Source organism: Ursus arctos, unplaced genomic scaffold (genome assembly GCF_023065955.2).
Source record: "Ursus arctos isolate Adak ecotype North America unplaced genomic scaffold, UrsArc2.0 scaffold_37, whole genome shotgun sequence".
NCBI lineage: Eukaryota > Metazoa > Chordata > Mammalia > Carnivora > Ursidae > Ursus > Ursus arctos.
The window spans coordinates 1,250,640-1,322,341 of record NW_026623053.1 but is presented as its reverse complement, the minus strand read 5'-3'; the positions used below and the strand labels follow the sequence as shown (position 1 = coordinate 1,322,341).

At 47.4% G+C, this 71,702-nt stretch overlaps 1 gene segment (V, D, J or C); it reads left to right on the top strand.

The window, feature by feature from the left end:
* The first annotated feature begins 24,478 nt into the window (after positions 1–24,478).
* Positions 24,479–58,804, top strand: LOC125282321 (T-cell receptor alpha chain constant-like). The segment is given in 5 exon segments: positions 24,479–24,665; positions 54,408–54,662; positions 56,162–56,206; positions 57,005–57,112; positions 57,794–58,804. Coding segments are annotated over 4 exon segments (579 nt in total).
* Positions 58,805–71,702: the final 12,898 nt, after the last annotated feature.

Here is a 71,702-nt window from a genome sequence, read left to right as displayed (position 1 = left end):
CAGAGAGTGTCCCAGAGTTACAAAGCGAGACCTGAGCAGTGGGATCTGGAGACCCAGTGATGGTCAGTCAACTCCCAGCCACAGACACCATACTAGCCAGAGGCGTTCAGGGAATCGTCCAGGGTCAAAACATAACACACCGGGGGAAATGTTACCCTCCCCTGCACCATTGAGAGCAACACAGTGTAACAATGCTTTACCCAGCAGGGGACAGTCAGAGTGGCTCTAAACCAACTCAGAGCCCCAGATAGTTGAAAACTGGGTGTGGAAGCCAGCTCTAATGAGTTTGCTTCCAAGCGGTGCTTCCAGAAATTGTTAGCGGTTGGTAGTTGCTATGGGTTTTGAAATTAGAGGACATCACAGCAGAGTAGAATGATTTGTAACAGGGGAGTATGATTAGGATTAATGAGATGAAAGAAAATTCTGGCTAGAGGGCGAGAAAGGCCCTGGAAGAAAAGATACACTAACCCTTTGGAGGGCTCCTTCAAGCGAAAAGTTGCAACATTTATCTAGGCCAAGAAGCAGAGAGCAAACACAAGCCAAATTCCATACACAATCGACCTTTCCACATTTAAAAGTTTCTGCAATTATTCCAACGTCCTTGGCTTCTTGGCCAGATTCCAGCCGTTCCTAAAAGCAAAGTGGAACAGTCCTCTGTTTCCAGGGCCAAGCCCCAGGCCCCCACCCCACCCCACGTGCACCCACGCCCACGTGGTTTTTGTAGGGGAGCCTCAGGCTGTGGAAAACAGGCTCATCTTTGGCTCGGGAACCATTTTGAGAGTCCAGCCCTGTGAGTATAAAACGCATTCTGGCCCACCCTAATCCCAACCCGAGTTTCATCCCGCATTGAGTCAACTTTCTGGTTTAGAAATATTCGATTTTAAAGAAAGACAAAGTGAGATTTCAGGTGCACTGTAAGCACCTCCCGAGTGTGATTCGTTTAAGAATTGCTGAGCCTTGCCTCTGACAGAGTCAATCACACCAGTTAGCTGGTGTGACCCACAACTTTAAAATAGAATCTTTTTAAAAAGTTTTTTTTTTTTTTTTTTTAATGTCAGCATCTCTATGGACCACACTGTCGGCTGTTGTGTGTCTAGACTCCAAAATGGAAACCTTAGTGTGTAGTCTCTAGCTTAGTGACTTCTCCCAAGCCTGTGACTGAGGGTGGTGTGAGAGCTCGGAGGGCATTTCTGGGTCGTGTCGGGGGAAGGCCGGGCAGATGGGCTGGCGAGGCGACACTCCTGACAGGTGTCTGCCCAGTTTCTATAAAGCTGCTGACAACAGTGACAAGACTGGCAGCAGGGACAAGCTGACTTTTGGGACCGGGACTCAATTAACAGTCAGGCCCAGTAAGTCTGAGGGGATGTGAGGTATTTATGTCTTTTCCTATTACGTGTTCTAGCCTGATCTTTGAGTTGTCCTGTTTTTGATTCCAGATAGACAAACTATGTCGTCTTTTCAGGCCCCTTTAAATATCTGTGAGGAAGGCTCTCCATCGCGGCCATCCTCTCCTACGTGACAGGGGAGAGTTTTGTGGCCACGACCATTCCCTTGATACAGTTGGTAGCTGCGTGATGGCTCTCCCGGTCCTCCTGCCCGGGCCCCTTCCCTTGGTCGTGTGTCTTTTGAGCTTCTATGACAGCAACGAGGGAGGGGAAGAAATGACCAACAGCACCAGCTGGGCCTCCAAGCTCTCCACGGTGTCCGTGGGCTTCAGAGCAGCTGTGGAGGTTCTGAGGGCGTCAGGGCATGGTCTCCGGCAGAGAGATTTATGTAAAGGGTTGACTCAGGGTGCTAACGCAGGAGGAGGTCTTAACAGACTCACCTTTGGGAAAGGGACCCAACTCATCCTCCAGCCCTGTTAAGTGCCTCTGCCCGGGACATGGAGATCTAAATAGAGTCCCCATGGGGACATTTCCAAAGCCTGCTGATGAGCCTCTGGTATCACTGCCGTCAGGGCCACCATCCAGCACGCACGGGGGGGGGGGGGTTGAGCCGTGTAGATGAGGAGGGTGATACAGTCTGTGCTTTGGAGGACCCCTGGGTGCTTTTGTGACCGTATTTGATGACGAGGCCATTGGAAATTCTGGGCTCCAGCAGACAGAGGGTAGCACTCAGGACTGGGGCAGAACATCTGGGGGCCGCTTTCTTAGTGGCACCTTTGCAATGAGAATGACCTTCACAGGAATTGTGGAAACGGTGTGCATGTCGAGGTTCGATTGTTTCTCTTTTTCTGCCTTCGTGCCCTCTTCTCTGCCTGACTCCGCGACCTCATATTAGAACAGTGATTCATCATTCATCTTTCTGAGCCCCATCACTCCTCAAGTCTGACAAGAGGGATCCATTAACATAAAACCCAGAGAGGAAAAGGACAGAGTTTAATTCCCAGGGTTTGCAGAGTTTAACTTGACAACTCTTTGGCCTTCATCAACCAGCCAGCACCCCATGATCAGTTGAGGCAGATAGGGGTAGCCAAGCAGGTGTCTGACCAGAGCCCTGTGGCCCTCATAGAGGCTACAACCGCAGTGTCTGGAAAATGGGAACGGGTCCCTGAGGGCCCACCCGGCTTCGCATCTGGGAGGAGGTCATGGAGAGCGCTCTAAGCCAGTGGAGGGCGGAGACCAGATGGAAACTCTAGCGGCAGGTCTTTGCTACAGAGCATCTCGCAGTGTGACCACCGGCAGTGCCAGGAAATTCATCTTTGGAACTGGAACGCGGCTTTGGGTCACCCTGGGTAGGTGATGGGAGCCATGAGGTAACCTAACTGGGTGTTGCTTTAAACCAAGGGGGGCTACAGAGGGGCTGTCCTGGCTGGACGTAGTCCTTCCTCCCTTCCAGTGGAACTGATCTCTCTGCGGATACCTGTATTCAACCAGAATGTGTGTTCGTTTTATTTCCATTACTGAATCTTTCCTTGCACCTGTGAAAACAGACTTCTCCCTGCTCCAAGCTTCGTCAGTCTCACACTCTGTGTGTTTCCTTTGAAACAGTGGGCTTGGGAATTAATTCATCATCAGGACTTTAGGCAGCAGAATGAGAAGGGCTGTCACACGGAGAATAGAGAGTCCTGCTTGCTCTGATGATGTCTCAGGGGTGATATGTTGTAAATGAGAGGAAGTGGGTTAGATAACCTTCTAATGACTGTTTTCGAGAGACTCGAAGGAAACTTGCTGAACGTCCTGCACACTCCACTTTTGAGAGGAGTCATTTGGGCGGGCCCTCGGTGCAGTAAAAGAAAAACCTTGACCCTCCGAACACGTAGTCAAATGCCAACCCTCTCCCCCCAAGCTCTGCTATGTTTCATTATTTGCCAATTACGAGATGACTACATGATAATTAACATGAAATTACATAGATGACTAGTTTGAGTATTTTGAACCCATAATTAAGATGCAAATTATAGACGTTCTGGAGCGTGCCACCAGGTAGAGCCTCGTACATAGCGGTCCCTGAAGACAAACAGTGTGTTTGGGCATGATTTGTTTGTGGCATGGGTTTATACACAGCTCAGGAACTTGTTTGAAAGCTGATTAGATGTCTCGGAGTGCCAATTTGGGGTCGAGATTAGCTGTCCTCAGTGAGCTGAGACGTGCCCACTTTTACAGCCTGGAAGCATGACGAAGTGGCCAGGGTCCCCTCGGAAAAGAAAAATGGGACTGTCGTGTTGTATGGTGTTGGTCAGTGCCTCTCCCCATTGACACTGGGAGCCTGGCTGCAAGGCTGCCCCAGGAGGTTTTTGTTAAAGGGTGTATCGCTGTGGCAATAATAACAATGACCTTCGCTTCGGAGCGGGGACCAGGCTGACAGTAAAGCCAAGTGAGTGAGGGGAGCGGGTCAGTCTCAAAAGCTAGGATGAGGGGTGGTGTTGTTCCGTGCAGTTTTAGTGGGATTAAGACACGGCCACCCCCCACCCCCCAGATCGAGGCACCTTGTTCCTTTGGGCCTGAGCTGATGGGAAGTCTGCCAGTTAATGAATTCAGGCAATCCTAAGGACAGGTCATAAAGAAATAGATGTTTTCATGGGTTTGTTCATTGGCTCTGGATATAAAGAAATGCTAAGGATAATAGGCAACACCCATATTCTGTGATAAGACAAAGAAAAAGAACTAACAACTCAGCGGGTTTTCCTCGTTAAGAACCCCTTCAATCCAAAAGGAGTGCAAGCAGCTCTCTTAATGTATCTTTTGGGTTTTGTTGGTTTTGTTGTTGTTTTCATTAATATTCTTTATAAGAACTGTGGCTCTGAGAGTGGCATGGTGCTCCTGGTCTCTAAAATAATCACTCTCTGCCCCCAGTGTTGGCCACCTATGCTAGGTGGCATGTCTCTGCCTGACCTTGCAATTGTCCCATGTGTCTCATGCATGAGCAGGATACCAAAACCCAGTGTTCTAAGATCCAGCTCACATCTCTCTGCACAGGCCAGCTATTACTTTTAGAGAACTGTCCTAACCCTGCCAAGGAGCTGGGAGCTGAGGCTGCGGGGTGGTGAGGCTCCCACAAGAGGGAAAGTGGCCCCCCTTACCCAGAGTCCCCTCAGTCCTTCCCTCCCACTGGTTATTGTAAGGCCCCGTATGACTGTGAATTATGGAGGCAGCCAAGAAAGGCTCATCTTTGGAAAAGGCACTCAACTCTCTGTTAAACCAAGTAAGTGTTGGGGGATCTCAGAAACGAAATCAGTGAGTGCAACTCGAGAACAACCCAGAGTGAAGGAGGCAAAATTCACCAACCCCTTTCTCTGTGGTGTCTTTCCACCCTTCACCCATGAGCCCTCAGAGCAGCTGCTGGTCCATGCCCCCCACTCTCCTCAGTCGAGATGGGCACTTCCCTCTGCTGGAAAACTCTGGGCTTCGTGATATGAAACAAGGTTGTTGGCCCCAGGAAGGCAGTTCTCAGGAGTGATTGCCCTCCTCACTGTGTTCAGTGGGTGACCTTCTCATGGACGAGCCACGGTCTGTGTGACTGCTGTGTGTTGGTTTTCAGACGTTAGAGTCAATGGAGAGCCACGTGAGGGGGACATCAGAGTGGTTACTACAAGGGTCTTTTTGTTTAGGGAAAACGCACTGTGGATCTCGGCAGTGGGTATAACCTCTACTTTGGCAAAGGCACCTCACTGCTGGTCACACCCAGTGAGTTCTTGTGGTTAACTAATTATCCTTTCTGGAAAGAAATCCAGTGGGACCTGTTGAAACACAGCTGAATTTAATTGCTTTGTTTAGCGTGCAGTTGTTAACTATGTCGGATGTGTGAGCCAGATATGAAGACACGTTTCCCCAGAGGCTGGATTTGGTTATCAGGTCTATGGGCAGTTTGATAAATTGTATTAATACCGCAGGCGGTGTTTCTCGAAGGTCCACATAGCACGTTGAGGCTTTGGGAAAGAGGCAGAGATAAGAGGAAGAAAAGCTTTGCGATAGAGGCAGAAACAAACCAATGGAAAGGGAGGCGACCCAAGCGGGAGTGTGGAGCCAAGGAAGCGTGTCCTTAACAGATAAGTGCTGGCGACCCAGTTGAGCTGAAGCCCGTGTCCCCCGGTAGAACTGAAAAATCCGGCAAGTGGACTGAGGACTCGGGTGAGGGCTGGGCAGCAGGATTACAAGCTTCTCGTGGCTTTCCTCTTCTGGGAGAATAGCAGAAGAAAACCTTCTCTGGAGACAGGACGGCCCCTGTTTGCCCCGAGGACAAACCTCACCCTTTACCAAGGCTGGCTGAGTTGACCGCGTAGGAGGAGCAGAGAATCTGGGGACCTTAGAGAGCTCCCCACCTCCGAGGGGGTCTCTGTGATAAAGCACGTTGTGAAGCTGTCAGGGAGGGCATAATAAAGATGGATTCCAGAAAGCAGTATCGAAGAGGTACGGGCTGTCCCCACACGGGCTGAGCTCAGGGTTGCGTGGTTTTTGTTGTTATTTTTCTCTTTCCTGTGAGAATTATTTGCAGCAGCGCCTGCCACTTTACATTTCATAGTATTTCTCGTCAACAGCCCTCTGTGCCTGAACCAGGGGTGACACTGAGGCGAGGGGGCTGACTCGTTGACAAAGGCAGGGGATACAATTAAAAGAGTGGCCCAGGCAAGGCCCTCAGCTGAAGGAGGCTCCCTTCCGTTGTTTGAATCTGCCCTTAAAGGTCAAGGCACATCCTTTTTCCTTTTTTTTTTGAGGCACATTCTTTTTGTAGCATCCATGATGGCTTTATCTTTTGAAGGTGGGTTTCATTTCTGTGAATAATCAAAAGCCTCTCAGAGCTATGATTTATACAGAAAGGAGGGACTCAAACTCATTACTGGTACTATTTTGGTTCAAAAATGAGGTAAGAATATAAAATCATGCCATTGCTGGCTATTTGTGGCTCTTAAACTGATTCTTTTTTTTAAATCATTTTTTATTATATTATGTTAATCACCATACAATACATCCCTGGTTTCCGATGTAAAGTTCGATGACTCATTAGTTGCGTACAACACCCAGTGCGCCATGCAATATGTGCCCTCCTTCCTACCCATCACTGGTCCATCATGATTCTTATTGAGAGGCCTAAAGGGACTACTTCAAAAGGGTCAACAATCATGTAGATGTTTAAACCCTGACATGTTTATTAAAACAGCCTCTTAATAAATACACTTAAGATAAACATAACGTGAAATTGAAGACGTTTCACCAACTCAGACCTCATCAAAGCAGTGAAGATTTTCTGTATAAACGGAGATATTGCCCCACGTAAATCCTTTTAGACAAACATGAGAACAGTACCTTCCAACGGAGAAGTGCATACGATGTCCTACTAATTGACAGCAAAGCTGGTCCAAGAAATGGTAACCTTCTGTTGGTTTGCGTAGAGCCACATAACACTGTGACTACCTTAGGAGGCTACCAATACATCTTTGGAGAAGGCACGAGGTGAAGGTTTTACCAAGTGAGTATTACAGACAAGACTTTATTTTTAAAGGTGTTTGTGTTAAAGGGTCCAGAAAAGGTAAAATAAGGGAAATAGTCATTATAAACTATAGAAGCAAGCATTACTGCGACCCGAAGTGGAAATTCTGGGTCTCTCTACCCCGGACAGGAGAGGTAAAGGAGAGTTCTGAGACTCGCCATGATGGACTTACCACCATTTTCATTAGAATTGTATTAATCATTAGAAAAATATTTATTAACTAAAGAGCCTGAGAGACTCCTCTAAACATAGTAGGACTTCTTTGTTCCTTTATTCTCTTCTTTTAAAACTATATTCTCATTCCCCCCTTTCAACTTACTTTTCCTACCCTTCTTTTGGCCTTTCCCCTTGTAAGCATTCATATTTTGAGAAACCATTATATCCACTTCTTAGCCTGTCACTTAAGACTCTAAAACCTGGGCCATTTCCATTCTCTAAATTTATTCCTAGCCTTTCCCTTCCACAAATGCCCTGCTCTTGGTAAATGGGACACCTACTTCCTCTGAATGTTTACAGAAGCCCACACCTATACTTCGTGTCCATAAATCAGTCATCATGGACCCACCACTATAAACAGACTTGCACACATGAAACAAATTGAGTTTCACAATGTCTTAGCCGGGACACCACATAGGTGACACCACACTTAATTTCATAGGGAGAGTTTGAGAAATTATATCCCTTTTTAAAAATGAAAGAGGCTTGGGAAAGTGATCCAGCAGGCAAATAGCAAAGTAGGAGGAAAAGAGATCCTTTTGTAATGGACGTGGGAGGGACGGATCGGTCCACGGGAAGATACTCTCTGGAGGAGGAACAAGACTGACTAAATCCAAGTAGGAAATTTATGGACTGCCATATGACCTGCGTGTTTCTTGCTTTCCCTTTGGAATGGCCCATTCCTGATCCTTTCTTGTTAAGCCCCTGGTCCTCCCAGCAGCCCGAGGGCAGCAAAGGGAAGGACACCGTGCTATACCCTCAGCTGTGGTGCGCATGAAGCTTCCTTCTCAGATTTTCCTTCAAGTTACCCTCAAAATTAAGAGAGATACCAAAGGATCATCTAGACAGATTAGGAGAAGCTGCCGGTAAGAGAAAGATTTCCTGTTAACCCTTGAGATGTGTTACCTGGGGAAAGGGACAGAAAGAATAGAAAAATCTACCCCAAGACAAAGAGGGAAAATGTCCTTTTGCTCATGACCATCTAAGCAGGGAGTGAAAAGGTCTGGAGTTGGAGTCAGTGAATTCAGGGCTGGCCAGTGCCTGCGGATGTCTCTGGTTCTTTGGAACGAGAAGAGGTGGGAATCTCCTTTGACGTTCCACAAGCTGGACCTCGGTCAGAGGTGTCAGGCTCCAACACCCTGAGGGGTGGACCAACACGCTGACCCCTCGTGCCAGGTGGGCTCTGGCAGCTGCCCTCAGTCTCTCCCCCAGTGATGACAATATCTCTGACTGCTTGGGCTTGGAGACACAGGCATGAACCGTTCCTACTTTGTCCAAATAAGGAATATGATCTTCAGAACCCCTGGAGAATTATTATCTAAAACACCAGAGGATCGGCTAGGTTTCTGGCAGTCAGCATTCTGGGCTTGGGCAGGAAAACTCCCTCTTCAGACTATTTAGAAACAATATCCTTCATTTATCCAATGTGGAAACAGTCCTGAAATCCAAGCTGGTGCTAGGATTCTGTGCCAGGTTATTACTGTGACAATTACTTAATATTCTCAGTGCTCACAGTATCGTTCCTTCCAGAAGATCTTTAGGGAAAACTTAGTACAGTTTCTAGGAGGTTTGTGATGAGCTGAAGATCATTGTGTGAAAAATAATGCAGGCAACAAGCTCACATTTGGAGGGGGAACAAGGTTAATGGTCAACCCCCGTGAGTATCTCTGCTGAATCCATAATGAACGCTCTAATTTCTAAAGGAAGCTGTGGCACTGAGCTTCATGTCGGGGGCTGTTCTCTCCACCCAATTTTATTTTTTAGGTTAATTCCGAGTACGAATCCTGCTGATGATCCAGTGTGTACACATGCCGTATGCACGTGTGAATGTGGCCACGTGTGTGGTCGCCTGGCAGAGGAACAAATAGGCTGGAGAAGAGCAGATTCCTTGCCTTTCTGTCTTAAGCGTTGGGTCAGAAAGTTCTGACTGTGTTGAATGCAGGGTGAGCAGGATGGGGAGTGGGAGAATCCTTCTCCAGCGGCCTCGCCAGGATTGCACCAGTCCTTGCTGGTCAGGGGGCAGCTCGGTCTGAAGGTGGAGGGATGAACTATTTAATCTGAGAAGAGCCTTTCCATGCCGACCATGCTGTGAATTGACCACAATAATAAACAGTCTCCACGGCCGCCTCTTTGGCCAGGGTCCCAGCTGGAGGAGCACGCTGGCTGGATTTGGGGATTGAAAGGGATTTCCTGATACGCATTGGCCTGGTCGGTTTCTGTAAAGCTTCCTAGGACTGTGTAATATTGGCAACAACCATAAACTGATTTGGGGATTGGGAACAAGTCTGGCAGTAAATCCAAGTGAGTCTTCAAATTAACTCTCTCAAACCTGTCTATGCAGTTTGAAATATCTCAGACGCCGTCTCCCTGTTTAGCCCTAATGTTTAAAATGTGCACTCGTGGGTAGTGTTTTTCTCCTGTCCACCCAAGCCGAGCCCTTGCTCACCCTTCAATCGAAATAACTAGATAGAGGCATCCAGAAATGCATGGTAGGAAGGCAGTTGGAGTATTTGATTGTTTTCTTATAGAGCAAACAGGAGGGCCCATTCCAAAAAAAGGCCATTAGGGAGCATTGGAAGTTGAAGAAGATGGGACTACGCATTGTATGTTCCAGCCTCCTCTGTCCACACGGTGCCAACCTCACATGCGCCATTGTAAATACTGTTTCTCCCCAGCCAAAGAATAAGTCAAGCGCTGCTGGGAACTCCCAGGACTCAGGGCCATCCTTGTGGCCACCCTGGAAAGTGCTTCCCCACCATGGGCAATCCAGAATGACTCAGACTTGCCATAGAATTACTGCATCTCTCAGTCCTCTTTGGCTTATAGGCTTATAGTGGATTTGCTCGAAGTAACAGGAGAAGAGTTGGTTTCATCCTCATTCTGGCCTCCCCCGAGAAGTTCTTCTCTCCGAGAATCTTCAGGAGGATCTTAAAGACCACCTAACCTGGTTGGAATTGTGCTTCACGCCACTAGGCTATGTTCCCAGCAGTGTTTGCTGTGGCTTTGGCTGGGGCCAGCTCCCAGGGCGGTTCTAGGCTTGGCAAAGCTCAGGCAGAAGAAGAGGAGCTCACAGTGGAGCCTTCGGGGAAAGGCATCTTGGATATAGGTGTTAATGAACTTCTAAATGAGCTTGTGTGTTGACCTGATAAGACTCTCCAGGGAGAAGGTCACCGTACCTTTGCAGCTCTAAATGTAAGACCTGCGTTGCAGGAAAAAAAATGGGAAATGTCAATTGCGGTGCCAAAATGAAGAGACCGGGTGTAAATACTGAGTCAGTTTTAATGTTCAGTTTATGAAATGTAAGCCTTTCAGGGGGACCGGCTGGGGGTACATCTATTAGGGTCAGTGAGCCAACTGTTTCGTCAATGTTACTGGCATACACGCTTCAAAGGAGAACCCCAAATAGAAAAAATGGCTAACAGCATAGAGCTTAAGAACATGAATTTTAGGGGCGCCTGGGTGGCACAGCGGTTAAGCGTCTGCCTTCGGCTCAGGGCGTGATCCCGGCGTTATGGGATCGAGCCCCATATCAGGCTCCTCCACCATGAGCCTGCATCTTCCTCTCCTACTCCCCCTGCTTGTGTTCCCTCTCTAGCTGGCTGTCTCTCTCTCTGTCGAATAAATAAATTCTTAAAAAAAAAACAAACATGAATTTTAGAATCGAACTGCCCGGGCAAACTGAACTCTGCCGTTTACTGGATGTGTGACCTGGGGCAGGTTACCTAATCTCTTTATGCCTTGTTTTTCTCATCTGTAAAATGGGGATAATGATACTACTTAACTCACTGAATTGTTATGAGATTAAAAGAGTTAACACTTATAAAGGGCTTAGCCTAGTGGCTGGCACAGTGTAAATCTTCAAGGAACATCAGTTATCATTACTAGATCAGGTTGCTGGGGAGAAGGAAGAGGGAAAAATCACATCCTTTGAAAGTTGGCCACTGCGTTCATGTTTTGGCAAATCTTCTCCGCCTTCTCAGCTTCTAACCGAGGGCTTTAACTGTTTGGTTCTATTTTCCCTTTGTACTACTTATTAGGATGTGTGTAAAACCTGGTCAATAGGGTCTTCCCTAACCCATTCGGTTTCAGCTAGAGGCAGAAAGGGGGGCAAGACTGGAGGTGAGCTGGGTCTGGAAATTCTAGGCTAAGACTGAGAGAATAGAAGTCTGGCTGACCTTGAAGAAATAAAAACTTTCAATGTGAGAGGTTCACAAAAACTAAAAGTGATTTTCCTAATATTTTACTCGGGAATAAACCACCCCTGTGGCCACTAGAATTCTCTAAGAACTGTCGTTCAGGGAGAAAACTGTCTTTCAAGCATGGAAATGGCAAGCTCTTATTTGGAAAAAGAAAAAAGAAAAGAAAAAAATGGGGGAGGACAGAAGAGAAACTGTTGGTGACTTGGATTTTTTTCTTTCTTTTTGTTTTTTGGTCAAGAAACATGGAAGACTGCATTTTCCATTAGGATGGTTTTTAAAAGGCTGTCACCAAGTAGGAGTCGAAATGTGTATAGTATACCCCGGTGAGCTTTATAGAGGAAGAAGAGGAAGGAAATTTAGCAGAGTGCAGGCTTTTTGTACTGGGCAGAAACACTGTGCCAATTTCTGGGACAAACAACCTCGTCTTTGGGACTGGAACAAGACTCACCGTTATTCCCCGTAAGTCCTTTACCACCTGAGAGAAAGCCCTTAATCTAGAATGACCAGCTCTCACATCCCAGACACCTAATGAATTTCTAAATGAGCTTCTGTGTGTTACCTGATAAGACTCTCCAGGGAGAAGGTCACCATTATTTTCCAGGCTCTAACTGTAAGGCCTGTTTTGTAATAAAAAAATGGAAAATGTCAATTGTGGTGCCAAAACGAAAACGGTGAGGTATAAATGCTGGACCAGTTTTAATGTTCAGCTTATAAAATGTAACCCTTTCAGAGGAACCATTTCAAGGCACATTTATTAGTTTGCGTCTACACAGCACAATTGTCCAGTTAATTTGATGAATGTCAGTAGCCGATCCAGATATTCAGGCACTTCCTTGAGAAACCTTCTTTGTGCTCAAAATTGCCCGAATTGACTGTCACATTACCGAAATAATTGCCAGATCTGTTTTACTTTGTGCTGTATAGACTCAGCCTAATAAAAACAAATGCTGTTGTGTTTTTTCCCCAGTCTGTCTCCTCTGCACACAGAAAGTTTCCTTCTAGTCGCCCAAAGAAGAGATACCCAGCTAGCCATCTGACTTATTGCTGCTGCTATGTTGCATTTAGATGACTCCTTTCCTTGGAAGAGATTAAGACACTTCATACGACTTATTAGCTAAACAGATTGACAGCCTAATTAGAAAGAGAGAAGCAGATTCTGAGTATCTTTTTGTGGCTGCTATTCCTGCCCCCTCGTGTAGAACATTTGGTCAGATGGCTCTGTGATACAGGAATAAGAAAGGGGAAGATCTTCGCGTGCAGTGCGGGCCTTCTCAGCTGTACGGGAGAGCTTGTTGCAGGAGGTAAGAACAGTACTAACTAGGTCAGGGCAACCGACAGAGCCAGGAGCATTTCTTTCCCCCAGAACTCGCATGTTCCCACACAACAGAGTGTGACAGATTTTGACATCAGCTGTTGGTGTGTGTTGACTCCCTCTTACTTGTCTCTTCAGACCCCTCCACTCCAGGTCTGTTCCTTCCACCTCTAATTCCTTCCTCTCTCCTTTGATTCCTGGCCGCCATGCCCACCCCAGCGCCATCCCCAGCACACGCTGCCGCCCGCCTCTTGAGCCTGTCGGCTGTATTCCTGAGGAGGTTCGCAGCTCCTTGAGCCATCCTCGAACGGCTCGGGCACCTGAGGGAATGCTCCCCGAGGGCGGGCCCCAGCAGAGGCCCCAGCAGAGGCTGCGGCGGCCGCCATGGGCTACAGGAAGGCTGGAGCTGGGGGCCCCGGATGAGGAAGTGCCTCTGGTGAAGTGCCTCTGGAGGAAGGTCTACACGGAGTAAGGAACACCATGGTTTTCATGACACAGGAGTCTGAATCCTCCCCGGTCTGGAAGCTGTAGCTTCCACCTCAGGATCCGAGACCGGATCTCTGAAGAGGTGGCAGGTTTCTGTAGTAGAGTCAGCCGCGGTGGACAGACAGGCTCGGGGAATGTGCTGCATTTTGGGTCCGGCATTCAAGTGATTGTCACACCACGTAAGTGTCTGTTTTCATCTCTGTGCGCTAGTGTGTCCGGGAAGCCTATCGAGGAGTTCTGTTTCGTTCCCCCATTTCTCAGGGGGTTACTGAACATGTGGTTTCTGGATCTAGCTACACTCCATTGACCATGAAGACGGTCAAATGTAGTTTTAAAAATAACTTTGATTTCATTGAATGCTGCCTTTGACCGCAAAGGGAAATTAGCGTGTCCTGGGAAGCTAATCGATGCTCATTCACTGCCGCGGGGGAGGGACTGGCGTTTCTTTCTTATCCCTCCACCCCCACCCCGGGCACTGAGGCCTCAGAATTCAGTGGACCTTTTCCATGCCTCTCCCTTCTGGCAGATTAAGTGGTCGTGTTTGCTGACTTTCTTGTGGAAAAACACATGAGACAGATAGATATATTCTCCTTCGGTTTTCACTAAGAAAGCTTTTTGTTAGTGATCTTGACAATAAACTTCAGCTAACATAGTCCCTCCTGTTCGTGTTAGTAATATCTTGGCTCGAATAAGCTCATTTCCCCCAGATTATTCAAACTGCTTTTCTCTGGTGTAACCCATTGCACTCCCACCTGCCCTCCTATCTTCCCGACACTCTCTAATAAGATAAACAAGGTCACACATCATCAGACATATTTCACAGACACAAAAGCCGAAGCACAGACAAGTTCAATAATTTAAGCCAAACCAAAAAAATCAGAACTGAGATTAGAGTTTGAGATTCCCTGTTTTCTTGGGGTGAATTATTTTGAGCTGTCATCTTTGTGAATTGCAAACAATAAGCAGAGGCCATAGGAATGTGCAGGCATGAAATTTAACCAAAAGGAAAATGGGCGGTTTCACTGCATTGGTGTCTTAAATGTACCTCCAAATGTTTAATGTACCTCCAAATGTTTGCGGTGGGTAGTTCCTTGACTCCGGTTATTTGGTCCTTACTGGGCCCCAGGGGGGTTTTTGTAGACCTCGTTATCACAGTGTCCACCAACAACGACAGACTCTTCTTTGGGGCTGGAACCAGATTACAAGTGTTTCCAAGTAAGTGCTGGAAACCAAGCAGCGATTTTGAAAAAGATCTTTTCTGTGCATAGCCAGCTCGCTTTGATACGTCCTCACGGTACTGCTGGCCACTGGACAGGGCACTTGGTAGGGCCATCCACGCCTCTGCCTCCTGGGCCCCAGGTCTGGGGACTCCTGTCTCAAGGTAGAGCTCTCTGTAAACCAAATCAGCTTAATCTATATGTGAATACCACTGTTCTGACTAGAATCTTATCAGCTGTGAAAATAAGACACGAGAGAATCAGATGCATTATGACTCCAAGCAAATGATCTGTTTCTCTCTTTAGCATTTTTATTTAAAATATCAGGGAAGGGGAAGCAAGTTCAACTTTGCCAATCTGAAAACTTTATGAATTATGCTCCTCTTATATGCAGAGAGACCTAGATTGACTTTGGATGTTTAGTCATTCAATTTCATCATCTGTGTGTGGAATCTGTAATAGGCAGGGGAATCAAATATAATTAAATGAGCAAATAATCTTCAGTAGTCAATATTCCTACATTGCTTTATGTGCTTTGCTCTGGATTTTTTATCTGGGATTTATCTCTAATAGGCCCCCCGGAAGGGCAGTGAAAGTTTTTGTTAAGGTTTTTGTGTTTGTGTGGATAGCAACTATCAGTTGATCTGGGGTTCTGGGACCAAGCTAATTATAAAGTCAGGTAAGTCTCAGAGATGCGCCTGTAAGAGAGAGGAGACACGAGTTGAATAATACACGAAGCGTAGCATGCAAATTGTATTTTTAAGAACAATCCGGCTTACTGGAGACAATGCACTCAACCCAAATGGGGTTTTCACTCCCAGTGAGAGGCGATGTCAGCCACCAACTCTCTTGTTTGGTCTAGTTGCTTCCAGAATGAATAATATTTAACTAGCTCTCCAAGAGAGCAGATCTGGGTTACTAGGGAGTATCTGATTCGCTCTGATATGGTTGGAATGCTTTCCCAAGGATAGAACCAGCCTGATATCACTGTAAGGGCAAATTCAGAGAAAAGAGAATGGTCCACAGTCAGAGACCAGCAGGGAAAAGTACTGTGTCTGCAGCCATGGCCAATCCTAGCCTCTGGCTGCTATCTCGTGTGGGGAGCCAATGCCCTCAAAGCTTCCAGTAACTCTCTGGTGCATCACCTCGGGTTCTGGGCCTTAGCGCAAGTCCCACAAGGATATAACTTAAAAGGCAGTATCAGGGCAGGTCAAGGGAATATGGAGACCGAAGGGGTGGCTGGCAAGTCGGCCTTTGCCGTAGTGGGACCGAGGTGTGCTGAGCCTGAGACTAAGCCCATCCTCACCCCATCCCACCATGCCCCTTCCTGCGGGTTCTTGTAAGGCTCTGAAAGGCTGTGGGAACTATGGGGGTACTACAAACAAGCTTATCTTTGGGGCCGGAACCGTGCTTTCCATGAAGCCAAGTACGTGAGTAATGGGGTTCTGTGTCCAGGGCAAGCAAAGTTAACAGCCACTCTGATGAAAAGGAGAGCTGAATGGCTGACCTAGTACCCCCACAGTCACCCCTTTCCAATCATGATACAGTAGAGAGAGGGAAATGGAAGGAATGTTGAGATAAATCCCAGGAGGGAAAACTACTGTGGCGAAGTTGGTCCCATGTGGAAGCTACAGGCTCTCTGCTCTGTGAACCCCATTTCCGGGCCACATGTCAGCTCAGGTCATACCTGTACGTGGGTAGATACAGCCTCTGCTAACCTGTGAGTACAATTGTGTGTCAGCTCTTCTACCGGCGACACTTTCTTTTTTCTTTTTCGTTTCTAAGAGATTCCAGAGTGACAGCTGGGGAGATTGCTGAGAAGTCAGGCAGAACTGACCCAAGGAGGAGGCTTAGGGTAGGCCCGTTCGATTTTAAAACAGGGACCCTTGTAACACCCTCCTCATATTTCAAACCACATTTGCCTCCCCTTTCATTTTCTCTAGAATAAGTCCTTTGGGTTTGTTCTGGACACCCACTGCTCCCAGGCTGAGAGGTCAAAACATCAGTTTTGAATTCTTTCTCTTTGAATCTGAAGAATTAGCAAGTCACAGTCATGTTGGAGATGAGATCAAGCCTCCTTCTCTCCCCAAGTTTACAATTCTGTCACTCAAGCTCACCTTTAACCAAGACCTGGTACCGCTGACTTGAATGCTCACCTTCTCTCTTTTCTTCAATATCTGATGTATATTACTATCCAGCCAACACTCAGTGTTGTGATAAAGGGGCTCCCGTGTGCTCTTATCCTTGCCTCTAAGATATGACCTTCTTCATAACAAAAAGGTTTCGCTTCTTCCATTTATTGCAGAACTGGACTTTCTAAAAGTGTGGGAGATGGTGTGTCATAACTCCCTGCTCTTGTCTAAAACATCATGAGTCTATGGTGGAACTTCTTTGGGAAACGATAGGACTGTTTGCCTTTTGTCACTCTTCCCTGGTCAAATATTTTCTTTGGCTACCACATAGACACTATTGCATGGCAAGAAAGCTTTGAAATAACTTGGCCAGTGAGTAACAGGACCTTGAAGTTTGGGGGGAGTCTGGATGTGACTTCAGACGGCTCTGTTGCTGGGAACCGTCCCTATGGAGTAAGACTGCATCATCCCTTCAGACCTGTGTGTCTAAGGCTGAGCTCACTCGTGTGAGAGCAAGAATTAACAAATTATTTGATTCAGCTTTGGCAGATTTAAGCCTAAAAATGCAAAAAGTTCTGAAAATCTCTTAAGTTTGGTCTTTTAAAATAAAAATGTATTGCTTTATGTAGCAGAACCAATTTTTTTTTTCTTCCAATCCTCAAAGACCAATTTCCAGAGACACAGAAAAAAGGAAAGCACGGAGAGTCCAACTGCCCCTTCACCACCGTGCCATGTTTGGCGGGGTTTTACCAGGGGTTTCAGTAAAGGCAGGAAATGCTGTGGCAATAATAATGCCAGAATCTTCTTTGGAACGGGAACCCAGCTGGTGGTAAAGCCCCGTAAGTGGCCATGTTCTATTTATATTTGACCAAACAAATAAATCCTGTGAAGTTAGTGAAGATTTAATTTAATATGTAGACAAGTGTACCGTTTGAAAAATGACTTTTGCAAATGCATGAAACATTCACGATTGTTGGGAATAGAGCAATAATGATAAATAGATGCAAAACAAGACCCCCCCCAAATTGCCTTTAATGTGGTAGCTTAGCTCTCCTTCTTCCGAAGAGATATTGGGGCCATGAGTTATTTACAGCCCCAGTACCTCTTAAACTACGTTCGTCAATGATTTGTGTGTTTACTGTGATTTTGCCCACCAAACTTGTCTTTCGTTCTATTCAAAATGAGAATCCATCTCATTGTAAATGCCACTAATATGTATAAGGTGCCTTCTTTGTCTCTCATGCCTGCATATTATTTATTCTAATAGCTCCGATCCAAAACCCACACATTTTCCCATTTTGACAAATGTCCACATCTAGTCCCATACATGTCAGATTTCGCTAAAAACATAGCTTTACTATTCAAATGCAATGGGGGATAAAAACCATTCAGAGATGAATTGACGATCCCAGATGGCTTTATAAACACCTGAGAGGAAATTCAGAGTAAAATCAAATGGCAGGTGTGATGACAAGGTTTTTGTTTAATGATCAGCTCCTCCATAGGGAGTAAAAGCTTTAAAACATGCCCCACTGGGGAGGAGGGAAACAAGGAATTCGGGAGGCTGGCCTTCCTGGGGGTGCACCTGCAGTGTCATTTCCTCCACAGTGCCATTTTGGGGACAACGCGGCCCATCCAAATGTCAGTGAAAAAGTGAATTTTAAGAGGCATATGTTGTCCAGTTGGCTGACTGAGTTATTAAACCCTGCAACAGGTTATAACTGAGACTATGAAATGACCAACCCAAGGAGCTTTAAAGTAGGATAGCCTATTTCTGAATGGCTTAGCTGCGGGAAACGCCGAAAGACCAGGAAACAAGCTAGATCACTCCATAAGTTGGCTGAAATCCAGTAAACGTGACCAGCCCACGTTTATCTTTTTAAATGACTGCGATAAACAGCATCTGGGGGTCAGGTAGACAAGGAGGAGGAGACAGTAGGGCTTGGTTCTTTAGGAGTCAGACAAGGAGCCCATCCATCAGGGCTGCTGGTAAGGGCATCAGGTGTCCATCTCTTAGTGGTGAGAGACTGCATCCGTGGACTATGAAAGGAGAACATTTCCTGAGAGACTAGGATCCCTCTGGGCCAAAAGATCCCCACTGCCCCGGCTGGCTCATGGCTATCGTGAGTGTAGCAACCTGTGTGCTTAACTTAGGATGAGGTATCTTCAGGGTGTGGTGATAGGGCCACTCTAACAGAGCCTAGGGTGAGGTGAGGGCTCTGTAATGCCGCTCTATCACTGGTGTGTGGCTAACATGGCCCTTACCTGCCCCCATCTTTCTTTGGGCTCTGAAGGGTGAATTTCTAGCCCAATGGCGGTGGGCCAACCAGTTTTTGACTTCCGTAATAGAATTGTGTTTGATATCACAAAGGAGTTTGCTGAATTGTTGCTTTTATAATTTGCCCTCTGTGTTAAATGAGGTCATCTAATTTCCTCTCTGCACATTTGCAATAAGCAGCATAAAATTCAAGCAAAATAACCAGGAGACACAGAGAAAGACGGCTGAAGAGATAATGAGGCCTGTTTATTATAGTAGGAGACAGCAAGAGGATCTTTTAAGTCCCAGAGAGATGAAATATCCATTAAGGGAGGTGTAACTTTCCTGAAAAGAGTCACCAAGAGTTTTTGTCGGGGCCCCAATCACAGTGTGAACAAAATTTGAAAAAAAACATCTTGGGAAAGGGGACTCAACTTCATGTTCTCCCCAGTAAGTGCTGTTCTTGTGATTTTCTGATATTAACTCCCACTGAGTTCAAAGGGGTTTTGGTATCGGGCGTGAACAGTTTCTTAGGTTCGAAGACATGTGGGCAGCATCTAGGTCCTGGGCCCTTCTGCTCTCATGGAGGTCGAGTCCTTGGCCCTTCTGCAGCTTAGCCAAATACCAATTCTTTCCCCTCCAGAGCTGGGAAAGTTGCTGCCAGGGTTCTGGTGCTTACATATCAATTATCTTTTTCATTGTTTATATATTATCAAGAGCACAGAATTGTGAACCTTTGCCCAGAGTCTGTCTTCAAGTCTCCCCCCGCAGGGCTTGTCCCCAGTGGACTTTGTTTGAACACATTGTTAAACTCAGTGTGATTTCTGGCTCCAATCAAAGTGGTTTTGGAAGTAACCGCAGCCTACCTATGACCCTCTCCTTCTACTCTTCATAAAAGACCCACTTTTTCCTGTCTAGCCTCTGCTAAGATTCCTGGCTCTGATGCTTCATGCCTTCTCATTTCCCTTGTTCCAGGGAAGGGTGGGAGATAGCTTTTTAAAGACCCACTTAAATGCCAGAGGCAACAAAGACAGTGTGTCAGCCAAAAGCAACAGCTGTGTTCAGCCTTCTCTCTCTGTGCCATTTTCCAAATCCCTTTCTTCGTGTAGGAAAAGTAGCCACTCCTTTTTATTTCTAGCACAGCAGAGTTCATCACGAGGCCAGAGACAGGGGTTTCCTTTGGAACATTTTGCATGGGCTAACAATAAGCTGGATGTTTGCAGATTTCAGAAATGCATTCTTGGGCCACAGCCCCATGTATGGAAACCCCAGGAGCCAGTCAAAGCCAGAGGCATCTTCATGATACCACATTTTGTAGAGGGTCAGGGAGAAGGAAGCAAAGACATGCTAAGGGAAAACAAAAACTATTAAGTGGGAAGATTTTGATCTGGGGAAAAGATTAACAAGAGGAAACATCCAGAAAAACCTGGGCCAGGCATTCAGAGTTTTCATTATGGAGGCAATCACTGTGGGAATTCAGGAAACAGCCCGCTTGTCTTTGGAAAGGGCACAAGACTTTCTGTGATTGCAAGTAAGTGTCCCTGGCCATCCCTAATTCTGATCAGCGTGGCTTCTTACGTTAATGATTTTTCAGTGTTCCTAGGAATGCTTTTGCCCCCCCAAAGAAGGTCTGTTAAGAGCTGGGAAGTGAGTTCTGAGCAGGAAGATAAACAGGTTGCCCTGGCTTGATTCAAAAGCCCGCCAGACAATCAGAGGCAAACCCCAGTATCTCAGTCCGGCCTCGGCACCCTCAGCTTGCTCTGACCACACGGCTTGGCCCAGTCCCCTCCTCTGATCCCAGGAGATCAAAACCTTAGGACAGCAGGTTGGAGACTCTGGAGACTCCGTGGCCAGAGGCGCACAGGAAGGCTCGTCTGAGATCCAGGAGCCATTTAAAATATTTAATGCTGTGATTAATTTTAATTTGTCTAAGTAATGCGCGAAAATTTCTGCTTGTAAAAACAATTCAAATTACAGATAAAGCCGATATTCACCTTGACCCACTTCGTTCGGTAGGAGTTTTCTCCCCCCAGAAACGACCACTGAAACTGGTGTGGCGTATTATGATGAGTTTCTATTTGGAGTTTGTCGACATGAAGTCTCAGGTCTTCCGGGAAGGAGGCTAGAGTCACAAAGTACTCTGCCTGCAGCTTGCAGATTTCAACTAGATAAGGCACAGTTGCTTGAACGCAAAGGCTGTTGGCAACCGAGAGCCACCTTCCCAGGAGCTCTCGAAGAGTGGATGGGTCTTTGGTCAGAGAACACCTCGGCTGGAGACAGGAGGATAGACAAGATGGCCTCTGACAGGTCTCTAGGGATGGTCCACCCCATGGCCAGCCTCTGTCACGGCTCTTCTGTCGTCATCTGACTGTCGTTACGGTCTGAGCTTTTGTCAGCACTGCTCCTGTGCTGTGAGGGCTTTGACTTTTCTCAGCATCTACGGGGTTTTTGCAAAGTAAGGAAACTGCGTACTCTGCGGGTGGGAGTTACGGACTCACTTTCGGGAAGGGCACCAAACTCATGGTCACACCATGTAAGTTCTCTTCTTTCGGGCTAATTATTCTTCCCAAGAAGCCTGTCCTCCATCGTACAGAAGCTGTCAAAACACAGGTGGTGTTTTCTTTGCTTGGTTTGTGTTGGGTGGTTCGTGGTACCAGTTGGAAAACAAGGTTATGAATGCATAGATCCCTAGGGCATTGTGCTTGGCTTCTACTACCCATGGGGTCGCTCCCTGAGAAAATGTGTGAGCCTCCACGAGGAGGAAGGTTCAGGGAAAGTAAGGAGAAAAAAGGCAAGAATCGGGTGAAGATAGACAAAAGGCCTGCAGCAATAACAAACAAGATGGGGTCCCAGGAGAGCAGCAGTAGCCGTGTTGAGTGAATTTCCCAGGAGGTGCCCCTGCCGAGGCCCATTCTTTCAAGGAAAATTATGGCAAGTACCATCGGGCTGGGAAGTTGCTACTTATTAGTATTCATCCCACGTTCTAACCTAATTACAAGGAGATTGTTTTGGCCATGGGCAGTCATTTCAGGTTCTGTTTTCCTGCTTGCCTCCTCCACCTCCACCTGTCTTCCTAGAGGCCCCAGTCAAGGTTATCGCAATAGCACTGAGCACTGTGTAACACCAATGCAGGCAAATTAACCTTCGGGGATGGGACCGCGCTCACGGTGAAGCCAAGTAAGTTGTGCTCTTCTTTGGCGGGGCCTTTAGGGGCAATCGATCAAATCATTAATTTGAAAAATACTTTAATCTTGTGCATCTGCTTGGGCTCTTTATTAATGTTCTTTCCCCAGGCCAAAGAGAGCTGGTTCCTTTATCTGCTTTAAAATGAGAGGTGCACGCATGCGCGCAGTCTCTTACTGTGCTCGTGGTGAGGGGCTCTGAGGCACGTATACAACATTTTTGAAGAAATAGAGGTAGAAGCAATCATCCAGCCAAGGACAATGTCAAGAAGGACCTCCGGGGAGGGGGGACCCAGTTAGTGTTGCACCACCCCTAACTAGACTTCCCTGCATGCACCCTGGCCATTTGGGCTAGGCTCTGGCTCCTTCTGATCCTCTAGGGCAGGAAATTCCTCAGTGCTTCTCTGTAATCAGTTCTGAAATTTAGCAAGCCTTGCTGCCAGAAAGTATTTTTTACATCTAACTTTGACCACCACCACCTGCCACTGCAATTTAAATCTCTCAAAAGAACCATTAGAACTTTGGGCATCTCGTTCGGGAGCAAAATTTCTTCTGGAGAACGTGAGACTCAGCACTGAGTCTACTTCTGCAGCATCCCTGAGGTGCCCTGTGTTCCCCGGGGACCTTTTGTACCCGAGTGTTAGTGGATTAGGCAATATAGCATGAGCTTTAGAGACAGAAAAACTGAAATTCAAGTCCTGGCTCCACTACTTTGCTTAGCTGTGTGACCTTGGGCAAATTACTTAACCTCTCTGAGCCTCAATTGCCCCCATGATAAGATGAGGATAAAAAAAATACCTACCTTGTTGGGTTATTATAAAGATCAGATAAAATAGTACAGCTAAAGTATTTAGCATAGTGCCCAAAACATAAGAAGAGCTCATTAAACCCTAGCTATTAATAATAATGATAAACCTCAGCTCCAACACACAGTAGAACTTTTGTTTCGCCCCTCGGGCTCTTCTGTCAAGACTCTGTCACGCATCAGGAGAAGAGCTGGCATGGGGGGAGGGTGGAAAGTGTCAGCCTGTTCTATAAAATTCTTCACCTGGGATTTGAAAGTATCTAAGTGGAAATAGAAAGAATCCTGGCTCATTTAAATACAAAATCATCCAAGTGTCAGAGGCAGGGGAGAGGTTTCTGCAGAGAGCTGCGTGGCCGGAGCTCCTGAGGCTGCTCACAGGCCCTTGGAGAAGGGGTGCACTCACAGTAGCTGCAACCTTACACCCCCCGCCACACTGACCCGAGTGTCACTTCCTCTAGAGTGCCCCAAGACACGGGCTTCCCATGTGGGGGGGACAGGGACAGAGAGAGAATGGAAGCTTCACAGGAAAGAGCAACCTGTCCCCAAACTGTCCTTCTGCTCCTCTGGGTAACGAAGCTCATGATGAAATATGGCATCTGCAAATAGCCCCTCAATGACAGTCTCAGCCCCGGAGATGGGGGATCAGTGAAGTCCCTAGAGGCAAATCGGGGCAGTGACTATGGAAATAGGTGGAGGGGAAAGTGGAGTCAAGTCACATAACGCAGTCTGGGACAGGAGGCATCAGACAGGAGCTAGAGGGGCTGTGTTCTCCCGCTCCACCAGGACTCAGCCCACAGGACGCAGCTAATACTGCAAGAAGAAGGGAGTGAGGTTAGTGGGAAACCTTCCTAATAGGTTTTTGAACAGTGAAAATGAGCTGTCAGGAGTAGTTGCCAGAGCACTTTCTCTAGAGGGTTTTGAAAGGAGATAGACACCCTCCTGTCAGGGGTGATTGACATGCAGCTCTGCCTCGAGGCAGAAGGAGAAATGAGAGAACCTCTTTAAGCCTCTTTCCAGACCCTGGAGTCTCTCTCCCTGGGGAAAAAAAGAAAAGAAAAGAAAAAAAAAACACACCTCTGGCTCATTAATGCAGAGCGACAGCCTTCAGGACACCAGGGTCACTGGGTTAAGTTTTGGAACCTTTGCTTGGTGTGTCCCAAACTCCCTTTGTTCTCAGGACTGGACAGGACAAGCAGGCTGGCTTTTTCATCCTAAAGCTAAAAACACAGGTTCTGGGTCCAGGGTCCTGGGTCACTTGTGGCATTGAGATGAAGTCAGGGGAGCCCCAGAGGGTTTTTGCTGAGCCCAGAGGCACTGTGGGACTAACTACAGCCAGGGTTTGAGCTTCGGTCGGGGAACCAGCTTGTCTGTGCTGCCCTGTAAGTACAGTGACGTGGGAGTGAGCCAGAGGGTCCGGAGGAGTGGGTCTAGAGTGGCCTCAGGAGTGGGGATGGAGAGGGAGGTAGAAAGGGACAATAAGGAGGGGAGGGATCACTCATTCAGGGAGGAAAATCACAGGTCTGTGTGAATCACACCAGAGGAAATGCATCAGAGGTTTCCCTTCTCAGGAGGCCTTGGTGTGTAGGAGAGCTGAGTCAGCAGGTTTTTGAAGCTGAGATAATCACTGTGCACAAGGACAAGGCTACTCTTTTATCTTTGGGAAGGGGACAAGGCTGCTTGTCAAGCCAAGTAAGTGGCCTATAACTTGAATTGTGCACTGAATACTCTTATCTCCAAAAGGAAGACCTGCTCTCTTTCCCATGGGGGCCTCCTTGGGTCAGAAGAACATTAAAGGGGTTGAGCAGACCAAGGCCCAGTGCCTGGTCATCTTCCTTATCCTCGAAGGAGCTCTGGGAGCGGTAGAGGGGAAGGAACCCCCCAGGACCCCACCAATAGCCCAGTCCTGGGATCTATCCACTCGCCAGTCTTCCAGTAAGTAAAACCATCTGATGGCAAGTCTTCCTCAGAAGCAGCTTCCAGTAGAGTTCTCCCTATTTCGTGGACTTAAAAACTGAGGCAAGGAGAGGCCTGTGATGGATACAGTTCCAAGAGGCTCAGAGCTCAGAGATCCTAGAACAGTTTTTCCCGGAGACTCATGAATTCAAAGCACCAGGTGATTTAAAGGTGAGGGCAGCAGTGGTAATCAGCTGTAATGGGAACTCCAGCGGTGCTGAGGACTGGGCTTGGCCTGAGGTGAACTCCTAGACATGGTGGGTTTCTGTCACTAAAGAGTCTAGAGCAAGGGCCCGGGCTTTGTTAACCCCAGTGTTGCTACGCTCTGGCCCTACTGCCCGGGAAGGACAGCTCTTGGCAAGGATTATCCTGGGCGTCTTGAAAGAAGAGAAATTAGAGGAGAAGGGAGGGAAAAGCTTATATCTCATATCATGCAGTCACCTCATTTTGTAGCAAGATTGTTTCCCCACGAGCAGTTTGTCTTCATTTAGCAGCTGTCTTCTCTGGGGAAGCCATTTTGTAGAAGTGTTTGTCACCAGAGTGACAACTGATGGCTGGTGGAAATTGAATTTTGGAGCAGGGACCCAGGCCATGGTTCACTGCAGGTAGGCCCGATTCCCTGGGGTCTCACCTGCCCTTAATTTTAACCCCCCGGGTGCCACATATTTCTAGCCGAGACCACGAGAAAGAGATTTGAAAGGAAGCCATTTCCCTAAGCAGCAATACCCAGAGCCATTAAGCAAAAATGAGAAATCGGTTTGGATAGAAACATTTTTGGATAAATAGGAATTCTCATTATTCTCTATCAGTCCCCTGTGTAAGTACTTTATTCCCCTTATAAGAAAAAAAGTTACAATAAGTATAGCTACAATTCATGCTGTGGTGTGAGAGAGACCTGCTGTGGATTTTTGGGTAGAGGATTAGAAATGTGTTCAGGAAGATTGGATGTGTTTTTGACAGGATATGTAACACAGTGTGAATTATAACCAGGGAGGGAAGCTTATCTTCGGACAAGGAACCGAATTATCTGTGAAGCCCAGTAAGTAGAGAAGTGTATCCCTGGATTAAGCAATGTCTGTGGATTAGGGGCTGATTTAGACCCAATTATACACTATATGAAAAATGTTTAGAAAGGGTGAGTGAGCATCAGACAGGACAAAAGTCTCCCTGGCTAGGATCTGCCGTCTTGGTGCAAAATGGGCACGTGGGCGAGGCCTGGGAATTGCTCCCAGAATAGATGTGGTGGGACTAACGAGGTGTGACTGATTACTTGAGGTACTGGCTAGGTCCTGTAGCCCCAGATTTGTACAGTCATCTGTACTTCTAATTCCTCAACAAGCCATTCTTTTTGGGTAAGAGTTCATTCATTATAGAATGAACCTTGTAAATAATGATCATTGACCCAAACAACAGGGAATAGCCTCTCCCAGAACCTGAAAATCACTTTTTTAAAAAATGTTTATTCCTAAGTACTGTGGGACACCTCCTGTTTCTGAAACTTTGGGCCAAAAATTTTTATAACATGGCCTCATGGAGCAGAGAGAACCCTTAAAATCATCCCTTCTGACCACCTCCATTCATGACGGAACTAAGGCCTGTGGAAAAGACCGATCATGGTCCTACAGCCTGTCCATGCCTGAGCTGGAACTAGATCTTGAATCTGCAGTTTGCTGAGCTTGTCTCGACCATTAAGTCTCCTGGCCTGAAGTTTGAGGAGCCCACAGAACTCATCTGACAGTATTTTATCCATCTATTCTAGGTGAGGCTTGGTGCTCAGGCGAGCGACCCACCAGGGAACAAACCCAACGTGATTCTGCCCTCAGGGAACAATATCCCCTGACCTTCTGGAGGCAGATCTCATTTGTTCCCTCGAATATGACAATCCATATTCTGACCCTCCCGGGCATGACCCTTTGATGCCATCCTCACTACTCTAGGAAATATTAAAATTCGTTTTTCTTGCATTTTTTATTTGGTTAGCGGCTAAATCAACATAGGAACCACCTTAGTCAGGAGAGAAGAAATGACCCAAAAGTAAAGTGGAAAACTAGAAATTTCCCCAGTATTTTAATCATTATAAAATTATTTTATCAGTATCAAACCAGCAGCCACATTAACGAGATAATGGCAGCTCTATACCTCGTGTCTGTCCTATAGACTCAGTCTGAGGAGGACTCAAGGATTTATCCCTGGTTGTGCAACTCACCGATGTCCAGAGTAGAGGAGAGAGAGTCTCTGTGCTGGGCTTCGTGAGTCTTTTTTGAATAAATACTTCCCTTCTTACTTTACCTTTTTGAGCACCCGCAAAAAGATGTGAACCCTGGTTTAACATCTAAAATCAGAGAGCACTTACTCTACGTATCTATTGCAAGCCTATGTTTGATGCGTAGAACTCTGTGGCAGAAAGTGGAAAGCAAAGGTTCCCTCGAAGACAGTGGGATTGTAAAGACAAGGATTTATCCATGGTCTGTAGATAGGCAGTGTGGTCACTCCAACAACAAACCCAGGCTGGCAATGATGTAAAGCTTAACCCATAGAGGAATTGCCGACTCTTTACTCTGTGCTCTGCCAGCCTGGCCTGTTTGATCTGGTTTTTGTTGTTGGGCATATCACAGTGTTTCTTCTGGTTCAGGCTGGCAACTGACCTTTAGATCTGGGACCCAGCTGACTGTTGTACCTGCCTGGTAGGCTGCCACGATCAAATACTCTTTGCAATGATATATTCATCTATAAATGTATACTGTCCGTGCATGGAACTTGATGGGCCTGGGGCTGAGGGTCCAGGAGAGACACCAAGAACACATGCTCAGGGGCACCTGGGTGGCACAGCGGTTGAGCGTCTGCCTTCGGCTCAGGGCATGATCCCGGTCTTGTGGGATCAAGCCCCACATCAGGCTCCTCCGCTGTGAGCCTGCTTCTTCCTCCCCCACTCCCCTTGCTTGTGTTCCCTCTCTCACTGGCTGTCTCTGTCTCTGTCAAATAAATAAGTATAATCTTTAAAAAAAAAAAAAAGAACACATGCTCAAAAGGGTATCATAAGAAGAGAAGTATTTATTCACCAACGGCCAAAGAGAAAGTGAAGCCTTTTAGCTAAGTTTGGAAGGGGAGTTGATGAAAGTGAGTAGGGAAGAAGCTATCTTAATCTAGAAGAATTGCTGAATAATAGGAACAGACTCCATAAAGGGAGCCTCTGTGTCTCATAATATTTTCCTTCCAACCAGAGGAAATGCTGCAGGACGGTTTGACCAGGAACTATCTTAAACCAGGTCTAGCTGGCCAGCTGTATTTCTGGCCTCTCCTAGGGACTTCTGCGTGAGTTGGTAAACACAAAGGTGCCTATTGAAGATATTTCAGTGCAGCTCTATTTCTATAGCTCTCTGGTGCCCTTCCAGCAAAGTGTTCCCGTAACACACTGCTTATCGTTTCTACAAGTAAGAACAAGTAAGCCCTGTGCCCTCCAAAACTGCATAAGTATTATAATTACTTGGCTTAGACTGAAGTCACCTCTATTTTATTTCTCATAGCTGTGTTCATTTGCTGAAATTTGTTTAAATCCAAACTGTGTGGGCGTCTAACTGTTGGCACTGAGGTTTCCTTTCTGTTCTTATTGTCAGCAAAATATTTTGCTCATAAATAATGTTTCATCTAGACTTGCAAATGACAGCCAGCACTGTGGCCTCTTTTCTTTCCCTCTTGTGAAAGGGAACATGCAGGCAGAAAGGAGAAAAAAAGCCAGATTGTACAGATTCATTGTGGGGGCTGGAAGGAGAACGTCAGTGTGGATGGTAAAGTACATTTAGTTATATAATGCAGGTACTCTGACAGATAGGATACAAGGATCTTGGTAGAGGATACATGCAGACAGACTGCAGCTAGCTAGCTGGTGTGGTTCAGGATACCATTAAAAGTAGCTCAGGTCAAGTTGTCAAGCACAACGCAGACCCAGGTACAAACTCAGGATGAGAAGCTTCCAGATAGCCCTGGAACTAAAGGCAGAGTAAGGATTTTTCTCACAATCCAGTCCACCTGAGGAGAATTTTCATTTATAATTAGGAAAAGAAAAAAGGTAAAAAGCACTTACTGGCAGTATCCTTGTTTCAGACAGTGTGTGTATGGAGCACAGAAGACATAAGAATGAACCCAAGCAGAAAACTAAAGAAAAGAAATCGATAAAACCACTGAAGAAAATCAGTTGCCCTTATCTTGCCTGTCTCTGATAATGAATGTGTCTTCTTGGCTCATTCTTCACTTTGGTTCTTGAATTTTCCACGAAAATAGCAAGAAGCTGGTGGGGTTGGGTTAGTCTTGACCTCCCTTGATTGGTTATCTCTGTTCAGCATGCCTCCGTTTTAGGAAGCCCCAGACTTTTTGTAATGATAGCAAACATGGTGTACAACTCGAACAGATTTTACTTTGGATCTGGGACCAAACTCAGGGTAAAGCCAAGTAAGTTATAATTGTCTACAAGTGAAAGTCGCCAGCATCTTATCCTAAATTCCTCTTACCAGTTTGTATTTGTTTTGAGTTCTTGTGTGTTTTGGGTTCCCACCCATAACAATTTATCGTTCCTTGTTCATCCATCTCTTGAACAGATATAAAACATAGTAAATAGATCCTGTGATTCAGTAAACATTCTGAAGCTGCCTACCGTAGCCACTTTTGGGATGGTATCCTGTATAAAGAACATTCCCGAATTTTAACTCTTGCTACTTTTACTAGTGGACAAAAGAGCATTTGGATATAATTTAAAGTACCTATGAATGTCCCGGGTTTCAGAGAGAAGATGTGACAAACTAAAAGTATATGTATTTTTTAAGATAAAAAGAATTAGATAATGTTTATTGAATGCTTTCTATAGGCAAAGAGCTGTGTAAATGCCTCTCAACCCATTTCACCTTCCTAACAATCCCCTAGGATAGATATTAGCATCCCCCTTTTCACAGACGACGACATTGTGGGAAAGTGAAAGCCGAAGCAAGAGATTAAGATAGTTACCAAGGGCGTACAGCATGGGGGGTAAAGCCAGACCGCGAGGCAGCTTTGATGAGGTTTGTGCAGAAACACCTAGCACTGTGACCATGATGGCTACAACTACGCTTTTGGAGCAGGAACCACAGAAACCATAAGAGCAAGTAAGGAAGAAGGGAAAAGTCAGAATAATTTTAAAATAAAATGGTAGCTATGATCATGGGCAATTTCGTCTAAGCAACTCAATGGTCAGTAACTAAATTCCAAAAGGCTCTCCCCGTTTGCATTAGATTCATAACTGTCTACTTCACTTGTCTTCCTCACCTCCTCTTCTACCCCAGAATGGCTCTCCCCATCAGGTGCGCCTTCTCAATAATAAATTTGTTGAGGGCACAGGCTTCACGGTCAGATAAAAGTCCAGCTAACCATCTCAAACTATCTCAGGTCCCTAAAGAAAAAGTGAGAGAAGATGTCACTGGACTATATTAAGACGAGATAGAACTCTTCAAATATTTGAAGAACTGCCACGTAGACGAGGAAGGGGTTAGTACAGAAGTCAAAATCAAAACCAGTGGCTGAAAGGAGATGCATCTCAACCTCTTACGGAATCTTTTTGAACAAGTAGAAGCTCCCTGCAGTGGAAAGGCTGCTTTGTGAAGTGCAGAGCTCCTCTTCCTTGGAGGTCTTCACGCTGGGTCCTTAAGGCTAAGCATTGGATGTTAGAGAAGGGATTTCTATACCATTTTAGCTATTGGAACAAATCACCTCTGTGCTCCCTTTCAACTCTTAAGTGCTAAATTCCCAGGATTCAAGCCTAGAGGATGAAAAGGTGAGCTGGGCCTGTTCCTTCTATTTTTATTATTTTGATAGCCAAAGAAATAGGTCATCAAATTATTCATGAGCTAAAAGCTATTTGGGATTTTTTAAGCCTAGAAGATGGTGGGGTATGATTTCCCAGTGCAGTAAATGGGAAAGTAAAAGCGGAATATCAGGAAGGAAAAAAAAAAAAAAGAGGAGAAAAAAGAAATGCCTGGAGGGAGGACCAGAGGTTGAATTAGGGAAATGAGGTGATTTTGCAGAGGGCAGATCTAGTCTATCGAAGTTTTTGTGAGTTCAGCTTTGGAAAGGGATCCAAACATCACATCAATCCGAGTAAGTGAGCAGTCTTTTATACTAGGAAATAGGGCCAAGGAAGCAAAGTTCCTTCCAATTTAAACACTCTCAAAAGGACAGGTAATTGTTTTCTGATGGGAGGGGCCTCTGTGGGTGGGAAGGCTATTGTTACCACAGACCATTTGTCCCCTGAGAGAGAGCCTCTGAGGACTGACCGTCCAGCTCAGACTGCCGGCTGCATGAGAAAAAGACTTAGAGCCACTTAAAGAGGATAGAGGTGGATTTTCAACCCCACCCCCAGGGCAGGGCAGAGAGTGGTTGGGGCATATTAGGAGCAGGTTTATGCAAAGGGGGCCAGCACTGTGTCGATAGAGGCTCAACCTTGGGGAAGCTGTACTTTGGAAAAGGAACTCAGCTAACTGTATGGCCTGGTGAGTGGGCTGTTTTCTAGTCCAGGGAACCACTACTGTGAAGAAATTGAAAAGCGAAATGAATGAATTCCTTTAGTCTTAAAACTAAGGGAACACATGTATTGCCCCTCCTGGAGGACCCTTCTTCCTGGGTAGACTGGGATGGGGAGGCAGAAGGAAGGTCAAGATGACCTAGGGTCCCTTTTAGGAACTTGAGAATCTAAAAGCAGACTGTGTTCATCCCCACCAAAGGCAAAAAAGAGGGCAATCCCACTAGAGTGTGTGATGCTTCTCGAAACACACACTCTGTTCATACCCAATGATTGGGGAAGAATTTGGCCCTTGACCCAGAACGGCGTGTCAAATTGGAAGATAGATTTTCAAGGTTTATTTTCGTTGAGTCCTGTGATTCTTGGTCATCTCCCTGTTAGAAGCTCCGTAGACTATTATACTCTTTTCTTATCAAGAATGACTTCTCCATCATACTCTGTAAACTTTCCCCAAGAAGCCTCCTCATCCCCTTCCTTAATACTAGCCTCACCAGTGGAGGCTCTAGAATAACTAGAGGGAGTCTGGATTTGAAACTTGGACCAAGGAAAATAGAGCTGATCCACAGTACAGAACAGCTCACAGAGCTGAGGTGGACCCACTAATGTGTCCTTCCTCTCTTTGGAATCTTCTTTGGGCACTAAATTGAATATAGAGACCCTGACCTGCATGCCTGTGTGTGATTGTATTTATCAGCATTTCCACTCTGGAAACAGGAACAGCCTGATCCAAGAGGTTTCCATGGCTTATAGGGCTTCCTGTTCTCAGGTTCCTTTGTGAGTTAAAATGGTCAGATGACCCCTGAACAAGGCAATGGTTGAGAGCTACTGTCTTCACTCATAGATCTAGGTCCAAACAGCCACAGCAGAGAAGTAAGTAAATATATGAGCAGGTTAGACCCAAATACGTGCCCACTTACAGGCATTCCGGCTCTAGAAAGCAGGTATGGCACTAGCAGGCAGGAATACCCTAAACACCACAACCCCTCCACTTTGTCAAGGCTTTAAGAAATGTCCTTTGTCAAGTATCTATAGTGTGTGGTTTCCTTGGTCCCTGTGGGTTTTGATGGCCTCAAGTCACTATGTGAACCAAACCGCTGGAAAGAAGCTAATTTCTGGAGGAGAATCCAGGGTGTTAGTCAAACCCAGTGAGTACTGGGGCTTGAGCCACACTTCTGCTTCTAACATTGAAGCAAGAGCCTAGCCATTAATGTGCTGTGTTGGCCCAAATGAATGTGTCTCAAACTTGCCTTAAAAATGTTTAGTCTTACTCTTATGCATACACACATATGTATGCACAAATTCAATGTGGATAGAAGATATTGCTACCCTGATATTTTCTAGAGTCCATTTCCTTAAGAGAAGGAAAACGATTAAGGTACTTTTCTTTTTTCTTCACTGAAGATCTTATCTGATCATCTCAAGAGGCAGAGGACAGTGGAAAGGTGTGATTCTCTCTATTCAGAGTGGTTAAGTGATTTGAACATGGACACAATAGCAGGGCAAGGACCCATGTTTTCTGAGGTTCAATATATTGCTGTCTGTACCAGGCTGCAACCTCTATAACCAGCATTCTGATTTATCTCCTTGGGCCCTCATTTTTCCCAATTAATGCAACTGAACTATTGGTAGCTCTTATCTCCTGGCTCACAGAAAGCATATGAGGATTGAAAAAACATTGCTCTGGGAAAGAGTTGAGCTGGAGCTCTGCTTGGGTTTTTTGCAGGGGACAAGGGGTGGTAGGGAGAGAAGTATTTTTGTTGCTGATGATATTGTCTTTTTCAATGGGGAAGGGAATAAGAAAAGAAAGGGTATTTGAAAGGCAAGGTGATGTGATCAATACATGAATGTGAACAAAATACATCATGAAGGCATTCACCTAGGAGCCAAAAGACAATGTGGACCCAGCTCAGCCACTCACCAGTGGAAGACCTTTCAAACTCTCTAAGCCTTAGTCGATCTGTAATATGGAGATCAGAATTCCAGCTCTGCCTAGCTCAAAGGATTTTGTGAGATTCAAATGAGATAATATATGTGAAATCCTTTGAAAAGTGTGGGTGGTTGGATGCCTCATAATTTTTTAAAAGTCAGATTTTATGAAAAAGTCCATCAGAGGGTAAATCTGAGGGTAAGCCAGTTGAACAGACTTCAGCTAGGGCAAAGAAAGGGTTGAACTGGCCTAGTAGGCGAACCCTTCCAATTATGAGAAAATAGAACTTGGGAATTTGTAAGCAGGATTGTCCCCGGAGAGCATCAAAAACCTGAGATCACTGAAGAGACAAATGTGTGAGTTTGGGAGCTTGTAGTCGATGGTTTCTGAGGTTTCCTAGCATTCCAAGAAGTATGTGAGTTTCAGACCTTTCTTGAGTTTGCCTAAATATGGGCTTGTATTGAGTTGGGTTTCAACCAAGTGAGAGAAGATTGCCGTGCTTGAAAGTGAGGTACCCTTTGGTTTTTGTGGTGACATAGATCACGGTGGTGTTTCAAGCGCCCAGAAGTTGGTGTTCGGAAGGGTGGCCATGGTAAAAGTGGATCTTAGTGAGTATCGCCATGTATTCTGAATTTGATTAGTTAATGAGACATGGCATGAACGTCTCTGGAAATCTCAGTGGACTTCCACATGTCCTCAGTTTATTCAGGTTTACTAGGGAGCAGAACGCTCCCTGCACCCTTTCCATCTTAACTGTAACAGCTCATTGTGCTGGGTAACAGTTTCCAGTCTTTGCCAATTTAATAGGAATGCAGAATGGAGAGAGCCTCTCTCTCTCTCTTTAGTTGAAATGAAGGAAATCTCTTCATGTTAGTGGCCAACCCCATCAGAAAAACCTGCTCTGAAATGCCAACACCTTCTCTTCGGGTTGGCACCCTCTCACAGCCTCGGTGCCCTCGATGGCCGGTGCTTGCTTCCAGTTACCCACATAGCATCCCAGAGCCACTTTGGAAGAAGCCCTGTCTTGCTTTAGCTTTTCTAACCAGGGATTCACATGGTAGAACTAGGTCTAGCGTTCCAGCAGGGAGCAGGCGTGCTCTAAGCGTCCGTGTGCGTGGTTGACGCCGTGTGATCTGGATCCAGGCTTTGACATTTCAAGCCCTCGGTTTCCTCATCTGTCAACAGAAGTGGTGATTAATTCCTCCATGCCTGGATCTCACTTCAGAGGTCACCTCCTCAGAGAGACCTTTCCTGCCAGGCCAGTCTGACAAGCCACCAAACACAGCTGCTGCCTGGTTGTCCCCTCTCCCATTGCCCGGCCTGATTTTATTCATACACTTCCATCATTTTATGTGATATTATCTATGGATTTGTTTATGTGTGTCACTCCCTGGACTGTGAGCACCTACAGGTGGTGGACGGGAATAGTGTCCAAGTGGCCTTCCCACTGTGTCCCCTGTGCCTGACCCACAGAGGTATTCAGTGACTAGTTACTGAGCAAGTGGAGGACCTACTACCATCTAGCCTCCTTCTCACAAAGTAAGGGAGCTTTGTTATTGCGTATCCAAACCCCGAAAGCCCACTGAGTTCCTCACAGAGGGTAAGGACAGAATACAAGATTCCATTGTTGATGGTGATAAACAAGGTAGGGTAAGTGGGAACCTGAGGTATTTGCAGGGCCTCATTTCACTGTGCCTACCAGGCAGGACGTGCTTTGACTTTTGGTAAGGGAACCACGATATCAGTAAGAACCCGGTTATTACTGATTATAACGCCTGTGCTTATCCTGCAGTCTTCTTTTTTTTTTTTCTTTAAAGACTTTATTTATTTATTCAACAGAGATAGAGACAGCCAGCGAGAGAAGGAACACAAGCAGGGGGAGTGGGAGAGGAAGAAGCAGGCTCATAGCGGAGGAGCCTGATGTGGGGTTCCATCCCAGAACGCCGGGATCACGCCCTGAGCCAAAGGCAGACGTTTAACCGCTGTGCCATCCAGGCGCCCCTATCCTGCAGTCTTCTATCACACAGGGAACTAAATGTCTGCTTATTCTTTAACTCAATGAGTGTTGGTGTTTAGTGACGAAAGCCATTAAAACAAAATGAAAAAATGGATGCTGTCCCCTTCTCCAATACTCCAGCCACATCCCATGTTCCACTCCGTGCTCGCAAAACTTTTTAAATGCATTAAAATGATAAAAGAAAGAAAGATAATCTACAGGGATAGGTAACCTGTTAACCACTGGTAAAATGAGATTGTGTCCGAAGCAAAAATGGGGATCAAAGCTGATGAAGTTTGGCTGGTGAAAAACAAGATGACTTGGTGAAATTTTGCAGATATTTTTAAAGGAAATGAGTGTCAGAATTGGCCAGAGAGTATCTCTTGGACTCTTCTCAGGCTTTCCCCTACATCACTACTATTGTGCCCTGAAAAAGAGGCTTTCACGGACTTAATTCCATAGCTTTATTCCAGTGATAAAAAAGGGGGAATCCCAGCCAGAGCTCTCATGAGGGAGGGTAGATGCATGCTAATCACATTAATCTATTATCAAGGTAGCTCAGGCATCATCGGGCAGCGTAGTGCTGTGGTTTAGCACACATTCATCTTTGGGAGTGGGACACGGTTATCAGTAAAACCCAGTAAGTAGACAATATGTCACTAAAGTTGGAAGCTTAATGTGGCTACTGAGGCCCATTGAACTTATTGCAGGATTTGTAGGGCCCGAGTGTCAAGAAATTAATGGTTTATGCAGACGTAAGTGCATTCTAATGTAGAAAGAAATGTTGGAGTAATGGCAGACGATAGGAAGATTGAGCTGTGCAGAAAAATAGTCATGTAGACGAACCAAAAATAACAGACTGAAACAGCCCAGTCAGAGGGCTGATCTTAAAGAAAAAGGCGGAAAGTTTGGCCAAGCCAGTTCTTCTAGACCTGGTCTGATTAGAGCCTCTGGGCCACGATGTCTCCATCTGTACAATAAAAATATTTAATATTAGCTCGTAAGTAATTTTAAAACTAAAATAAGATATGTATTTGAAAGTTTTCTATACATTATTAAATGCTATATACGTATAAAATAATATTTGCTTTCAGAACAAAAAGAAAAGGCTAGATCAGCTAGTATAATTCTTTCAAGGAATCAGATACGTAGGTTCTTAGTACAACCGCCGTTTTCGTGTGATCTATAGCAATAGGCATTGGTAAAAACAGCTCTGTCTTCTACTGAAATACAGTGACTCGCATGTTACCCAAATGTAAATGGCAGGAGAAAGGAAGTGATTTTATAAAGGCCTGAATTACAGTGACTTCTGGAAGTAACCAAAAGCTTACCTTTGGAACAGGAATACAACTCCAAGTCACCCCAAGTAAGTCTACATTCCCAAGCATTTCTCTTTCCTTATGTCCTTTCCTTTCCAATTGTAACATTCGGAGCACATCATGGACTAGAATAGGCCTTTTCTGGCTGTTTTCAGAATAGTTAAATACAGAGATGGGAGAAGGATAACCATGGCTGTCCTCTAACATTCTGATAGTATTGTTCCGTCCGAGTTGGGTTCTTTCTCAACAGAAGAGAAAGCCAAGATATTACTCATGAGGCCAGTAGAAAACAGTAGATACACAAAGGATAAGAAATAAAGAGAATACAAGTGGTGTTTTTAACCAGAGCTGAAGCAGACAGGGTGTCCTTTAATCAGAGGGACACCCGGCTTTGTGGGCAGAACAGGACTTGAGTGAGTAACAAGGCTGCCATTGAACCCGCAAAACAAGTTGACTGGAGGGAACAGGAAGTTGTCACTCCTCATGATCTGGATGCTGGTCCGTGAAGTTTCAGATTGATTGAAGTTAAAATGAGGAGAGGCACTCTGGCAGGAATCTAAAAATTGATAACTGTAATGGAGACGATAGAAGGACTAGATTTATCTGTTGGATAAATAGAGTTGAAAATCATGAGTTTGACAGTGATATACCCAGAGATGTGGTAGATGGAGACTTCATTTTAAGTGTTGTAAAATAAATGCCCAAATTTTAGTCAAATGGCCTATGTGTTATGTGGAGTATCAAAAGTAAGTGAAGATGAAGCCGTCTTTGTAGATGGAAGGGCTCTAGCTCTCGGTCTGGGATATGAGAAGAGTGTGTGGACTTGTGGGTGTTTGGGGCTGACGAAGAAACAGTGTGGGAAGGACGGAGGCTATAGATGGATCTTTGGGAGTGGGACTGGACTGCTGGTCAGGCCTGGTGAGTAGCGTAGCAGAAGGATAGGGGAAAGATTGAGGACAAAATGTCTTCATGTCTCAAGAAATGATTGTGTCATGGAGGGTGAGCTGTGTTTTTTTGGGATCACTGTTACTAAAGTCCTGACGTCTCATTCTAAAAGGGACAAGGAGGAGGATTCTTCTCCTGTAGCTCGTCTGAGATGTACCTGTCCTGTGCTAAAATGTCTCGTGCATCTGGGCCACTTCTATCTTCTGTAGCAGTGTGGGTTCAACCTGCTCAGCCTCAGATCACCTGTTCTTTATTTGTAAAATAAAAATAATAATAGCTGAGCCCATGACAGAGTTGTGGCCTGAATGAGGTAATGTGATATATGTAGGTTGTTAACCTGCTTGGCATGTAATAGGTTCTCCATAAATGATGGTTTTCTTTCCCCTTCCCTAAGTTGACCAGAGGTTGGAAAGCCCAACACGGTAGGCCGTTTTTGTATGGGTGTTTGCTATGGTGTGGAGGTGGGATTCAGCAGATTGACCTTTGCAAAGGGGACCACGCTTCTAGTCTCTCCAGGTAAATGTTGGCCCCATCCTGCCCTTATTTTCCCCTTCTCTGGTTTAAGTCTTCTACGGGTACTTATGTGTGTTTTAATCTTAGGGATGCATCTTCCTTGTTTTATCAGTCAACCTATGAATTTAAGATTGAGTCTTCGTGGGGGACATTTAAAAATGAAAATGGGCCGAAGAAGAAGAAGAAGAAGAAGAAGAAGAAGAAGAAGAAGAAGAAGAAGAAGAAGAAGAAGAAGAGGAAGAGGAAGAAGAATAAAAGAAATAGGCAGCAACAGAGTTGGAAATAACAGTAGAACCAATTCACTAATCAGAATGGAGCAGAGATGAACACCCTAGACGATTAGGACAAATCTGGTATCTTCAGAAATAGCCCGGCTTCCTGTTTGAAGCTTGGCTGTAGTTTCTCCCCAGGCATCCCTCCCATTCCTCTTAGACCCCATACCCCAAATTGAGCTGTGGAATCTTGGACAATCTGTGACACATACAGCTATGGGAATCTTTCATTACTGAGAAGATCTTCCCATTAAAACTGAAAGATCCTTGAGAGCAGAGACTCTTGTTATATCCCAGGAAGCATCTAATATGGTCCTTTTACAAAGTAGTGCTTCATAAATGCTTGTTTAATGGAATTCAAGTTTCCAGGCCAAAGGGAAGAAGAAATGAAGTAAATGCTACATCCAGGATGTGGTGGAGGGGGGAAAACTCTAGATTGGGACTCAAGTAGACCAGTGTTTGGGCTCTGCTACCAACTAACAGTGGAACTTAACACAGATCTCTGGCCTCTGGGCCTCCATTTTCTCTCCTGGAAATGGGGAAGCAGGTCTGCATGACCTCTCCGCCCTCCTAGCACAAGGCCTATGAATTTATTCCATGGGGGAGAAGGGGTGTTTTCCTTCCCTACGAATAAGTCAAATAGCTATATGAAATCTTGAGTGCTTTCTAACTCATTAGGGTAAATCAGGAAAAGAGGTGAAGTGACAGAATTCATTATGAGGCATCAGACACTGTGGGACTGACTGGGAGAAATGACAAACTTGCCTTTAGGACAGGCACCTGGCTGAAGGTGGGGCTGAGTAAGCGGTAACTACAAAATGTCTTCTGGTGACAGTGATCGGGGGAAAAGGAGATGTCATTTGCATCATTTGTGTCTTATTTATAATGAGCTGTAATCTAGTGTTGATGTGTTAAGAATTGTAGCACCCAGAGAAATTAGTGAAAGCATTGCAAGACTATACAAGCATATTTTCTCTGGGGTGGAATTGAGCCAACCATTAAGACTTTTCCCGAGATAGGAGGCTGGCAGAAGCTCCGTCTAGTATCAGAGTTTTTAGCACCAGAAGGGAGCTAACTGGAGCCTGATTGAGGGGAAAAGCTAGAAGTGCAGAAAATTGCATGGCCGTGATCTAATGGACCCTTTCTACTTCCACTGCCATTGATTCAAAGACAAAGTAGGGTGGGAGGATATTCAAGGTCATTTTATCCATGCTCCAAAGAAGCCATACCAAATTCACTCCAGAGACTGTGTCCCTTTACACCACACGTTGTTCAGGGAGAGTCAGTGAAGTGCAGAGAAAGGAGCCCAGGGCTTCTGGCTTCAGTCTAGAGTTCTTAACTTGGCCCCAGCTGGTGGCGTGACATTGAGCAAGCCATTGCCCCTCCATGTGCCTTAGACTCCTCCAATGTGAGTTGAGAAGGACAAAGCACTCAAAATCTGTGGTTCTGGGACCTCATTCCTATACCACCCGAGAGTTTATATGACTCAAGTGTGCAGACTCTAATGGTTATTTCATAAACAAATTCTATAATCCTGAGAAAATAACCTTGTTAATCAATCATCTAACAGCATAGAAAGGGTTAACCACTTTCTCAGTGCCTAGGATGTGTGGATGCGATGCTAGGTACGTGACATATGGTATGGTTTATCCTCAGACAATTCTATGGGGCAGGGGGCAGTATCCCTATTTTATAGAAGAGGAAACTGAGGCCCAGAAAAGTACTCACCCAAGATCCCAGTGTTAGTGAGTAGAAAAGTCTAGATTCACACCAGGGTCCGTCTGCCTGATCTCAAAGCCTTGCTCTTTCTACCACACTCTGTCATAGACCCAGCGCCAGGGCTTACTTAGAAATGAGAGACAATGCCAATCACAGTAAGGAAAAACATGGAATTTATCTTTTCTATTCTTAAATATTGCCATGACTTTGACAAGGAGCTTTGGGAGATCTTGATTTGAATGCCCTAAATGTCCAAAAGATTCTCTTCCCCTTTTCATAAAGAGACAAAAAGTACAAGGGCTACTGGGAGCATTTACCCCCATGAAGACAGAGGAGCTGGCAGCAACCACTCCCTCGTCCAGAGTCTTCCTTTGTCTCGCTATATGTTGTATTTTCCCCGGGTAGACCAGTCACCTGTGTGGCTGATCTGCAAGTGCCTGACATAGGTGTGAGTTATAGAAAATGCAACATTAAGGGCACTTTGGATGTTGCTGAACCACAGAACTTCAGCTCTGAAAGGGAGCTTAGATATCATCTAATTCAGAGCTCTTTATTTTTCTAATAAGGACATTAAGACTCAGGGAGGTTGGTTAAATTGTCCAACATCATAAAGTCAGTGAAAAATAGGGCTGGGACTAAAGCCTGGGGATTCTGGTCCCTGGATTTCATAGAATAATGACTAGTATTTGGTGAAACCGGTAGGAGGTGTGAGATATGTTCAACACAGGGAAAAAAATGGGTTTTACTGGGGAAGTATAAAAAACAGTGTTCCTTATTATTAGCACCTTCCCATAGGCATCCTGGGCCTGCTCCCCAAGCTGTGGTATAAAAATGGAAGGAGAAGGAAATGGCCCATTTTGTCATAGCACAAATCACTGTGGGGAAACACTGCGGGCTTCAAAATTGGGACAGGAACAAGACTATTTGTTAAAGCAAGTAAGTTCTATGAAATATCTTGATTTGGATTACAGTTGAGGAACCTCTGCTTTCATTGCTTTATTTGAGGGGGCGGGCGTGGTTTTGTCTATTTAAATAAGAAGATAAGTTAGCAACGATAGCGTTGCATTATTATCCATAAGCATCATTAATGCAAGAAGCATGTCCTGAACACTTAGTAAGTGTGGGTGGATAAAACTACCGTAGGTCCTGGCTAGAACTGGAAGTCTGTAATTATATGAATGACTTTTTCTACCTGAATTTTCATGACTCTTTTTTTCATGACATTTTTATATAATCTACTGCATATGAAGCAGGATCTCCTATTGGGTTCTGCCTTATTTCTTGTTATCTTCCACTGGTCTTAGGAAAATGAAGGTTAAATAGTAAAATTATACGCCTCCTCCCACTTTGGTGCATGCACACAGATGCAGGAACACGCTTGGTACCTGATCTCTGTGTGACATAGGAATCCCAGACTAGGGTTCAGTTACAGGGTACCATTTTGTATGGCGTTATGTCAGAGTGTGAGCACAGGCTATCTGAAGCTCATATTTGGAACTGGAACCCAACTTTTGATCAGCCCAAGTAAGTCAGATCTCCAGAAATGTGTAAACCCACCTCCAGTATTGGGTTTACATTTTTACATGTAGCATTTAGCATGGTCTGTAATGGAATATCAATATTACCACTACTACTGTTTTGTTATTATTGGTCATAACAATGCTGCTAGCTCAGAATATATATTTTCGGCCATGTTATTTTTTTTACCCTTTAAGGAGAATCAGTGTCGAGATATCAAGAGAAAAATGTTGGAATTTCCTAGGGAATCAAGTAACTTGCTTGTTCATTCAGTTGTCCCTTGTCTGCTGAGAGTCAGTACGAACCTCACAGTGTCTGGGGTTTTATACTGCCTCCTTATTATCCATCTTAGAAATGCTTGCTTGATTTTTTCCGGCCTAAGCACTTAGATTTTGAAGCTCACATTTACCCAGAGTATACTTTGCTTTTAACCTCTCCCAAAATTGGCCTCCTTGTCCCAACAATCATCCCCAGTAAAAATCAGTTCAACTCACTGAATGATTACTGGGTGTCATCAATAAGCCAGGGACCACAGTTGGTTTTAAAAAAGGAAAGAAACAAAAAAAGAAGCATAAGCATGGCCCCTGCTCTCAAGAACTTCCGGTCTCATCAGAGAAACAACACTTACATATTAAAAGTCCAATAACGATGCAGACGTGAGTGTGCCAAGATGGCTGCTGCAACTGGTCATACACACAGCCTGGGGCCTGGCAGGGACCCCGCTGGCTGGGGACAGGACAGCGGTGACAAGGGTCCATCCACATTCCCTGATAGAGACTGAGCATGATTCCACCTGTGTGTTTCTGGAAAAGGATTTATGTCTGTTATCTGCTGAGATGTTTGACTTTCTTGAGGACAGAAGGCCCCCCCTTGGCAGAATCCTTGAGTGAGGTGAGGACAGAAACGGCAATGAGTCAGGCATGAGTCGCCAGGACTCTCGCTAAGCCCCGGAGAGGAAGAGGTGACTGAGTCCCGCCTAGGCATGGTTTCAGCAGTGCCCCAGCACGGTGTGCTGGAAATGCCCTTGCTCCTACTCTTTCTGGCAAAGTGAAAAGTACATTTTTGCCTATGTCCCCCAAAAAACTGGTACCTTCTTCTCAGTCGTGGCAGCTGAGGTGAGAAAATGCTCCCCCTTCCCCCAGCCCTGGCCTGGTATCTTTAGAAGTACACCCACCGGCCTGGTAGGAGGCAGGTTTTTCACAAACTTTTGTGAAGGCTTTGTTTTTCCCAGAGAAGAAATAGCTAGAGGCTGTGTTTCTCAACAGCTGCTGCGAAACCCGTTAGGTATGCTCAGAGCTGGCATCGCAGGGAAAACCTTTCCCGGGGCCCAGCCTGTAGCGCTCCAGAGAAGGCTGTATGTCCTCCATGAGAGGGTGCACAACCCCAGGACCTTTTTGTAATGCACTTACCCAGAGTGCGACTATGGGAACAACAGACTCACTTTTGGGAAGGGGACCCAAGTGATGGTCACACCAAGTAAGTGAGCTGGGGCCCTCCTGTACGAATGACCCTCTTCGAGCCACCCCCAATCACTGTGCCTACCCCAGGGCTGGACAACTTCTTCTGGCGGGCGGGGGGCGGGGGCGGGAAGACACATGATGTCATTCATCAATGCCACACCTAAGATTCTTAGACAGTCACTGTCCCAAAGCTTTGCCTGTCCCTTGTTTCTTTGGCCCTCCGCTTCTCTCAGCATCTCCACTGACCATGCTCCCAGCCTCAGAGAAAGTCTGCCCTGCTCTTGCCTGAGGCTGTATTTCAAATTGAACAAAGACCCACTGACAATGAGAGCTGGAAGTGCCCTTGGGGACATCTTGCCCTTGTTGTAGGGGAATCCAGAGGCCCAGAGTCCAAGCGTCTGTCCCGGGGCACGCTGGACAGGCAGTGCAGGGCAGGGGCAAGGCCCCAGCCCCTCACTCCTACCCCGGAGCTCAGCAGAGCCGCACAGCTCTTTGCTAACACGGTCCTCAAGCCCAGAGTGCGGGAAGCCGAGGGCGGGCAGCACACACCAGCCAGGAGCTGAGGGCCGAGCTCCCGCCTCAGTTCAGGATCTTGGCCCAAGCCATGCCTTCTGGGAGCTTAGTTTTCACATCTCTGAAGTAGGGAGCATGGTCCCTGGTTCTCCCATCTTTCAAAGATTGTATGGAAATTCTTATGTGTGTTTTTTTTTTCTCTGTCCTCTGTTTTCATAAAAGCCAGGCCCTGCTGAATCAAGGTCATTAGAAATAAAGGAATCAGGGGCTCCTGGCTGGCTCAGTCTGTAGAGCATGCAATTCTTACTCCGAGGGTCATGAGTTCAAACCCCACATTGCACATAGAGAAAGAAAGAAAGGAAAGAAAGGAAAGGAAAGGAAAGGAAAGGAAAGGAAAGGAAAGGAAAGGAAAGGAAAGAAAAGGGAATCGAGCCTTGGATGCTTTGGCTTACTTCCAGGTGGTGAAGAGGGAAGGAGAAAAGCCCCAGTCCCTGGAAGGGCCTGGATCCTGCTTGGAGTCTGTCCTAGAACCAGGCAAATGCAGGGACCAAACCCCTGGGCATCGCACAGGAAGAAGCCTAGGAACGGGTAGCTCTGAAGAGCTAAGGAAGGGGGAAGACAGAACAGGAGCATTTCAGGAAAAGGAGGTAGACAGGCTTCAGCGCGACAAAGCATCAAACCCCCTGGCCCTCCAGCCTCGGAGACTTTCCGAAGCCCCTTGTATCTGACAAAAGAGGGATGGGGTCAGACCGTTCGTGCTGGCAAAGCAGCCAGGGTGGTGGTGGTCCTGAGAAGTCACTCCCCCCTTCTCTGCTGACAGGAGTGGGGGTGTTCTCCTGGATAAAGGAGGGTGAGGCATTCTCCAGCCCCCACCACCGTCTCCCGTCCCCCCCCCCTCCTTGGCTCCAACACTGGGGGAGGGCGCCCACGGAAGATTTCATGCAACTCTCAGAGCTTCCACCAGTGGGTTTTCCCTGGACTGTTGCCCCAACACCACTGGGGCAGTCGGTAGAGGGTGGTCCCATAAGACAGGTCTTATCAAAGGCTTTCCTCACTGTGTGTATCAGGAGGAAACTACAGACCTACATTTGGAAGAGGGACCAGGCTTGTTGTTCACCCCTGTGAGTATTATAGAAATTATCATTCCGATAAGGGAAGTTTTGTAGACAGGAATAGATTATGGAAGGACACGGTAATAATGAGAGCTTGTGATGCTGTCTGCTCCGTCGTTAAGAATCCTTGGTTGTCTGGGAGTAAGTGATCAGGGTGTTGGATCTAATGAAATGGTTGAGGCTCTGCTGAATAAGGGTTTTGCCCGGTGCTTTCAGAAGACAGATCCTCAAGTTTTGAGAAAAAAAAAAAACAGTTCACTCTTGGTTCAGTTTTGGAAGCTGAACTTTCTCCTTGGCAGCGAAGGGGTCTACCCCGCCCCTCACCCCAATGGCTGAGACTCTCTCTCACACCTCCCCCTGGATCCATGAAATACCTACGCCCCCAGCCAGGGTGGGGGCACCCAGGGGTGTTGGAGGGGCGTATGGGGCAGGGATGGGTCTCCTCGAGCTGCAAGAAGCCTCATGTCTTGCTCTTAGTGTAAAGCATTGTTGAATCATTACGTCACTGGCTACTATTGACTGAAGGCCTGACATGTACCAGTGACTACTCTCTGGCCTTCGTGAAGTTCTCATTCAATGTTCACTTCCATCCTGCTGTTAGGTAGCTGGCATCAGGCCCACTTTACAGAGAAGGAAACAGAGGCTTCCCGTAAGTAATGCGCCCAAGATCGCACAGCTAGGAATGAGAGAGTTAGAGTGGAGCTTGACTCTTCTATTTGACTACTGTCTTCTTGTTGTCCATGCCACTCTCTGCCAGTGCCACCCCTCCCACTCTGAGAAGGAAGACCCCAGACCTCGGAGGCCACTATTTGGTCTTCAGTGTGCCCATCCTGAGCCTTCTTGCCGTGGTGATCATGGCAGCCCTGATGCCAGGGCTCGGCACTTCTGAAGAGATCAGTAAAGTCATTGAATTGGGTTGGCAGGATGCAGGGATGGCGGGGAGGGAAGTAGAAACCTAGCGCTGTTTTTTGGGAATGAAGTGACACGGAAAGAGAAATTGATCCTCGAAACCATGGAACAGACTGTTTAATCTTTTCGAGGTTTTATGTATTTATTTATTTAGAGAAAGAGAGGGGAGAGAGAGAGTGAGTGGGCATGGGGGGAGGGGCAGAGGGAGAAAGAGAACCCCAAGCAGACTCCACGCTCAGCGGGGCTTGATCCCACCACCCTGAGATCCTGACCTGAGCTAAAATCAAGAGGTGGACTCTCAGCCGAGTGAACCACCCAGGCACCCCTGAAACAGGCTGTTTAAAAGCTCCGATTCCAAGAGGGAATGCTGGAAGCCTGTGAGGGGAGCGGACAGCCACCCGGTGGCAGAGGGCACGTATTTGTACCGGACCCTACCACGGCATGGACCGGTGGCAGAGCGCTCACTTTGGGGAGTGGAACAAGACTCCAAGCGCATCCAAGTAAGTGCCCGCCCCGAGACTCTAGCCAAGACGGAAAGTCCCTACTCTGCTTTCTTGGATGACGAGTCTGCACTTCCTGAGCCCGTTTCTCATGTTTCTTTATGAGGCTTGAATGTTTTGAAATTTTAATTTTCAGCCACTGGCTCAATAGCGGTTTCTTTTCTAATGCTAGAAATTGCCCATGGGGATTGGTTTTTCATCATTACTGAGACAGACTCTTTTGCTGTTTCTAGATTCTTTTGAGACAAAAGATCTTTATCAGAAAAGAAACTATGACTGATTATGCCAAAAATATATTTTTGTTATCATCAAGTTTTCATGAAAGGTGGGAAATTAAACTTCCCAAAGACGCTGGCCATTAGACACACTCTCACAAAACTCCGTCTCTAACTGTGAGGTAGAGGAGGGGCTTAAAGCCTAAATCATGCAATAAAAACAATAAAAACTTTAGAAAATAGAACCATATAGAATTCAAAAGAGAAATGAACTAGTCCTGGTCAAAGAGAGCAGGACTGCATCAAACATGAATTAAAATATTTAGAAGTCTTTTCTATTCAACAAATATTTACTAAGCAACTATTACACTCTAAGCACTATGCTAGATGGGAGAGAAGGAGGAAATATGGCGGAGTCTCTGCCGTCCAGAATCTCCCAGCCGGTAAACACGCGTGTAAACAGACAATTCGGACGGGGTCACCAGCATGTCGTAGAGGAGATCCATACAGGTTGCAATGCGAACAGAGAGGAAGGCATGGCCAGCCTCCTGTCTTAGCTGCCTGGTACTTCCAAGCATCCTGCACTGCACCGTAAGCTCGGTGAGGCCAGGACCCTCTCTCCTTCATCCTTACACCTCCACAGCCCAGCCCCAGGCCTGGCACAGAAGTGTCACCAAACAGGATTGTTGAAAACATGCCTTCTGGCTAGGGGAGTCAGGAAGGCCTGAGTGCAGGGGAAGTAACTGTTCAAAACATGTTCCTTTAGACAGTGGCCAGTATTCCCCAATAGAAAGCGTTGTCAAAGACTTGGAAACGGGAGATTAGAGAATCCATCCAACTGCACGTGGTGAGAGAAAGCCCTTCTCTCTGGGGAAAACTTCCTCCGTCTTTACTTGTTCATTTGGGCGCGTTAGCAAAGCCTCTTCCCTCCCATGCGTCTGTTCAGGCTGCATTTGGAAAGCCTGGAACCCACCATATTTCTCAAGAACCAGATTTCAGACGCATGTAAAAACTATAATGCCTGTGATACGGAAGAAGCACAAATGGGTTTTAACAGGAAAAAGGAAAACATCTGCTGATTAATATAGGGAGTCTATGTCTCCACTTGAGAGACCACCCAGGAAACTTTTCTCGTTAGGACCAGAAACTTCTTTGAAGTACAGAGCTCCAAGGAGTGGAGGAAGGTGGGTGGAAGGAAGACTGAGAAATTCACATTTGGAAAAGGTTTTAAAGTTGCCATTGTTTCTAGAAAGTAAACCTTGCAAAGTGTTGAAGTGTTGTGGTTCCTGCATGTTGATTTCATCTGTACCCAGCCTCGAGCTATTTCTGGTAGTGGCAGGAGAATTCACTCTACAGCTGACTACATGTTCAGCAATTCCCCGAATAGAATGAAACTGTTTTGTGATAATTAGAAAGAAATAATCAGAATCAATGCGATCCCTAATCGTGTCCACAGGAGTAGGCAAGAGAACAGATTCGGAACCCAGAAAACCGAAGGATTAAAATTAAGCTAAAATTTGGATGGAGTTTTAAATTCTTGGAACTAGAAAAGGGACTTCTAAGGAATATATTTACATTTATATATAAACCCACACACATTCCACAGATCTTAATAGTGTTTTAAGAAAAAAAGATTACTAGATCAAATAAGTTTGAGAAGCTCTGGATTTCTTTACTGCGGGACTTCTCAGAGCCTTTAAAATTAGCTAATATGCCTTGTCAGTATACAGTATAACAGCACTTTCCAAACTAATTTGAGCTTAGATTCTTTTTTGTAGAAAAATTTAGAAGGACTAGAGTTCTGTGAAACTCTCACCAAGAAGTACTGGTCTAAACCACTCTCAAACTTCGGAGATTTTTTTTTTCCCCGTATGGATGTCAACCCTAAAATCTTGGAGACCTCTGGAGAAAAAGATTCTGGGGCCCTGTATATAACTCACTCCTGATTCTCACAACCATTAGAGTTAAGCAGTCCTCACTGTGCCTTTTATGTGACTATCTCATGGCAATGTTAGCCTCTCTCTTTCTCTGCCCTCAAGGAATAGCAGAACCACTTTCTAAAAGAGCCTTGTATGGGCCTGCATTCCAGGATTTCGTCCTCCCCTAGGCCTGCCATCTGTTGCCAGGGCTCTGAATTCCCCCATCGAGATTCATTTCCCAATCAATTCCTGGCTCTTCTTCAGACTCTTCCAATTTTCCTCCTTCACTTTCAGTGTGGAACCCAGAAAGGGTGTCCGCTCTCCAGGAAGGCCAGACCAGCCCAAGGCTGGCTGTGAAGGAAAGGTCTGTGGGCTTATTCCACTGAAAGCTGAGGAACTGGGACTGGGTGGGCCAGATATTTCTCCTGTGCGAGAGAAACAGTGATTTGGAGGAGTCTAGCACAGGGGCAGGAGACGTTGCTGCCCCCGGAAGGCTCACCCCGCCCGAGTTCGAGTTCTTGTAAAGCACCTCGCTGTGGTGTGTTGTCTCGTAGCTACGGTCAGCTGACCTTTGGAGCCGGGACCAGGCTGGCTGTGCACCCGCGTGAGTATGACCACGAACGTGTCCAGGGCAAAAGTACCTGTTGGCTTGTCTATGAGAAAACAGGCGGTGATGTATGGCAAACTCGAGGGAATATTAAACACTTGTTTTCCATTTCCTACGAGCTCTCTCGGTGACTTAAAATGTTCCCATTTCTCATATTAAGGACAGAAGTGCCAAGGGCCAATTGAGCAAATGAAAGCCTGAGCAGAATAATTTACGGAAACATAAAAAGAGTTCCATATACTCAGTGCTCTCAAGCGAAGCCGATAATATCAGCACCAGATAATCTGAACATTCAGGAAATTAGCGACGTGCCCTTGGGGGAAAGGAATGACTTAATGGCAAACCCAAATTCTCTCTTATTGCCTATTGCCTCAGGTAGCAGTGGCACTCCTTGTTTCGGCTAATGACACAGTATGGGGACACCTGCTCCCAGAATCTTCCTTTCTGGAGTTTAGTAGAGTTTTGAACCTCTCCCAGGGTAAAAATGACCCCGACCCCTATCTGAATGGCAATTATATGATGTGACATATCAAGGCACAGAGGCACGAGGGTATGGGGTTCATAGCAAACTTGAGAGGCTGGCAGATCTGGGGAAAATTCTGGCTCTACTGTCTCTAACTAAGAAAGTCTCTACTTCCTCAATAGCAAAATGCCAAGAACCACATCATAACACTATAAGACAATGCCCAGCAGATAGGCAAGTCATTAATAAATGGTAGCCTTTCTAATAATAATTTCATTATCATTATTATTCTCCCCATCTTCATCAAGGCCTTGCTATAAAAGGTTTACATTATCGTAAAGGGGAGGGGGAAGAGCTTCCCTGGGAAATAGAACATCTAAGAAACGAAGACCCCGGGAGACTTTTAGGATGGTGCTTTCAGAGCCTGGTGGGTTCCGGTAGATTAAGGTCAAGAAGGATATTACAAAGGCCTTAGCTGCAGTGAGGATACAGCAGAGTACCATGCTAATCTTTGGAGCAGGGACCAGACTGAGTGTCCAGGCAAGTAAGTAAAGTGGGGCGAGGGTCGACATTGGCAATTAAGTCTACTCCATCCAGGATGCTAAATTGACCCCAGGTATTTTCTTCTGTAGGATCCCAAATGGTTCTTTCCACCCATCCCCAGAAAATTCTCCGTCCAGCACTCAGTGCTCGGGAAACATCTTCAGACTGAGACTTTAGGAATCATGCAGCAAGGGATAAGCACGTCGTCCTGGAACCTCCATGAGAAGATCCAAGCTACTGTTGCCCTGAACAGGGGTTATGCTCTACGGAATTCTTGGTTTATTGAAATCACAACCTCTAACCCAGGCTACTACCGCAGGCTAGGGCAGGAGGGAAACGGATGAACAACCATATTCTCAACACAAAAGAGCAGAAGGCCTAACTCTAGAAAGCGTGATTCTCTGGTCCCCTGGAGGAGACCAGTACTTCTCCTACTGGAGAAGGAGGGAGATTTAGTGAGTTTAGTGAGTTTCTGCAATGGTGTCACCTGCAGTGTGAATACTGGAGGAACTGTGGGCAAACTCACATTTGGAACAGGAACCCAAGTGTCTGTAATAGCTGGTGAGTCATCCCAGGTGGCACCATTTGCAATCCCATGGGCCAGGGAGTGTCTCTATTCCTTACCTTGGGGATATCAGTCTCACTATGGTGAGGCTAACTGCGGGTGTTACAATGAACTGTCTTACAGAGGCCTGTGTGGAAGGAAAAGGCATCACTATCAATTTTGAAAATCTGTGTTTCTCTAGGTCAAACACATTAAAATTTGACTTTAATCGTTCAATGGATATTTTCTAATGCCTTCTATGTGGCCATCACTCTAAAAAATGTTAGACTGACTGCAAAGAAGTCTAAGATAGATGACTGACCTATTCCCAAATTGGATAAAAACTAGCTAAAGGGACATAACTATTGCAAATTTAGCAAGCTGAAAACTATTTTAGTATTAATAAATTGATGACATCAATAGGCACAATAGAGATTCAGAGGAATAAGTTTGCGGCCTAGACAGATACGGTTTTATGCAGTAGAAAGGGTACATTGGGCCTGAAGGATAGGTAAGATCTCTATGGGCAAAGATTGGAGAGAAGGGGACTTTCAGGCATAAGGAACAATAAGAAAGAAGGCATGACCTTGGGTGTGAACAAGGCATGTGCATTTTGGCCTAAGTAAACACATCTGATAATAAATTGGATGCAGGGAAAAGCAAATAAAATGTTTTTTTAGACAATAGAGAAAAGGAATTCTAGAGCCTTCAAGAGAATACAATTAGGGCCAAGGCCAGCCACTGGGAAACCAGGGATCCAATTTAGAAATGTAGACCCGATGTGAACGTGAGAGGGGGCCAGCTCCTTCCGTGGACGCCCCATGTCCTAGGGACCTCCCCTCTCCTTCTTCGGTGGGCTCTACAAGGTAGGTTGCCCCATCTCTCAGAGGGGGAGAAAACTAAGGGTTTCTGTAGTGGAGATTTCAGGGGTGGCATGAAGGTGTTGCCTCTCAGTTGAAATTTGGCAAGGGAACCAGAGTTTCCGTAACTCCTGGTAAGTCCGCCCAGGCTCACTGCTTCCGATGTTCACCAGAGGCTCAGTGGGACCCAGAGTCACAGTTGCTAAGTGGGAGCACTTCTGGGTTTAGTACCTAACTACAAAGCACAGATTTCATGGGAAGGAAGCCTTCAATCACCGTTGTGCCCCGATGCACGCGGAGCACTAGAGCATTCGGACATGTGCCTCCGTGGTCAGTTTTGAATTAAAATGAAGGGTTAGGATCTAGCACAGCTGAACTTCCGCATTGAAAACTTGATCCAGTCTTGCTGAGGCCAACTTCTGAGATGTCATCCATGGTGGGATGTGTGCTGCTAACGTGGAATAGAATGCCTCTCCTCCCAGGGTCTGGCAGACGGACCCCTCAAGGCCTCCGAATTAAAAGTGACTCATTTCTTGTCGTCAGACAAAAAGAGAAGGTTACACTAGAGGTACATGGGAGTGGAAGTAAAAGGGGCTACAAAAAAAAAATCAAGTTTAAGGATAAGTACCCAGCTTTTTTTACCAAGAAGTTCTGATAAGCAGGAATTTTGCAAATCTGATGGTTATTAGGCCATTTGTTTATCCAACAGTTGTTTCTTGAGTGCCTCCTATATGCAGACACTAGAGATACGGCAGTAAACCAGAGAGGGCCTCTGCTGTCATGGAACTTACATTCCAGCATGCCAACACGAAGACTTCTCAGGGCCAGTTCTCCTCGTCTAGGGCACATAAAGGACTTGAGAGAAAAAATTCAAGCTCTCCAGATCATGGCAGCCCCTGAATGTCATGCCAGGAAATTTGAGCATTATTCTATGGGCACTAAGGGAGTCCCCGAATTATTCTGAACGAAAAATGATGCAATCAGCTCTAGGTTTTAGACAAGTACTTTGGAAGATAAGCTCGAAAAAGAGAATGGGGGATGGAGGGGGCGGGGAGAGCAGGGGAGCAAGAGAGGAAATCAGAGGTAAGGAAGCTGGACAGGAGAAACAACAGCAAATATGCAGCTAGGGAAGCCCCAAACGAATGAAGTCTTGATAAAAACAAGACTTGAGAGCAGCGAGAATCACCTCAAGTCTTCTGACTTCATTGATCGCTATTTCATGTTGATCTCTCGCTAGTGAAGTTGAAGCAAAAATTGGCCTGTCCCCGATGGGGTCGCCCTCCCCACACACAGACTTAAAGATGGTTTTTAAGGCCCACAATCAGCCCTCGGTACATTTCCTCAAAAATCTCATGTTCTGTGGCATAGCTCTCTCCAGACCAACGCTGTCCAAGAGAACTTTCCGGGACAATGGAAGTGTGTTATCAAGTGTGTCATCTCCAATGGAGATACCAATATCTCCATTGGACCTGCACTGTCCAATATGGCAGGTACGACACTCTTAAAATGAAGTTTTAATTTTTAATTGAATTTTAATTTGCTTTCCTTAGGGTTTGTTTTAACTTAAATAGCCACATGTAGCTGAAGTCTATCACGTTGGACAGTGTGGTCTAGACCTTCTCCAGCCTGACACTAACTGGCTCGAGGACTTGAGTGAGTGTTTAACCAGGACTCAGAGTTGGCCATCGGGCCCCCACCGCAACCCCTTCTCCCCCCCAAGCCCAAACTGTGCTGGTGGCACCTTACCCTCTGCCTTCTCCTCAAGGCCGCATTCTCTCAGCACCTCCATACCCTTCCACATCCCCCTTCCCAGTCCCACTGGTGACTCCCACTGAGGACTAACAAACCCATTGGGGTATGTTGATGGCACATAATGGCTTCCCGCCTCTCCCCTCCCTATAAAAGATTTATGCCCTAGGGTCTTAACCCACAGTGATGTCAGACCCTCCCCTCCCCCAGAAACGGGGACATTGGAGAGGAACAGGCAGAATCCCGCAGGGCCAGAGCTTTGGATGTCCCTCACATGGGACCATGGACCCATCCCTGTTCTGCTGCTCCAGGGACAGCCCCACACCCTTGACTTGACACCCTTGGCATGCCTTGACTCAGCAACCCAAGGCCATGCCAAAGGCGGATGTCCCTAGTTTCAGGTCCAGCTGGAAGTCCGCATTGCCGAGGCCACCCTGGCTGGCCTCACAAGTGGGGTGTACCCCTGGTCTGAAAAACCTTGCATGCAGGGTGGGGAGCTGTGGGAGCAGAGAACCACAGGGGCAGGAAACTCTAGTCCCAACCCTGCTGTAAACTCTCCGGGTGGCCCCAATGTGTTAACCCTCCCAGCAAACCTCTGATTCCTCTTCTAAAGGCAGGAGGTCTGAAAGAATAAACAATGAGAGTTACATTAAAAACGCAAAATCCTACAGAAATACTGAAGAATGATTCTCACCACTAAGGAGAAGCCTCCAGCAGCCCCTGCTTCCTGGGGCTGAAGAGTAGAAACGGACTGTGTAACACTCGGTAGCACATTATCATGGCAATATCCTGGTATCCTCAAGAGCTCTCACTTATTCCGTACTTTATAGTTTGTTACACATCATTTTATAGAGAGAAACTCCCCCTTTGATTTTCAGAATAGCCTGGTTACGAAGGCGGAGGCGGCAATATCTCCATCTTACAGATGAAACTCCCGACCCTTCGGGGGCTGAGGTGACTTGCTCAAGGCCTTGTATCTAATGAGTGGTAAAACCAGGACCGGGATGCAGGTGTTCTGACTTATCATCTAGAACTTTTATCAATGAGAAATCTCCTGGTGATATGACTGGTCTTCCAACTTAGTGCCAGCCAATAAGAAACCTCCAATTCCTGTCAATACCCAGCCTAATTGGCGGGGGGGGGCACCCCTGATTCCAAGACGGATGGTCTGCTTTGCTGGGCTTCTATTCTAGGCTTGCCTTGTCCTGCCAGAGCGATGTTATTGCACAGCAGTCCCGCTGTGCTTTTGAAGAAGTTGTTATAAAGTAAAAGAATGAACAGGATCATTAAGGAGCCCTGAGTTTCTGGTTTCCTTGAATGGCAGGCAGGGTCAGGCAGAGAGCCTTCACTGAGAGCTGGCCTCTTGGCCAGGACTCGTGGCTTATGCCTGGCCCTGACTTCCAGTCCACTTAGAGCAACAGGTTTCTAGAATGTTCTTTCCCACCTGAAGCCTGCGAATGTGACTTGCCAGCCCCACAGAGCCCTGCTCTTGCCCATCACTGGCATCTGGACTCAGACCTGGGTTGGGGCAAGGAGGGAAATGAGCATCCCCTAACCTGCGTTCTTTGGGCCCACAGATATCACGGACCCTGATCCCGCCGTGTACCAGCTGAAAAGCCCTAAATCCAGTAAGCCGTCTGTCTGCCTGTTCACCGATTTTGATTCTCACTTTGACGTGCCACAATCCCAGGAGGGCACAGTGATCAGGCCGAACACAACTGTGCTGGACATGAGGGTGATGGATTCCAAGAGCAACGGGGTCCTGGCCTGGAGCAACAGCACGGAGTTTAAATGCAACAGTACCTTCAACGAGGAATTCTACTCCAGCTCAGGTGAGTGCAGCCTCGGTGCCTGTGCCAGCTGAGTCTCCCCACCCTGGGACACCTGGTTCTTCCCGGAGCTCGGGGGGATGGCACCTAAAAGCTGTTCTGATGGGTTGTCTCCGCCTCATCCATTGTCAGCAAAGCCCCTCCGCTCTTGTTACTGAGCACCCTTGAGCTCCATCCTGGAGGGTCGCAGCACGTCCTAGGCAAAGAGAGGATGGGGAGAAGGTGGCGGGAAGGCCACTGGCTTCTCAGCTGGCCCGAGGTCTGCCTCCCTGCCTCTGCTCAGGCTCTTTGCCCCTCACTGCTCTGCAAGGCCCCCGTCTGATGCCTTTCTCCGAGATACCTCCCCTTGGTTCTGTCTCTCTGCCAAAGATCCAACTTCACCCAGTCGTTCATTCACTCAACAAACACGGACTGTGCATCTACAAGGTGCCAGGTGCTGGACTGCAGGAGTAAATAAGTCCGGTGAGGGGTCTGCCCTGAGGAAGCCATCCATCAGCAAGCGGGAATCTAGAGAACTTCAGATTGGAACACGTGCTGTAACGTGGGGGTGGAGGAAACAGCCAACTTGGGGACAGAGAGTCCGGGAAGGGCTCTCCAGGGAAATTCTAGGTGAGATGAGCGTTAAAGGCTAAGAAGGGAGCGGCCGTGCCGAGGGTAGAGTGGGGAGGCTGTGGAGGCCTGACACGGGGGCACGGCGAGGAAGGGGAACAGCAGCAGCACGGGAGATGGACCAAGTGGGGAAGGGCCACGTCACAGGCCCCCTAGGTCAGGAGAGCGCAGCCACTCTCCTAAGTACAATGAGAAGCTATCGATTGGTTTAAGTAGGAGAATGACATCCAATTTACTTCTGTAAAAGAGCACTCCAAGTGCTGCGTGGAAAATGGACTGTAGGAGCCAAGAGTAGAAGCAGAAAGGAAGCTGTTGCCGTAGACAGATGATGGAGGCCTGGACAGGGGGCAGGGGAATTGAGTGGCCAACACGATTTCAGATTCAAAGGAAGAACTATGCAGGGGTGCGAAGGAAAAAGGAGATCAAGGAAGGCGGCTGGATTTTCTGCCCAAGCCGCTGAGTCAACAACAGCACCATTGCCTGGGTTGGTGACAGCAAAGGAACAAATTTGGAGTGCAGGGATGGAGACTCTGTGGGACAAAGGAAAGCATCTATACCCCTTATGGCACTTGTCACTGTGTGGTGTCTTACCGCCTCTTTCAGCCTCTGGACCCAAGCACAGGGTCTGTGTCTGATGGTTCCTTGTGGCCTTGTGTCGGGTGACAGGTACTTGGCACGACCAGTGTTTGTGAAGTGAAGGGAGTGGTACCCAGAAGCCAGGGCCAGTGGCTCCCCCAGCAGGTGTCCACAGGCGACAAGTCGCCTCCAGATCTCTCCAGGAGAGAGCGCAGAAAGCCTGTAGACAGAGGTTCATCCGCCCAAATCCTTGGAGGTCTGATGTGGGAGAGTCAGCACATGCAACTCTAAGAACATGTCTTTGTTTCTCCTTTTAGACTTTTCCTGTAATGCCACTTTGATAAAGAAAAAATTTGAAACAGGTAAGAGAGGGGTCTATCCCAGTTTCGAGATATATCCACAATCACCCTGACTAGATAGGAGAGGTGGGAAGGGATATGTGGATCTGGAATGAAGTTAGGAAGAACGGGAACATTCTCGAATTCCCAGGCTCCTCTCACCATCTCTAATGTTCTTTCCCCCTCCAAGGACTTTCAGGCTGAGTCTCTAGTTTCCCTAGACCCCATGACTCACTCCTAGGGCTCTGGAGAACCAAAGAGAGTTTCTCAGTGGCCCAGCTGCGATATTTCCGACTGGCTTATGTGGAGCCCCGAGCTCCCCAGCTCCTCCCAAGGGCCTGTTCCCTCTGTAGCGGTAGCTGGGCTTCTGCCTTCTTTCAAGAAAAGCAGCAGAATTCACATAGGCAGGGGTCTTGGCTCTCAGGATCCCCACCACTCCCGGGCGCCTGCCCTGGGCCCGTCCATTTCCATCGGAGCCGTTTTCATTGAATGGTCCCCTTGGGGTCCAGGCACCACCTTCTCACTCAGGGGCCCACACCCAAGGGATTACAATGAGTTCTGAGCCCCAGCCCATCCCCGCTCCTGAGGGATGCAGACATAAAATAAGGACCGAGTGCAGTTGGTGTTTTCCTTTGACACGGAATACTGGTGGCCCTGGAGGAATATATAAATATGCTTACGAAGGGATGTGCACCCAAGCTCAAAGGGAGAGGTGGGCCAGGAGCTAACCCCCCCCCAGTCCCCTTTTGGGGAAACCACGGGCGGGTCACGGGGGCTGTGCGGACCTCCAGGGTACATGCCAGTAACCTCTCGGCTTTGCAGATATGAACCTAAACACCCGCAACCTGCTGGTGATCGGGCTGCGCGTCCTCCTCCTGAAAGTGGCCGGGTTTGACCTGTTCATGACACTGCGCCTGTGGTCCCGCTGAGGTGAGCGGGCATCTCGGGGGGAGTGCGGCTGTGACGGTCTCAAGGCAGGTCCCCAGGCTCAGAAAGCAAACCTCCCCCGCCAAGGTCTTGCTTTTAGGTCCTTAAGTGGGGCCCACCAAACTCCTCCCCTTTTTCCAGTGAGGGGTTCCTATTGCTAATAACAGTGGCCTAGAACATTGGTAGGACTCCTCAGGTGACAAGAGGCACCTCGTTGAGCCATGTCTCCCCTACAAAATATGAAGAACAGCTGTTATTCTCCTCCTTTTGGAAAGAAAGACGTTGAGGCCAAGTCCCAGCAAGGGCCCCCCACTAACGAGTGGAAAAAGAAGAAAACCTCAGGACCCAGAGTCATTTATGCCCACGCCTTCTATTGTACTCCTTTCACTGCAAAACCTAGAGGGGCCCCCAGGTCCTTTCCTCATGTCCTCTGCGCCCAGTACGATGCGAAGATATTAGTCTCCTATTATCCCCTAATCCCAGCCCGCATCGACATATCCTTCTGTCCCGGTGTCCCTGGTCACCCTACTGACAAGGGCACCCTGTTCCATCACCATCAGCAAGAACTCCAGTGTCCTTGTGCTCCTAAAACTCTACAGATAGAGGCATCTCCACCCACACCCCTAACTGTCCTGAGTCTGTCTCCTCGGTAGCCGGCCTAACCACTGTTCTTCCTCATCCCAGGTCACCAGGACCGTGAGCGGGCCTGGCACTCCCTCGCTCCTGCCGCCCCACCGTGCCTCCTCCCCCCTTCAAGCAGAGGCAGACTCTCAGCCCCCATGGAGGAGAAGGCTCCCTGGGCCTCTCGGCCTCTCGGGCCCCACTGGCAACAGACACCAACCGGATGCCACCAGATATTCGTGATCAAGATCTGAAGAGCCCCCGAGCACTGCCTCCACCGCCTCGGTCCCTCACTGCGGCCTGTCAGGCACTCCCAGCAAAGGCAGGGGGCTGCTGGACGCCCTGCCCCTCCCCTGAGATTGCCTCTTGCGCTCCCCACCCCCACGAGGGATCCCCAGTGGGTCTTCTTGGGCTCTGGCTCCTGGAGAACGTTGTGAAGAGTTTGTATTTTTTAAGTAGTGTTCATACAGGCATATGTACCACCCTTCCCCCCAAGATGTGGGCAAATGATTACGGAGGCCCCGCTATGCTGTGTATCTGAGCCCTGTTGTGTATTCTGCTACCCGTGGCTTCATTAGAGGCAATTTGGAAGAGCCGGGACGGTGCTCCTGTTTGACTGGATTTGGTCAGGGTCACGTTCAGCTTGCTGTTGATCCCTGCCCGGGCAGAAACCAAGGCGTTTGTCCCGATGTTGTCTGGGGAGCCTAACTCAGCAAGCTGCTGAAGTCAACCTCTTCCTGGAACAACCTCTAAAGAAAATTCCACTTAGAAGGCTGTGCTGGGGGCCAGGCAAACCCACTTAAAAGTTGAGGTCCCTGCTCTTCCATGTTCCCGCCACACCACTGGGCCACCCATAGCGGGAGGCCCATGTCCATGACCGATCAGGACTGGCAGTTGAAATCTGGCAGACAGGGACCACACAGCAAGTATCCCCAAAATGCCACCCACTGTCTCCTGCCCTCCGGGACCATTTCCCTTGCCTTTCCTTTCAGGCTGGATTCCCACTGAAACCGTGCATTGCCCTCACAGATTCATGGCTGGGGACCACCCACCACTCCACTGCCTGGTTGGGGTGCCCAGTCTAAGAGCAGGGGAAGGGGGTGAAGATTAGCCAGACTTTCTACTCTCCCCACCCCCGCCTGGATGTAAGAAACGAATCCTCTCCCCTCAAGCTCAGGGACTCTGCCAAGGACAGTGGATGTCTTATGCTCTTACCTAGAGGACAGGAGGTGGGGCTCCCTGGGATCCCTGGTATTCTTCTGAGCTTGAGTGCCTTTCCTGGGGTCATGGACACTGATGGGAACACCCTTTGGACATGCAGCCATGCTCCTCACAATTATTGCTATCAAGCCCAGGGCTTACGAGTCCCAGTGGGAGGAGAGGGTCCTATCCCCAGACACCTCTATGGTTCATGCGTGTGCCTCTGACCGCATCAGCCAGAAACATGCAAATCCCTCCAGCTACAATTCAGGCCTGTTCTTTTCACGGGGATAGAGCCACCAGCTCAACAAGGGATCTGAGCATATCCCTCCCTTCCATGAGCTCCAGGGTCACTGCCTGTAAAATGTCATCTAAGACTAGGGGGCTGCCTCCAGCTCCACGCACCTCTGATTCTGTGGCCTCTATGGAGGAGGGCAGCCACGGAATCCTCGGTTCTCACTGAGCCCCCTCATCCGTAACCTATATGCAAGTCCTTTTAAAGATCACTAGAGGGGACAGCCACAGAGGACACCCTGTCAGAGCGGGTCCCTCTCACACACACAGGACAGGTACCACCTTCCCAAAGGTGAGGTTCTGCCACCTGTGGAGAACCGAAAACCGCCTCCTCATGGATCTGACACAGCGCCAGAGAGCCCACCACTGGGAATTCCTTTTAATTAAAGCATTCTCCTCCCCCTTTAAACGAAAATGCCCCTGGGAGGGTTAATAGAGCAAGCCTTTATCAACCGCTAAAAACCTAAGGCAAATTAGTTTATCTTTTTTTCCTCCTAAAATAGTCATTCACTTCGGTCTGTATACAAAAGATCCAAGCAAGGGGTGTGTGGGTGGCGGGGAGGCAGCCCTGCTCCTGAGAGTTGGTGGCAAAGGTGCTGAGGCTGAGGGGGACGTGGGGGCTTACAGCAGGGGACAGGAGCAAGAACCCTGGGAGGCAGTGAAGGGGCTAAAGACAGACCCCTCCAAGAACCTGGGAGAAGGCCAGGGCAGCCTATGGAGTCACACCAGCCCAGGGTCCTCAGTTGTCAGGGCCCTGAAGTCATGGACCCCTAAGGCCACCCAAGGGCCTATGAGGTGATGGGCAGTGGCTGGGGATCCACCCAGACCCACGGAGGGAGCAAGGGTTCCTCCTTCCTGGCCCGGCCTGAGCCAAGGGTGACAAGGCTTCAGGCACGTAGGGGCCATCTGGAAAGCAGGGTCGGCACACCCCCTGAGACATTTCCACCTCAAAGCAGGGCTCCTCGATCCCAGCAAGAACATTCCGTCAAGTCTAAGGCGGTTAAGCCTAAAGCCAATTAGAGCCGAGTCAGAGGGCAGACCAAGAGCAAGTGGGTGTGCTGAGAGAGAGGGTGATACAGAGACCCCACTCATCTTCATCCACTCTGTTCTCACGTCTGGCCCCAGGCCCCACCTAGGGTGTCAGAGGGGATTAAAATACGCTTACGAGGAGGCCCAGACAAAGGGTTCCTGTACCCCCTTGGAGGTCAGCACTGGGCCTGGGGTCACTACAGCAGAGCCCCTCAGGGCAGTAAGGGCCCAGGCACTTCTCAGCCTGGAAGGAAGAGGCTGCTGAGGAAACCCGGAGACACAGCCATCACATCCACACAAAGGCCCAGCCCTGGAGAGCCCCAGGCCCCAAGAACAGAGACAGCCTCAAGGAGACAAGGCCTCTGTCCCACTAAGGAATGTGTCATCAAGGCCAGTTGGAGAATGGATTTGTCTGGACAGATACCCTCCTGTCCCAAAGAGCTTAAGCACAGGCCAGCCCTGGAGGCAAAAGAATGAACCGAATGACTTCTCAAGACCCCGGTTCTAAGATTCTAGAGGATTCTCTGACACTTCACCCAGAGACCTGCCCGCTTAATGTAACTGGAATCACTGTCCCCTCAAGAGAAGGGGGCTAAGCCAGTATGCGCTTCAGGAACACCCTGAAGTGGGGTGGGGTCTTTATCTCCAACCGAGTGACCCCCCCCTCTGCTATGAGCCACCATTGGAGAGGCAACCATCTGAGTCTTGAAGGACTATTTGTCTTCTCGGTTTGCCCATTAAAATCCCGTTCCCCTGGGTCACATGGAAAGCCTTAACAGATATCACCTTAGTTACCAGGTAATATCTTGGCAGGAAATTCCACTCAACTCTGCACTCCTCGGGATGGGCGGCGTATCTTGTTCATCCATGGGTCTGCAACACCCAGCGCGTGGCTGGCACACCACAGATGCTTAATATACACTTAACTAGCAAAGGAACAAATAAGTACTCAGTGCCATTAGGCACTGGGAAGGAAGCCAAGTTGGTGGGGGCCGTGGGGCGAGCCTAAGAGAAAGGAAAATGGAGATGAAGAGAGGAGTCGGCTGGGTGAGCCACTATTTCACTGTTTTGCCAAGAGCTAAGAGTGACCTGTCAAGAACTATCAGGAAAAGCAAAACCTGAGTGATGGCCCATTGGCCAGTGAAGCCCCCAGGTGGGCAATCATCCAAGAGAGTCTGGAGGATGGTACTCCAGGCGCCAGGGAGTCAGAACTCGGGTCACTGCACCACCATTCCAAGGTCAGGGGCCAAAGGTCACATTACTGACCGCCTCACTTTCCCCACATTAAGACCCAGCCTACTTCCTGGATGGAGGGCGGGCCTGGGGAGCAGCCAGGTGGGGCCGGGTGTGGTCACTCTGTTAAGCACCCTGACCCCTGAGGACTTTGTGGAAGGCCACCTGGTTTCCAGACCTCATTTCACCCAGACACACACATGCGTAAGCTTTCCTCTGAGTATCACATGGAGAGCTGTATTTTGAAATTAATAAACAGGTCAGACATTGAGTCAGTAGCCAGAAGTAGGACAGGAAGTGGAAAAAGGCTCCCACTTCTCGCCAGGTGTTTGGGGGCTTAGGGCCTCCCCTCCCCATTTCCATGACGTCATGGTTGCCCCGAGGGGCAAGTGGGGCACCCTTTGAAGCTCTCCCGCAGAAGCCACATCCTCTGCAAAGGGGAGTTAAAAATACTGAGTTAGAGATAGCATCGCCCCAGGCCACGTGCCTGGGCCAGGCTGGCTGGCCATTATACCGCTACTGACCACAGGTGCGACAGGAAGACGGGGAGCTGGGGGGGGGGCGCTGGCAGGCACCCAGCAGCAGGCGGGGAAGGTGCTGCGAACCCCCTGCAGAGAAGCCTCCGCCACCCCGCCTCCGCCCCGCCTCTGAACGGAGCCCTCGGATCAAACCTTGACCACACCTGTTTAAATATTCGCTTAATACTGGCCCTCAAAGCTTCCGTCCAGCCCAGCCTCCTCCAGGTGTGGGGCCCCAACTGCCCCCCAACACACACACACACACACACACACACACACACACACACACAGCTGGGACCGGCTGGTTCTCCGAGGAAGACCCTCACTCCAGGCGGAGGCCGAAGCGCCGGGAGACGGCCCTGAGAGACCTCTGCTGCTCGGAGACCAGTAGCCCGGGAGGCAGGAGGCCAAGTGCCAAGGAAGGAGCCACAGAACCGAGACCAGAACCCGAAACGCGCAAAACGCGCCGTGTTGGCGCGTCCCGCTCGGTGGAAGTGTCCCCTGCCGCCCAGCTGGGGGCAGCTGCGCTCTACCAAAAAGGCCTCTTCCCCTTAGTCTGTTTATTCTGGGGGAAGGAAAGCCCCCCAAAATTGGAAAAATCTCCTTCAGAGGAAAATAAAAGGGCAGGTGACTTTCCTTCTGCGAACGGAGCCCCTGCCCTTTGCCAGAGCTTGGTGATCCTAGCACCTCCCATACAGGGAAGTGGGTCCCCGGGTCAGGCCCCGCAAGCAGCAGGGGTCACTACCTGCCCTGCGTCATCAGGCTCGCTCATAGAGCGCTGGGGTGGGGGGGGGGGTAGCTAGGGGGAGGCTGAGAGAGAGATGTGCATTCAGAATGGGGAGCCTGGGTCTACCCCTGCCCTGGCCTTGTTGCCCTGGGCAGGTCACTAACTGCCCACAGCCTCAGTTTCCCAATGAGATCAATGCTGTCTCTCGTAGGGTAGTTTAAGAACCAGGACTTTCTTTCACGTTGCATTCCTGCCACGTGCCAGACCCGTGCCAGGCTCTCGGGACTGTCTCTGTCCAACTGTATGTCTCCACATCGATGAAGTTCAAGATGAGGCAAAACTAATCACCAGTGATAGAAATGACAACAGTGGATGCCTCTGGGGTAAAAGGATCAACTGGAAAAGGGCATGAGGGGAGTTTCAGGGTGGTGGAAATTATCTGTATCTTGTTCTGAGTGATGGTTACGTGGGCGTATACTCAGGTCAAAATGTGTTAAAATGGACACCTAAGACGTGTGCATTTTAGCGTATGTAAATTTGATCTCAATAAAGTACTGTTCCTATTAAATACAGTTTCTGTCCTCAAGGAGCTAACAGTCCAGTGAGTATGTAGGCATGAAAGAGACGTGTCAATTACTGTATTTGCATGATGGCGTTTCCGTTACCAGATTTGGGGGACGAGTCCTCAGGAGGAGTCAGGAGAACCGCCCCCCACTAGTGTTCAACATTGGAGTCCTAATTTTTCATCCGTGATGTGGATACAATACAACGTAGCCCGCCAGCTTCTCGATGCCATCGAAGGGATAAGGGTGTCCAAGCTCAGTAAGCACACATGTTCAAGGAAACACCTGGGAAAAGGGACCGTGAGCCCACACGCTGACCGTCAGGCTGGCCCACCACGCTGCCGGAGGCCAGCCCCTGGCCAGCTCCAGGCTCCCAGGCCCCACTAGTGTGTGCTGTTTCCCACAGCAGGTGACCCCTTTCCCTTCAGCATGGCCCCAGGAGCTTCTCACCGCACCAGCAGGCACGCTTGCTTCCTCCCTCCGTGGCCCCCAGCTTCCAGGAGAGCTCGACGGAGAGCCTGCCAGAGACAATGGCAAGGCTACGGCCCAATTTCTGACAGTAGCCACCACTCCCAGCCCCAGAGCACCCCCACCCCGAGCACTTTTGGTTCTTATCTCCCCTCTCAGCCTCTGGGGCCTCTCTGTCCTCAGAAAGGTTCCCAGGAGACCCCGCAGAACACAAGGTCTGAAAGCGTAAGGCAGACCTCTGCAGCACCCCCCAGTGGGCCACCTTCTCGGGTGGCCATCTTCTCACAAGCCAGAACACCTAAGTGGCTCCAGGGGGCTTTCACCACCTCAGGAAAGAGCCCAGTCTTCCTGTTTGCTCTGGAAATGGGAGCATGTTTCCATCCCAGAGACAGTAGGCAGAGATCCCCCCCCCCTTTCAAAAATCCCACTGAGGGAGAGCAGAGTGCCTGTCTTCCCTTTCCCTGAACCACCCAAACACAATTCGGACAAGGAGGAGAAAAGAAAATATTAGGGGAAGAGCCTATAAATGTAAGACAAGGCTGGCAGGACTTAAGAGAGTTTAAGTAGATAAAGGAATGTGGTTTAGAAAGTGGTGAGCAACTGGTCTCCATTTCATGCTTCCAGCCTTGATCAGGGGAAACTGGGTTAACCTTAAAAAGGACGTCTCTCCAGCGGAGACCTCAAGACACTATTTTTAGCAAACTCTAGGGTGTCCTCACTTCTCCTTGCTCACCCGTTACTCCGGTGATTTACCAAGCAACAGGGTGGCCAGCATCCCTATCTAGAATCTGTTCCGAACAACGGCCTGTTCACCAAAGCAAGCATTATCTCCATGGAAAACCTAAGCAGGAGGCCGAGTAGGATCTCCCCCTCTCACACAGGAGGAAGCAAGTGAAGTGGCTTGCTTGGGATCACGGGGCACTAGGGCCGCAACAGCACTAAATTCAAAGCCCCCGGTTTTGCACGAAGCGCAGTGGACACCCAGTACCACCCAGTTCCAGATGCTGCCATCAGAGAGGAAAGAGCGGGAAAGGCCTGCGGTCTCTGGACTCAGCCAAGACCAGAGTCTCATATTCTGCCTGGCTGTCCCTTCCCTCTTCCCCTCTTCTGTGACTGTTTGCACCTCCTTGGTCCCCCTTGAGGATCAGACTAGAAGGCAAGGCAGAGGCCTGCCCCTTTAGCTGTTGTCAGTCCCCTGAGGCAATACTTCTCCGCACGTGCAGACTCCATTCCTCACTCACGTGGCAACTCGTTAGCAAAGTGGTGACTAGGCCAGCGGGCCTCGGCTCTCTCAGTGGTCCGATCTCAGCCTAAAGGCCACGGTCTCAGAAAGGGCTTTCCTGACCACAGCTTCTGAGAAGCTCCCTCCCCAGCTCCACTTAACAACCCCGTCAGACTGTGGATTTCCTCCAGTCCCCATAGAACACCACCGTTCTCTGTCCGTGCTAACCTGGCTCTCTTCCCAGCTGGGATGTAAGACTCAGGCAGAGGCGCCTGGGCTGTTCTGATCACCTCCACATCTCTAGTACCTGGCACAGAGTAGGCACTCAGATATTTTCCCACTAAGTAATGGAGTCCTAGAAAGAAGGTGTTCTCCCTCCGGATGGGTCTTACTAAGTAATAGCCTGAAACTAGATTGCGGGGAAATGTTGCTAATTGTTGAAGCTGAGTGTTGGGCATCTGGGAGTTTATTTGACTAGTCTGGCATGTGTGTGTGTGTGTGTGTGTGTGTGTGTGTGTGTGTGTGTGTGTGTGAGAGAGAGAGAGAGAGAGAAAATTCCAATAATAAAAAGTTAAAACCAAAGTTGTTCACCCCTGTTATTTAAAAAAGCAGAGCAAGCCTGAACAGCTGACCCGAAAGAGGACTCCTAGCAACGTCTCTCTCCCCTGGGGAAAGAGAAAGGCCCACCACTGGCCGCCATAGTCCTGTAGCCCAAAGCTGGACGTGCTGCTGAGGGAGAAAATCAGTATGTGCGAGATGGTTCTCAGCATTTCTGATCACTGCCGTGAGAGTACTGATAATCTGTGGAGCGATTACATCAACAAGGTACTCTCACATTTTGTTGGGACAACGTGTGAAGTATTATTATCCCCATGCTTATTAGTTTACTGTTTGTCGCATTCAACGCCTAATCCAAATGCTTTGGAATAAGACAGAAATAAGATTCAGACCCTAACACTTGCAACTGAATTTCCATTTCCTCCTCTGGAAAGGAATACCACTTTCCGACCACAGGGGATTTATAGGGAAACAGAAATAGCAGGCGGGCACTTCCTGCCATTCTGGACACATGGTAGACACTCAATGCTAGCTCACGCACTCCTGGACAGCCAGGGCCGTGCCGTATCTTTTATAACCCCATGCACTATGGACTGCAGTACCTTGGTGCCTAATTATTTGAAATTTTTTTAAAGACTTATTTATTTATTTGAGAGAGAACACGCATATGCGGTGGGGAGGGGCAGAGGGAAAAGGTGAAGCAGACTCCCCACTGAGCAGGGAGCCCCAGGCAGGGCTTGATCCCAGGACCCCAGGCTCAAAGACAGACGCTTAACCCACTGAGCCACTCAGGTGCCCCTATTTGCTAAATTTTAGAGGCAGCACAAAAGGTCAATACAAACAATAAATGGCAGAACAGATTCTTAAACCAACACTTTCCATCAAGCAAAATGCTTTGCAAAATGCTTTCTGCAACACCAGGCTGCCTGGGGGGGGGGGCTGGAAAATATACCTCTTTTTCATCCCACTGACAGAAGTTTTGCAATAAGCTGGGGCCCTCTTATTAATTCAATGTAAGCAAATAAAATGTGTTTTAATTTTGCTCTTCAGAAGCTTCCTCCCACTCTTTTCTCATTTCCTCATCTAAGAGCCCTTGTTCTGGGAAGTGCTGCCTGCCCCCACAGGAGACACCCACTTTTGATATTTGGTAAATGTGTAAAAATTAAATGTAGTTCCAAGGTCATACAGCACTCAAACGTCAGTCTCGCCACTCCGAGCCTCTGGTAACCGGCCGTGCTAGCTCTCTGGGCCTCCACAACCAGGGAATGGGCCTCCATGACCCTCCACCGCGGATTTTCCAACTATCATAACAAAAGTATTTTGAAGCCCGAGATGAAAGGGTATGATCAAAGAGGCCAAAGGTATCGGCTGCTAAGAGAAGAAAACACAAGAGATGGTTTCCACGTGATAGGGGACAGGAAACGTGTGGGCAGGAGGCGCTCGGGCCGGGCTTCCCACCGCTGCAGAGAATGGCAGGGCACAGACTATGTACAGTGGTGGTGGCCAAAGGCTTCCGGCCCCACGAAAGAGCACAGAAAATAAAAATACACCCAGCTCATAAAAGGTGTTGAGCCAGAGGCAGCAGGAAATGCTGCTACTCTGTGTATGTACCGTGGTACTCAAAATCCACTCGTTCGACATGCTGTATGGAGCACCCATGGGGAAGGCCCGTGAGAGGCATCACCACCACACAGCTGGTCGGTATTAAGAAAGGTCCAGAAATAGGAAGAGGCATCTAATGAGCAGATTACCTATTCTGGTTCAGTGCCTCTCATCTACCATGTCTTCAGCTACTTCAGCTAAAAAAACAAAAAACAAAACAAAAACAAAAAACACCAAAGAACCAGAAACTCAATTATGGGAGTGGAATGGGGGTAATAACATTCTTTTAAGCTTCAAGGAATAGTTCCACAGCTAATTCTTCTGTATATACAGAGTTGAGAACCACTGAGCAAGTCAACAGCAGCCTAGAAACAAATGAGTCACTTGTAAAATGAGCTTTTAACTAAATTTAAAGTCAAAACTCCAAAAGCATTCTAGAGGCTTTTTGTCCTGTGGCAAATGGTGAAAAGACACTGCAAAGATGAATGTTTCCCGTTGATCTTCACTGGCTTGAGTAAATTATCTCTGAGACAATAGATAATCTGATAAATGGGAACTTGCTATCTGCCCCACGTTATCTCAAGATCATTGAAATACATGAACAAAACCTGTATATTAAAGGCTCTGAAAATTGTAATGTTTTCCTTGATAAAATTCTTTTTTTAGATTGATTGATTGATTTGAGTGAGAGCAGGGGGAGGGGCAGAGGGCGAGGGACAGGGAGAGAGAATGCCAAGTAGACCCTCCCACCCCTCCCCCCCAGCACGGAGCCCGAATGCAGGGACTGATCCCACAACGCTGAGATCACGACCTGAGCGGAAACCCAGACTCAGATGCTTAAATGTTAACTGAGCCACCCAGGTGCCCCTTCCTTGACAAAATTCTTGTTCCCAGTTTACAACCGATTTGCCTCAAAGTTCACTTTTTTTATTCAAAATACCTGTTTATCAATCGTAACTAAAAATAATCTAGAAGCCTCCTGACAAAGCTATACCTGCATATGATTTAGAGCAAATGACATTGCTCAATCATAATTTTCGTGAACTTGAATCCCTAGAACTGTGAGATACACCAAAATACGAGAACCATCGCTCCAGCTCGGTGCTTCTCAAACTTGAACACGCACATGAATCACACGGGACCACGAAAGACTGCTTCAGGAGGGGCTGGGGTGAGGGCTTGAGAGTCTGCTTTTCAGCTAAGTCCCTAGGTGATTCTGCTCATCCGTGAACTCCATTCTGAGGACCAAGAACCCGGAGCAGGGCTCCTCGGCCTGGCGGCACATGAGATCAGCTGGCTGGCTTTACAAAGTACAGATGCCTCCCTCGAAGAATTTTATTTAATTGGTCTGGGATGTGACCTGGGCATTGAGCTTTCACTTTTAAGTTCCCCGAGCGATTTGAATGTGCAGCCAGGTTGGGAGAACGTCTAGAGCACGACTCATCATCTCGGTAGTCAGCTGAATTTAAATAGTGGGATTCTCCGCGTAACTTAGGTCCTATATATAGCACCAAAGATGGAAACAGGGCTGCTAGCATGATACATATAAATACGCCTAGACTTCGGCCAGCAGATCCACTGCTCTACACAAGCTGCGTCGGGACTTGTGATCTTAAGCAAGTGACAAATCCGATCTTCAGTGTCTTCACATATCTAATGAGTATTAGAACCCCCAAGACAGTTGCAAGAACAAATCAGAGAATATTTGTGCAAGTGGTTTGGAGAGGACCATTTTCTATCAACAGACATATACACGACCCTCACTTTTTGCACTCGGCTGACACTGCATATTACATATTTCACTTTTCACCACTAAAGCAAGCTGAAACAGATGAAAATGGCAGCACCCGCTCGGTGCAATTTCTAACAAAGTGCTTAATGATGCAGTTCCTGGAATGCACTGTGTCATAAGCACAGAACCACCTGTAACGAGTGAAGGATTAGTAAAGGATTACCAGCCTCAGGGAAAAGACAAAGGACTGTCATTTCCCAGGGTTGTCAGCACTGCCTTTTGTCGTTAACTTCAGATACACGTAATGAAAACATGGAAGTAGATTCATAGTTGCAAGTTATCAACTCCTAAAGAGCTCTGCAGAGGACTGAAGGGAAAGAAGGATTTTAATACCAATAAAGAATTAAAAAAAGAGAGAGAGAGCGAGCCAGAGGCACAGGAAGGAGTGGCATGGGGTTTTTTAATTTGGAAGGCAAAAAGGCTACACTTAATGGGAAGCAGAGGTCATGCTGACAAATGCTCACGACAGAGCCGCTCTAACATGGAAGCACGGGGGCTTCTCTGGGCTCTCCACCTCCATCCCAAATCAGAGTCGGGAGGGAAGTATAAATCCGAAGAAAATCCACGTGTCCGAGTTGCCATCTCTAAAGCTCTCATCCAGGGGAAATCAAAAAGTGAACCTGAAAGAAAGAAGCAGAAAGGTAAGAGAGACATTCAAGGTTTTTAAAAATGTCTTACAATACTATAAGACAGGGCCCCAAATCCTTCAATCTAAATTCTGAACCCACGAAGACAAAGACAATTATGCGGTTCCCAAATTCCAGACAGTATTGAAGCCAGACTAGAACATTTTATAAAGGTATCCATAAAAATGAATGTTCCCATCTGAATCCCAAGCACACCAAGGCAAAGCGGACCAGGAGTTGCAGGCGTGGGTTCTAACTCCAGCTCTGCGATTAAAAGGGTGCGTGACTTTATACAAGTCACTGACCTCTCGGCTCACGAACTCTTGGAGGTGGGGCGGGCTGCAACTTAGCCTAAAGGGCTTTTCTGGACGGAGAAAGCATACAAAGCGCTAAATTTCAGTTGGAGACTAGTGGGTAAAAGGAAGAATTCAAGAGAGAAAAATTCCCAATCTTGGATTTAACAAAGGACCAAAATAGAAGACCAAAATTTTCATTTTCATTGAAAGATAAGGTTATTTTTGGCAAGAAGGTGGAGGATAACTCCGAGAGAAGCAGCCACATCACTGCAGGCCACTGGAGACTGCTGTAGGCTGTGAGACGGAGGCCTGCCCAGCAAACCCAGGCTTCCTTTCTCGTCCCTCCGGGAGAGCTGCCTAGTGCCTGCAACATGGGTGCGGCCAGAAAGTGACCCTGAGCCTTGGCGGCGCCAGTATTTCCAGCCATCTGCAGCCAATTTTCTTGCAGTGCGCCCTGAAAGAACTGCAATCTTCTCTGGGTGTCATGACTTGAAAAAGACTGGAAAACACTACCTTGCAGAAGAGCTGGGCTGCCCTGGCAGGTACGAGGGCACCACCTTATTTTGCGTACTGGTTCTGATGACCCGGAGATTCTAGCATCAGAGCTTAAAGGAAAGATCTTATCGGACTCCTAGCCAGAGTGCTTTTATTTCACTAACAATGGTACTAAGAGAAATGATAACAGAACTATAGAACATTCCTACATCCGAATAGTGAGAAAAAGAACGAACAAAAAACAGGGAACAAAAAGCATTCACAGTGCCAACTAAGAACAGACCTATTAAAACTCACCTGTTCACTCCATCCAATTTCTTAAAGCAAACTCTCTGGCTACAGACTATGAACTATTAATGCATCAGTTCAAATGGCCACGGTGAGAGCAGACTAGAGCATAGGGCCATTTCAGGGAGAAGCCTTGACGCAGAATAATAAAAGAAATCCTAGGTTAGTACAAAAGTCAAGTTTTGAGCTTCTCTGGTATTAAAACAGTTAAACAAATCTAAGACACTGGGGCTGGTCCATTTAGAAGGCAAAAATGACGCATGAGATTAAGTCTCTTTGATAGTGGTTTTCAGAAAATTCTACTTAACAAAGATGTGCTCCCTTCTTTTAAGACAAAACTACATTTACCAGACAGTATTCTAAAAGCAGAGGATTTAGGATTTTTTGAAATGTTAACTCAACAAAATTGGACTATGCAACAGCTCAGAAGAATGCTTCAACTGCTAACCAGGGAATAAAGGTTTCGGGAAACTAATAAAACTGCTTCCCATGAGCTCGAGACACGCAAAATGGAAGACGCCTGCTGAGAACGTTCACATGACTTCTTCAGTCTATTTCACCCACGCAGAAAAGACCACGCCATCTGATCAGTCTGTCCTACTCATCTTAAAAGCAAGCCAGGCACAACACAAGGTTAAAAATCATTATTCTCTGTATAGATACAAAAGATAAAGCCAGACAGGGTCACTTCTATTTGGAATCTGTATTCTTCTCCGGCAATGTCTCTATCCAGACACCAGGACTGAGCAGACACACTCAAATACTGATTTTCCTTCCAATCCATTTCATCCTGGATATCCTTCCTGGTCACCCAATTAACAATGAAATTAGAGAAAATGTGAATCAAGACCATTCTGCAGAAATTCGAGGTGCCAAGCTCTAACTGAATCACAATTTCAGAAGGCACAAATCATGTGTTTCTAAAGACAGCAGGAGCTCTGCAGATCAACTGGTCTGATGCTCTCATTTTATAGATGAGGAAGCGATAACCTGGTAGTTTAATGGATCTGTCCAGAGCTGTGCTAACACTGAAGCCCCCAGCTTTACGTGGCTATTTAAAC